The 72,089-nt window shown below is 40.9% G+C and overlaps 3 protein-coding genes across 13 annotated transcripts; 1 reads left to right on the top strand and 2 right to left on the bottom strand.

Annotated features, from left to right (window-relative positions):
- Positions 1–35,912: 35,912 nt before the first annotated feature.
- pfkfb3 (6-phosphofructo-2-kinase/fructose-2,6-biphosphatase 3) lies at positions 35,913–43,701 on the bottom strand. 4 transcript variants are annotated; one of them, XM_047575158.1, is made up of 16 exons: positions 43,456–43,701; positions 41,821–41,949; positions 41,509–41,605; positions 41,351–41,417; positions 41,184–41,258; positions 41,044–41,100; positions 40,798–40,922; positions 40,502–40,709; positions 40,225–40,371; positions 40,038–40,142; positions 39,820–39,949; positions 39,572–39,699; positions 39,195–39,383; positions 38,858–38,880; positions 38,389–38,436; positions 35,913–37,284 (listed from the first exon to the last, which is right to left on the bottom strand). In XM_047575158.1, the coding sequence occupies exons 1-16, from the start codon at positions 43,523–43,525 to the stop codon at positions 37,278–37,280; spliced, it is 1,605 nt and encodes a 534-aa protein (XP_047431114.1). In that variant the 5' UTR covers positions 43,526–43,701; the 3' UTR covers positions 35,913–37,277. The 4 variants fall into 4 exon arrangements, with proteins under 4 accessions (XP_047431114.1, XP_047431115.1, XP_047431117.1 ...); XM_047575159.1 differs by having other exon boundaries at positions 41,821–41,946; XM_047575161.1 differs by lacking the exon at positions 38,389–38,436.
- Positions 43,702–47,896: 4,195 nt separating this feature from the next.
- rbm17 (RNA binding motif protein 17) lies at positions 47,897–57,788 on the bottom strand. Its single transcript, XM_047575162.1, has 13 exons — positions 57,697–57,788; positions 57,146–57,286; positions 56,751–56,867; positions 56,388–56,554; positions 56,107–56,231; positions 55,708–55,758; positions 54,605–54,743; positions 54,242–54,393; positions 53,943–53,993; positions 52,143–52,219; positions 51,793–51,891; positions 51,469–51,541; positions 47,897–48,186 (listed from the first exon to the last, which is right to left on the bottom strand). The coding sequence occupies exons 2-13, from the start codon at positions 57,266–57,268 to the stop codon at positions 48,083–48,085; spliced, it is 1,278 nt and encodes a 425-aa protein (XP_047431118.1). The 5' UTR covers positions 57,269–57,286; positions 57,697–57,788; the 3' UTR covers positions 47,897–48,082.
- A 481-nt stretch (positions 57,789–58,269) lies between these two features.
- On the top strand, positions 58,270–70,869 carry il15ra (interleukin 15 receptor subunit alpha). 8 transcript variants are annotated; one of them, XM_047575427.1, is made up of 10 exons: positions 58,271–58,503; positions 59,118–59,318; positions 60,822–60,872; positions 61,591–61,791; positions 61,942–61,989; positions 62,391–62,438; positions 63,877–63,966; positions 68,978–69,058; positions 69,150–69,231; positions 69,312–70,869. In XM_047575427.1, exons 1-10 carry the CDS (start codon positions 58,422–58,424, stop codon positions 69,397–69,399), a joined length of 972 nt encoding a protein of 323 aa, XP_047431383.1. In that variant the 5' UTR covers positions 58,271–58,421; the 3' UTR covers positions 69,400–70,869. The 8 variants fall into 8 exon arrangements, with proteins under 8 accessions (XP_047431388.1, XP_047431383.1, XP_047431384.1 ...); XM_047575432.1 differs by lacking the exon at positions 61,591–61,791 and having other exon boundaries at positions 58,270–58,503; XM_047575428.1 differs by lacking the exon at positions 62,391–62,438.
- The last annotated feature ends 1,220 nt before the right edge of the window (positions 70,870–72,089 follow it).

Raw genomic sequence — 72,089 nt, 5'->3', positions numbered from 1 at the left:
AGACCAGTGGTCACTTTTCATTGTGGGCAAGCAAAGGAAGAAGTGAGCTGACTTACATAGAGGCAAAGTCTGTGTATGGAGGAGATCAGGGCAGATGGATGGGACAACACAACATTTAACTTTTCAACACAGGAGTCCACTCTTGAAAAGATACACTTTTAGCCTAAAGAGTCCAGCCTCTTGTCAACATTTTTTAGATATAGCTGCCAAAACCGATTAACTTGACACAAATCTGCCCGAAGTTGTTCCTGTCGTCATTTCTTTTGGCTATGAAAGTTGCATACTTTTAACCACATGTTTATTATTCTGACCATGGTCGCAAATCACAAGTTGTTTTTGTGCAAACGCTGAAATCAGTCCGACTGGACATTAAAAGGACTTTATCCTGCCAGCTCGCTCATTCAGTGTTTGTGTAAGATACAGCTGAGCCCATAAATGTCCTGAGAACTGGGCATCACGTCCTGCCTCCATCCTCTACCCAGGCTCCTCCACTCAACACTGACATAAAAAATGTTAAACTCACTGGTTTGGTTAAAGCAAAAACATGCACAGAGAATGAGCAATTAGGTGGAAGAGAAAGGACACGTCGGCGTGTGAGTGCAGAAGCAAGAGGAAGGAAGCAGGAGATAATGGAGAGGAAGCGCATGTCAGAATTCTATCTGATGGGGAAATGATGCATGGAAAAAGAAACATAAGGGGTGATTATGGCTTCCACTTAGGGGAATGGGAAGTTTGCATGAGGTTGCACTTCAGCTTTATTTTTGACTGCTCTTCTATTTTATCATCAGTTGTGTAAGACATTTAGATGCATTTGTCTGTTTTAAGTTCCCTGCGACTCCAGTACAGTTCATGCATGTGTTACAATGAAATAAATCTGTTTGTTTTCCTTCGTGAAGCTTAGTGCCTCTGTAAGCCGTGCGATGACAGGGAAAGCATCTAATTTCAGTTCAACACCAGGACAAAGATCAGAAATTTCAACCTCTAAATTTCCTTTATGGTGAGAGAACCACAGAAGAAAAAAACACATGGTGGGTAAATTCACACGAGTTTTGTTCTGATGTTTTAAGTCTTGGTTATGTCCAACTTCAACATTTAAAACTTATTGCTTCATTCAAATACCCAATCTGAAACATTTAAATTTCAAATTTTCACACTTTTGCAGCACTTCTGCAGTTAACCCTAACGTACCGCAGAGAGAATGATGAAATTAGATCTTGGAGGGTGCCATTTTAATATCTGGACAGTCATTATAGCAAGTAAAATATGGATACAGTATGGTTTCCGGTAACTTTAACCGGTAACTATGGTTACTGGTTAATCTAAATCTAAGATGAACATTCAAATATACAAATTGTTTCCTAACTACATGATCATCTACAACCAGCTGATCTTCCTGTTCTAGCCTCATATCTAATAGTAGGTCTTCTGGTTTCCTGGTAAATGTTCCTGTCCTGATTGGTTTGGAAATAGTAACACATTAGATTAAAGTGGTACAGACATAAAGTAGTCACATTAGAGTAGCATCACTGGTTGTCGATGTGTGTTTAGGTGCAACTTTTTGGCCCAGATGCAGGTAATGTTAGTTGTCTTAAAAGTTGGCCTAAATGCTATCCTCTGTAGATCTAGTAATGTGTAAATCAACAGGATGTTCACATTACCCAGCATGACACCCTGTTTACAGCCACATGCCTGGAACAACTATCAGGCTTGGCTGATCCAACAATAAGATCACTTTGTTTTAGTGCACAGCCACGATGGAGCTACTACTGTCAAGAATTGAAACCAGAGTCCTTGCAGTTATTAGTGGAAAAAAGTTTTGATTACAAAAAAAAAAAAAAAGTGACTTGAATCCGTTCTGCAGAACCTCAAAATCACAGCCCACACAGAGACTGCACATAACCACATGCTGCTGCTATAATGGAAGACAGTAGCCTGTTTTACAGCTGTTTTACGGGGGGGAAATGACAAACTCCTATTTCCCAGGAGAGAAATAATACATTTTAAGAATAAGTTATGGGATCAGGAGCTAAAATTAGTATTCCTGCTCGTCACAAAATCGTCAAGCATCCACAACAAAATAGGAATTTTATGTGAAAAAGCATGAAAACTTCTTTAGATTGACTCTATATGTTCAGTGCTTTTTTAGCCTGTAGCCTAATGATCACAACACATCTGATTTATTGAACTTAATCAGTTAAATCTGGACTCTATTTCCAGTTTTGTTTGGATACAGTCACCCTGGTTCACCCCTGCCAGTTGTGAGTGAATCAAAGATTTTGGCATATGGGAAAATGAATAATGTGGCTGGGAACAGCTCCTAAATTCTTTCCCATGTAGACAGATGACATGGAGTTGTTCTGTTTTTCCTTAGCATGCTATGCTAAAGCCTGTCCACTTCGCAAGTATGCAGCGTGTGAAGGGAGGAACGTAATTTCCAGCAGCTCTGACCATCAGTAGAATAAAATGTTTCTGCAGTCTGACTCTGCCCCGCTGGAGTCGGCTCTCCGAGGACAGCCAGGAGACGTTCTCAAGGAATCCAGATTAGAAACAGAGAGCCAAGAGAGGGATCAAAGAAAGGGTAGAGGGGTTTTTAGGCTTCAAGGTTTTCTTCAGCATGTTACAAACCAGCTGTTAGAGGTGGACATAAAGATTCAATCTTGACAGCCGGAAATACAAAAAGCAACCGATTAACATAGCACAGGACTATGTTTCACCAGAGAGGATAAATGCATAGAAAGAGAAGGATCAATAAATGGAAACTAAATCAAATATATATTTAAAAAATGGTGTTATGTTGTTGGACAGAACAAAGCTAGCTTAGCACCAGTATTTGTGCTAAGCTAACACATGGAGTCAGTTTTATTAGTGCAACACAATGTCACTTAGAAATACATTTGATTACTTACTGGGTGCTACCATTCATTGCAGTGATTTTTTAGCTAGGCTACCATCGTGGTGCATAAGGAATCCTCATCTCAAATCCAAATGTTCTTAATTTAGATGGTGGGAAAGTAGAAATCCAGACAAGCTAGCTAAGTCACGGCAGAGAAATCACAAGTGGGATTCAGTCCCAGGCCACTGGGAGAACATGTGCCTGTGCAGTATCTATGGAGACGAATGCACGGGAGAGGCAGGCGCAAGCCCACATGGTTCAGAGCAGAAAGAGGACTGGATTATTTCTGATCAAAGACGGCAACCGTCAACACCGACATCCAGATTCATGCTCCAGGTCTTTCAGCTCCGGTCCAGTGTTTTCTGCACTTCAGAAGCTGAAGAAGCTTAAATGTCAACACGGCGACAGAATCATTACACAAACAAACACTGCCTTGACACGCAACGCTGAGATTTTTATAGTACCGTACAGTTTTTAAGAAAGGCACAGTGTATCACGGTAGGAAATCAGGGGACATCAAAGACGTGCCCAAACCACTTCTGAGGAGTGCTTCAAGCTCCTGTGTTGTGTCAAAACTGGTTTAGTCTCAGGCTGCTGATGGCAAGTGTGCCATTGTTCTATGGCATCTTGGCAAGAAAAGGAGCCTAAGATGTTATTTCTCTGATCTCTAGCAAGCACAGTCCCTGTTGTGTAATCAAGATTTTCATAGTGAACCTCTTTCATGCACATTTATTGAAATGAAATGAAACTATCGTCTCTGCAGAGGTTTGATTCCAGATATTTCTGCTGTTATGTCATTAAGGAATTGTGAAACGTGGAAAGGTTTATACCCATCTGATCTAAATCTACTGGGCAAAGGCAGAAATTTGTCTTTAAATTTTGCAGTTTTGAAAAAACCTACAACCCAAAATAAAAAAGTTAGGTTTTATAAATATTCTAATTGCATTTTCTTGTAAATTCCTTGAAATGTCCTTTTTAAATCTATGCCTCAAACCACTTCTGACAGCAGCAGCACCACAAATGTAGTGGTGCGTTCACACTAACAGCAACAAAAGCGGCAATTCGGTTAGATGATCATCGATGATGAGGGGTTTGAACAGACATTGGCTTTAAAATTATTAATGGGTGGAGCATGGAACTGGTTGATGCGGCCCGCCGTCAGCGGAGCATCAAAGAGGCTGAAGCCAGCTCAATTTCCATGTCTGGCTTTAAATTTTTCCCTCACTGCTTGTGTGATTGCACCATTAGGACTCACACATTCAACAACATCGGTGTCATTGAGCCATTCTTATAAAGCTGATACAGTGGAAGTAAAAGTGCAGTACTTGAAGTACGAGAAGACTTCCATTCATTCTGTTTTAATTCGGTTTCAGCATTGCCCTGAATGTCTTTGAACCAAAAAGGACACAACTCTTTCTTACATATAAATTGGCCGTGAGAGAGTGACAAGCTAGAACATATCTTCACTGGAAGCCGGTTACCTGAAGTGGTAAGTCGATGTCTGACGCGGTTGTCAGATATGTTGTTGCTCCTCTGACGCAGTGATGGGTCAACCAATCACATGCGTGTGCCTCATCCATTGGCATGTTAAAGTCAACCCTCTACTGATGATGCCACCCAACGCTCCATTGGAGACTTGGGGTCAATGTCACTGTCAACAGCCATATTTTAGTAAAGAGATACAGGATAGCTTAATAATGAATGCAAAATGATGATAATAATAATAATAATAATAATAAAAATAATAATAATGTATATTTATAAATAGCACTAGGCCAAATTTAATATAGAACACATATAGTAGGTAGGGGGTTCCTACCTAATCTCTCCATCAGCTAGGGTTTGGCTTAGTCAGGGTCCTTGAAGACCCCTGCTCTATGGGATTTATACTTGTTTTTACATATTTATTTTTAACAAAGTTAAATTTTCCAACATAGTTGTGTTGAATTAATTCTCAGAGTAGTTGAAATAGATTTATAATGAAAACACAAAATCCATGACCCCTTTGCATATTCTGATTTATTGTCTTGTATTTATCCAAAAGCGGGTCTGTGTTCAAACTTCAGCCACTACAAAAGGACTCTGTTATTGATCATTAGTGAACCTCGTGAGGAGCATCCTGGCTTGACCTCAGGTGTCAAATCAGGCTCAGAATTTCATAACAGCCTAAGCAAAAGTAATGCTAAGAAGCAGCGTGTTTGTTGGATTACATTCGCATTAAAAAAATGACTGTACTGTACTGTTATGCAATCAAGTTCACCTCTTCAGACATTCAGGGCAAGCAGCTAAAAAAAAAAAAAACAAGACCTCCTCTGATCACTGACATAATAAGGAACAAAGTGACCTACATTCCTCTTTCTGTATCCATATATCTGCTCAGTGATATGGGTTCTCACACCCTGTCAACGCTCAAAGGCTGACCACGCGTTTTAAAGCATAAGCGCATACAAACACACACACAAATATTGTTTTCATGCCATCCTTTTACCACATGAACCTACTGAAATCCTTTTTGGAGCCCGTGGTGGTTTGGGATGACATTAACGGAGCAACAGTTACATAATCAGAATTTTAATAAGAAGCGTCTTTCATGAACTCATGCTGCCCATATCGGTGTCCTTAGGCTGTGATCAAACAAAAAGCCCATCTTCGGCAACAATGAAAACTCTCTTGAGACATCAGATTGCTTGCTGACTCCGCTTATCTCTACAAAATAAACTAGCGTGAACATGTTGCCCTTATAGACGTCGTGCGGTCGTTCATTCAAAGATAAAAAGATGTTTTGTGCTTTACTCATCAAGTCACTTTTATCTGGACTGAAATTTCAGAACATTGGTCTTCAACAGGTACTGCAGGGCGGTCGGTTCATTAGATATTTTTATATATATCTACATATATATATATATTTTTTTTTTTATTTACCCCCACAAATTTAATTTTCTTTAAATACACATTAACATGAATCCAACATATTTTAGTAAAGGGATAAATGGAGGCAAAAGGCAGTTTCACACAGAGCGCCACACTAGACCTGTACACAGAAGGACCCGCCCCTATCACTCCTGAGCCAATCACGAGGCTGCATATTACACACCGACTGTCAGGTTCCAGAGCCTATTCGTACCCGTAAACACATATTCCAGATAGAAGGTATTTTTAATTGGGTTTCTGTGTCAATGAAGCGTCTTTGCACAGTTTTCCGTTACGTTTGACCTCTCTGGTTTAACGCCATGGTCCTTGTCTGATTCTTTGGGTTAGGACCTTTTCTGGTTAACTCCTCTATTGGACGCAGAAAACACAGCATCTTCTCTAAATTTGTCCACTGTTGACCAGAGAGATTGTCGAAGGATCATATGTGAAGCCACATGTTCGTAATGAGAGACTGTGTAGCATCATGCTGTGCTACTTGCATTATACTTGAAAGTAAGCAGTAGTCAGCTAGGTCTGACTGTTCAAAATGTCAACGTGTCTACTAAATAGTTTTATATCCGACTGCCAGCTACATTTTTAACCTTTCCTTGTGATAACTGGCGGTTGGCAAGCTAGCTGTTGCTGCCTACCTTCACAGAGGAAAACGAGAGGAAAACTGTAAAGTAGCATGGGGTGAATCTGAGTTTATAATGGCCAACACACACGGAGACGTTTTTTAAGGTATCCGGCTATCTGACCTGCATTTCGGGCAGGTCATGAATCCATCATTAAGGCAAGTCCTGACCAGACGTGTTTCAGTGTCCATCTGACGAACACATGCTAGAACACACATGCTTCTCTTTTAATCAAGTCTTTTTTCTACACTGACAGTGTGTTGAACAGCAGTTCTCTGCATCCAGAGATCATTTAAATACCGATGGTTAAACAGCCAGGTGGTTGGACTTTTGTTGCACATCGCACACCCATTTCTCTAAGTATGCCCCCTCTTACCGGCATGTATGACGTAAATTTTGTGAAATATGTTGGTTTCCCGTGTTAGCCTGGACCAGGGGTCAGCAACCCTCTCTTTCGGTCCTCTGCTGCGGCTCTCCGTGGCGAGCGGCAACAACAATAAAATAAAACGTGTTTATTTTTTTATATTGTTGCCCAAAAAATACGTCACAACTGCCGATGTGTGACACCCGTCGTCAGGTCCAGCTCGTTATTTTTTTATTTTTTTATACATAGCATAGAGGTAAAAAACAATATATGCAGTGTTATCTTCATTTTAGATGTCAAAGGGGTTTTGTGGCTCCCAGTGTTTTCTTTTCTGTGGGAAACGGGTCCAAATGGCTCTTTGAGTGTTGAAGGTTGCCGACCCCTGGCCTAGACGACTTATATCAGTTTAACCTCTTACAGTAGATGCTATGTTGACCCTCTTGTGTGATTATGGGGTTGACGGCAAACAGGTTGCAGCAAACTTTTCTTTTTTTTTTCACCAAGGATAATAAATTTCGCATATTTCTCGGCTGACCACGGCGGAACCTCAAGGTTCATGGCTTCATTTATCTCGGCTGGGAGAAGAGGCAGTGTTGGGTGAAGGTCTGTCATGGCAGACAATAAACAGACCTCCAAGCCTGAGACCTTAAAGTACTTCAGAATTTTTTTCTACTGAGGCCATTTGCAAAAAGATGTGTTAGCCTTGGGGTGACCATGACATCAAACATCCAGTACGATGACCTAGGGTATAATATGTTTCTTCTAGGGCTGTCAACGAATTAAAAAATGTAAGGACTTTGCAAATAACCCCAAAACCCCGAAAAGTCCAGTTGTCTTTATTTCAGCTTGCTTTTTTGTTTTTTGTTTTAAAGACAAATGTTCATAAACTATAACTCCCCAATACGTGTGATAGGTCCTGTAGCCATTAGTAGTCTGCTTCACACAGCTCATGTACTCCAGTGATGTCCATTGCTCTGCGTTGAGCAACAATTTGAAGTGGAACTTCCCGTTTACGAGGCCTTTCCCCATGATTCACCGTGTCAAATGGGTTTAGAGTGAAACTAATACCATCTGATTCAGTGGAAGGCTAGAGTGGCGTGCCCTGATTTTGCAGGTGATTCATAGGGGTCCAGTTAAAACTATGATGCATTGCCACAGCCAACTGAACTGGAATGCGATGTGGATTCAGATCCGGTCAGTGAGTATGCACTCACCATTACTTGTAACAACACTCTTCCCCAAAAGGCGAAGAGTTTTACACATTTTATCTAACTGCCCCTGTCCCCAGAACACGCCGTGTCCTCCGGCTGTTGTCGTGACGATGCACACGACACAGACTAATCCATCAGGAAGTAGAGATGAGCGTTAATCACTGCCGGCACGCACAGATTACGCACACACACACTAACTCAAATGCAGCACTAGTAAAAGCAGAACATATGAATATGAAACAAACATATGCGTGTGTGTTTCATATTCATATGTTCTGCTTTTACTAGTGCTGCATACAAACTGTAGTGTCTTACTGTGGGTCGATATTTAAGACACGTCATTGCTTTTCATTATTTGTTTTTCTAAGGCCGCAAGTCAAGATAAGGTAACCACAACCACAATTTCAAGGGACCTTTGTGAAACATGAACGATTACTGATTGATTACTTCGGATTTTCTGCCAAATGAAACGCAATTTAGATGCTAACTAGGGAAGTCCTGAATGGCAGCCTTTCCCCATCCACGTCAAAGTTGTGAAAACCTCTCTTATGACTGATTTGCCTCACCAGCCACAGCTGTGGGGGTCAAAGTCAAGTCATTTTATTTTATTTATTTATTTATTTATTTTTCCATCCTCTGGGTGAACACAGGCATAATCCAAAGGTCATAATCTAGCAGAGAGGTGGCAGAGGTGGCCGTTAATCCCCCTCTACAACATCATCAGGGAAGCCCCCGCCATCAAAATCTCCCAACACACACAAACACACACACACACACATCCCTCTTATCCCCGCTGGAGTGAACACATCCGTTTGGGCTTTACGCCAGCTCTCACTACTCTGATGAAGTCGGATTGTGGAAAACTGGGCGGCGAAGGGGAAGGCAGTAGTGTACAGGAGTGTAAAGAGGAAGGACGCAACAGAGGAAATGGAGGGGATGTGGGCAGGTTTGATACCAGCTCTCTTTAATGTCAGGCATGCGGATTATGAGGCCTTTTCCTGTGCTGACACGTCACGTTGAACGTCACAGTACTTATCCTCTAGCATTTGTCTCAGTGGGAGACTCCATGGCATGACGTCAAAGTGTCTGGATTATATGGACAGACGCTGTGGTAAAGGCAAGGACACATGGTGAAATTGCTGTTTGTATCTTTTTGAATTCATTGAAAGGTATGAAATCTGTTGCAGAAGGCTTTTTCCTCTAAAATGTCCAAATCACTTCCAAAAATAGACAGTACAACAGGAACTTGGATGTGTTTCCGATTCGTTTTGTGAGCCTTTGATGTCAGCTACAAGTCTTTAGCATGACGTTACCTTTTAGAACACAGGACTGGCTGAAGCAAATGTGTATTAAGTGCATACTGCAGTACTACTGTGTGATTTCTGTGAACGTTGCCAGTGCTGTAAGGAATGGACTCGTTTGCTGCTCTTTAAAACAGTAATGGAATCCATGGCCCAGCCTGTTACGCGTTTCAAATCAGATTTGCAATAAATGCTGTGGAATTTTCCATTCAACTAAGACTCATTTTGGCATTTGTTTCTAGACGTGTTTCTAGGAACAAACCCAACTCCACAAAGAATATGTCAGATCCACCGCCCCCTTTTTTTCTGTAGATCACTGAAACGAACTAAGATCAGCTGACTGACCCAGGATCTGCTCATGCTGCTGACGCTAATCCAGTTCACTTCAGTTCGTCAAACCCACACAAGACTTTAATTAGAGTCGCTGGATTCTGCCATCCAAGATCACAACATATACCCAAAATCATTGGGTAGGCTATGGAGGGTGCGCACGTGACATCACAGCAAGCGAAGTCTCTCTGGCAATAGATGACGGATGAGCATGGAGATTAGCAGCATTAGTTTGAATCATAGGCTCTGATAGCACATAAATTGTAAAATTAATTTTAAAAAAAGTGAAGAGCTGTTGACTGTACCAACAGATTAGATATATAAGATATATTTTTATAGTTATGTGCCAAAGAAGAGAGAAGTAAATGTATTGCTACATTACTGGAACCCAGGCACTGAAACCTGGTGTTGTGGTTCACATTTAGTTTCAGGTAATATGAATTTATGCTGTATTTGTTTTGATGAAGTCATACCTAAAGCTACATTCTGGAGGGCTGTCAGATAAGTTTGTGGATGTTGTTGTTTTGGAGTAGTTATGGCCGACAGTAACTATTCCAGTTCCAACAATAAATAACAATAAAATAATAAGCGGAATATTAGTGATCACTCCTCGTCATTCTTTTAACGTCTGGTCAGATCGTACCATATTGTATGGCTAGCACTACTTTTCAGTAAAGCTTTTAGCGTTAGCATCTTACCAAAAACTAACATAAACTGACTGAAACTGAGACTAATTCACTTTTCCAAATCCATACTAGTTCATGTGGATCATTGTTGAGTCCAGTTGTCCTTAATTTGATCTGATAATCCATGTTTTTCCCGGTCTCACTGTATTTACTGCTACATTTCACCATGTTTTTGCCACTCAGGGGCCATGGCCTTGGGCAGCAGTGACATGCATACCCTCTATATGTTGCATATCAATGTTGATTCTGATTCTGAAACCATGATCAGCACCTCTACAGCTGCATAAATAATATAAAGAGACTTTTTGAATTTTCTATTCAGAATAGCCAGGGATTCTTCTAGAGTGAAGGGATGTTGTGATGAAGTGAACAAAAGGTAGTACTGTAAAAGCAGCTGGAACAAAGGGTCAGCAGAGAAGTCAGACAGAAAAATCAAAGTGAAGGACATTCTTACTGAATACTGTCTCTTTTAGTAAAATAGAGTCATTGTAGGAAAAATGTAGCTTGGTCGAGCTAGGCTCAATTTTCTTCAACCAATGTAGAGCAAAAATACTTTAAAACCCACTCAAACCAATCTTTGTCGGAGCATAATCATCTCCCAATGGTAAGACTCCAGATAAGCTTTCCACCACAAAAAAAAAAAAAAAAAAAGAAAATGTGGGCTAAGATGACACCAATGTCACCGCGACATAGCAGGAAATGCAAACATTCGCAGACAGCATGCATGTTTTAAAAGAGTTCAGAGGTTCTTTAAGCTTTTAAATGTTTTGTTAGCAGATCAACTGATCCACCACTCTCAAAGTTCAACTCAGTATTGAACAGTTCTGATTAAATAACAGCACTAATCTCTGCAACCTCATGGAAAAGTTTCTGTTGCATAACTTGTCTTTTGTTCAAGTTAGAGAGTCTTACGCTGCAGGACATTACACATGATGTAGTGGAATAATGATATACGAGATCAGATGCTGGCCTTCCACATTTGGCCCACTGTTGGGAGTGTCAATGGCCGTTGATATGCCGAGGATCGTAAATGACACAAAGTCAGTTACATAACAAAGGTTTCCCTTTTCTTCCACTTCCGACTGTTCCTAGGAATGCACATTGAGGCATTGTGGTTAGACTGGCTGATAAGGTCTTATTTATTTATGGTAGGGCCTTCCAAGCTGCTTTTAGGAATAGTAAATATTACAGAGCTACCCTTCAGGAGAAGAGGATGGAAAGGCTGCCTTTGTTCTGTGGGGATTTCCAAGTTTCTGTGCTGCATCTATTGATAAAACTAATGTAAGCCAAATATTAACTGGAGAACATTTTGCCATATCAGTGTTTCTGAGTCATCTCTAAAGTGAGCACAGTCACCAACACTGGGAATAGATAGAGCTGCAGCCAATTTTTGCATACTGGTGCAGCCCCACAATATCCCCCTGGTGCTGCTTACTACAGACAAAATTGTTAGCAATGCAAGGACGGATGCAAGTTCAAAGCCTCCACAACCAGCAAAGGAATTTCATTTGGATATGAAACTTAGTGAAGGCCCCTGTAGGACCTGATGTGTGTGCTGTCTTGTTATTCTGCAAGTTTTCTAAGGGACAATTGACATTTTTGTGCATCTGACTGTCTGGTTTTAACAACCAGTCCTATCATATGATACAAGAAGGTGGCTTTCAAATTCCACATGTTCATGCCCCGTTTATTTCTATATTTAGAGCAAATTCCAAATGCGAACGTTGAAGGCAATTAGACTTTTGGGTTTTCTTGATACGTTTCCCCACGTTCTAAATGACTGGTGGGGAGTTAGGTTTTATTAAATGTGGGTGGTGCCCACATGAAACTGAAATGACTTGGGTCAGTCATATACAACTATACAATAGTCAGCAGTCAGATATATCCCACCAAAACAAACAAACAAAACAAGCTGAAGCAAGCATGACTGGACTTGTAGAGTTTCTTGGTGCCACTCATCCGAGTAGCTTTTTCAGTTTCTTGAATGGTGAGTGGCAAAACGTCTTGAAGAAAGTCCAGTTGTTCTTGTTTTCTGCTTGTTTTTTGTTTGTTACATTAACCTGGACGACTGAAAACTTTCACAGGCACCTCCAATTAGAGGAAGTTGTTCAGATTAACAGACGAGTGGTATTCTGATGACTCATCAACAGTCACAAATTCCAGACAACTCTGGAGTAAATGGTGGTGAAACGTTTTGGGGCAACAGAAGTTAAGATTGTGTTGTAAGTGGTGTCTCAGTCCACCTTCAATGTTTGGAGGCCTGGTTTCCAGATTTACGTAGATGGCCTCTTTCAGACCATCTGCCTTATCTGGCTAAAATGTCCCTAGCCTTCCGGACTCTCCTCTGCTGATCCATACGTTTTTGAAGGGGTTTCTTTTGTTTCCATTAGGGTTAAGGTTAGAGTTGGGGGCTGTAGTTTGGGAATGAAGTACAATGGGATGACAAACCCCTTGAAAACTCAAGCAATTCTATACGGCTTTGTTTTTGGACACTGATGACTGAAAATCTTCACAGACGATGAGTGATTATGTTTATGATGCCCTCCGGTGCTAGCCCAGCAATGTGCCGATGTCATATTCCCATAACAATCACACAGTTGAGTTTCACAACAGCCTTTGACCTCTTTGATTAAACATCATAAACTTGCCAGAAAGGTGGTGAGCTTCTTCTGCACTTTTTCCAGTTATAGTGACTTGTATTATATTTCACCTCTGCCATGGCCACATTTCACATTGCTGCTATTTCAGATATATTTAATGTTCCATAATCCTAAAGGCCCTGTTATGGAAAATATCTTTATTTGGTCCTCTGTACACAGAGAAGACACATAATGAAAATAGCAGATACAGCTAAATTTTCCCAAATTTGCTTGTCTCCGTGTCCTTGGAACTGATGTGAAGAGAAGGGAGCGAGTGGGTCCTTCAGCTATTTCTCCTGGAAGTTGTTCAACTATGTCTGAGTGATTACTACCAAACTGGAACACAGTAGGAAGCTGTGGGCTCAGAGCCAAAGGCAATACATCTGTCAGCGACATAAGCTCATTCTGCCACTTGTTTCCTCATGTAGTGCAGTGCATGAGGAAACAAAATGCTCTCTGGGTCACGCTGTATTTCACTTGAAGAACACCTGCCAGGAGGTCTCATTCCTCTGTTTGGGAGATGGAGAGAAAAAAATCATTGGCAATGTAATGTTTGTGAATGCTTTTGGGCAAAACTATCAATCATGTGAAACCCATGTTAAATAATGAAAGGAATGAAACAGACAACACAGTGGCAAAACTAGTGAGGTCATTCATAACAAGTTGTTCCAATCCAGGCCCTACATTATTCATAGTAACTGCTAGCGCCCCATTTCGCAATCCCACACAAGGAGGCAGAGTTTTCATGCAGGCTGACAGGAATGTTTGCCTGGGAGGCAGAATGCTGGGCAAGAAATAACATCTATAAGTTAACTGAACAAAAAAGAAAGTGCCACCCACATAGACTGCGCAAAACTGTCTTGGTAAGAAAGGTAGATAATGCTCAAAAATACTGAATGGACAAATAATACAACAGAAATGTTTAGTCTTGGTTTGAAGGACTTCTGTCCAGATAGCTTAGCTTAGCATAAAGCAGCCTTCGCAAAAATCCACCACTCATACAGCACACATATCAGCATGTTGCATCTTAACTGTTTTAACAGCCAAAATATTTATCAGTAAATTATTACGAGCAGGAGTATTTCTAGTATCAAGCACGCAAGAGATCAGTCATAAGGCTGAGGTACAATCCTGGCTTCCTGCCACTAACCAGCTGATATATTGAATGTAGTAGCAGAATAACTGCTGTTTTATGCAATCAACACCAAAAGAGTCAGTGGTTAGAGTCATGCTTGGTGTAAATATTGGGATAAAGCCAGAAAGCACTTCTAAGTGAAGTGGTACGATTAATTCATTGGTTTATTTCATGTTGCTGGATGGAATACTTCTCGTGTGAGTTGTACAGAATAGTAATTTACTTTATATTTCTATGGCGCACTAGGAATGCCTACATTCATTTAGGAAATAAAATGAATAGACATATGGCATCGTCATTTGTACAGTGGGGGAAATAAGTATTTGATCCCCTGCTGAATTTGTAAGTTTGCCCACTTCCATAGAAATGATCAGACTCTGGTTTTTATGGTTGTTTACTGGTTATGGGTATAGACAGAATATCAGTCGAAAATGCATAAAAAACACACAATCTAAAAGTTATAAATTGTTATGTATTTTATTAAGGGAAATAAGTATTTGATCCCCAAGCACAACACAAGTCAGTACTTTGTAGAGAAACCTTTGTTGGCAAGCACAGCGATGAGACGTTTCTTGTAGTTGGTCACCAGGTTTGCACACAGCGCAGGAGGGATTTTGGCCCATTCATCTTTACAGACAGTCTCTAAATCCTTCAAGTTTCTTGGCTGCCTCTTGGAAACTCGGAGCTTCAGCTCCCTCCACAGGTTTTCGATCGGGTTAAGGTCTGGAGACTGACTAGGCCACTCCATGACCTTAATATGCTTCTTCTTGAGCCACTCCTTTGTTGTCCTGGCAGTATGTTTTGGGTCATTGTCATGTTGGAAAACCCACCCACGAGGCATCTTCAGTGTTCTTGCTGAGGAAAGAAGGTTTTTGTCCAAGATGTTACAGTACATGGCTGCATTCATTGGCCCCATAATGCGGTGAAGTTGCCCTGTACCCTTTGCTGAAAAACAGCCCCAAAACATGATGTTTCCACCTCCATGCTTAACCGTGGGTATGGTGTTCTTTGGGTCATACTCACGTTTTTTCATCCTCCAAACACGGCGGGTCGAGTTAATGCCAAATAGCTCAACTTTGGTTTTGTCAGACCACAGCACTTTCTCCCAAGCCTTCTCTGAGTCATTTAGATGTTCACTGGCAAACTTAAGGCGGGCCTGTACATGTGCCTTCTTGAGCAGGGGGACCTTGCGGGCACTGCAAGAGTTCAATCCATAACGGCGCAGTGTGTTGCCAACTGTTTTCTTGGTGACGGAGGTCCCAACTGCTTCCAGATCATTAACAAGCTCCTGCCGTGTTGTTTTAGGCTGCTCCCTCACCTTTCTCATCATCATCCTCACTCCATGAGGCGAGATTTTGCGGGGAGCTCCAGACCGAGGACATTTGATGGTCCTTTTATGGGTCTTCCACTTGCGAATAATGGCACCAATAGTTGTCACCTTCTCACCAAGCCTTTTGCTGATGGTTTTGTAACCTATACCAGCCTTGTGCAGGTCTACAATCTTGTCCCTGACATCTTTTGACAGCTCTTTGGTCTTGCCCATGGTGCTGTAGAAGTTGGAATGTAAGAAACTGATTCTTAGAGCAGGTGTGCCTTATATACATGACGAGTTAAGATCAGGAGTATTGGTAATTAGTTGACTGAGCACAGTTGTGTGCCACATGCGCACCAGCCAATCTGTAGGAGCCTGAATTCTAAGTGAATTGTTGGGGATCAAATACTTATTTCCCTTAATAAAATACATAACAATTTATAACTTTTAGATTGTGTGTTTTTTATGCATTTTCGATTGATATTCTGTCTATATCCATAACCAGTAAACAACCATAAAAACCAGAGTCTGATCATTTCTATGGAAGTGGGCAAACTTACAAATTCAGCAGGGGATCAAATACTTATTTCCCCCACTGTATAGTGTCAATCAGTACAGTCGTTCTTATTTTTAATCTCAGTAGCCTCATCTGCATCACGAAGCAGAAATACATGAAGAAATAAAATTATTTGGCAAAAGGATGAAAATGCAAAATATTAAAGAAATAAATACATAAACATGTAATTTGTACATGAATCAAACAATGCTCAGTTAAATGGGGAATTAAATAAAATTTTTTTTTTTTTTTACATTTTATGATCTTTAAATAAAATGCATGCCTATTTGTAATTTATTTTTAATGTTATTTTCACACGTATATTGCGTGTTAGTTTATTCGTTGAATTATTTATGCATTTATGATCAATAATCAAGAATGAAGAGTCTTTATTTTCATTATGAGAACATAGCAAAATTTTGCATAGACTCCCGACTTAAAAGACGCGCATGTAAATAACACAATAAATGAAACACTTGTGAAATATACAGAAGACATGATTTCAGCAGTTCTGGTTCCATATGACACGAATGCAAAACGGGACAATAACATCAAACTAAGCACATGAATACTGTTTTTTTTTTAAACTAATCCATTAACCAAACGGTTCATTATAAAATATAATCTAATATATATCTTTATTGCATGAATTGCATCTTAGCTTATTTGATGAGTTTATTCATTTCAGATTTTGGCAGTTCTTCTCCTCCGTACGACATCACTTTGCAATGTAAAATATTGTGTTTTTATTGTCACTTTCCCATCTGTCTCATTCCGGACTGATTATAAAATTGTGCTGCTCACCCACAAACACCTCAATGGGAACACATCCCCTCCCACCCAACCTACAAGAACTCATCATTCCACAATCCTCCACCCGTACCCTCTGATCTGCAGGAACCCTCCTCCTCCTCCGAGTGCCCAGCACCAAGCTCTCCACCATGGGAGACCGAGCCTTCTGCTCGGCTGCACCTCGATTATGGAACAGTCTCCTTATCCACCTGAGGGCTGCACAGAGCCTGGATACTTTTAAAGCTGACCTAAAAACCTTTTTATTCAAAAGGGCCTTTGGCTGCTGGGATGTCAGTGATCTATATATATTTCTTATACTATGTTTTACCTTGTTGCTTTACTTATCTGACAAACATTCTATGACATTCTCTGCAGATTTAGTCATATGCATCTGTATAGATGCACATACATTACTGCATCGCTCATGATCAAAGTACTTAGGATACTGCACCTATAAGTGACAATAAATGCGACTTCAATCTTGATTCACTTAATTCAATCTGAGCAGATAAAAATTATTTACTTAAAAAAAAGTGGGCAAAGAAGAAAAAGCAAACTAGGAACAGACTAGAACATTTATGAGATGAAGTACAAAGACAAACTGGTGAAGTGGGAAGGAAACACAGAGACTAAATACAAGTGCCAACAACGAGGCACAGGTGGGACACGTCAGGGCAGCGCTAACAATCAGGGGCAGCAACCACAAGAGGGAAGTGAAGATATGAAATGACACAGAGTTCCTAACTTACGAAATAAAACAGAAGATGTCCAAAATACAGAGAAACAGTCATCATCATGATGACACATGTGACACAGACCAGCCTCCAACAAACACAACATCGGCTACACAGTTACTCCACAGACAGAAACAGAGGATATGACTTAGAACATAACATGTATCGCTAAATGTCTCTCTGCATGAGACGTTCATCATTGTTCACACAGTCTGGAATCCACGCACACAGCGAAAATAGCAAGCACATAAATTATCCTGAAAGACGGAACAGTGTGTTTGACCCTCTCACTTACAGCTTTATAATAGCCCCTTTAGTTGTTCTCGTGGAAATGAACATCTTGATTGTGCCAAAGTTTGCAAGTGGGAAACAAGAGGTCCTGGAATGAATCCATCTTTTTAAATAGTTTTCTGACAGCTCCATGAAGCGTGAAATTCGTTGCACCGTGGCAGAGCACCGGCATTGCTGTATTATTTTTGACAAAACAACAAATGCTTACATGGATATCGCAGTTTACTTATATCACAGCATTGCACTAGCTTTGCATTGCATTAGTTAAAATTATACTGACAAAATTACCAGCCTTATTCACTTCCTTGTTGACATTTTATGTAACTTTGATGATTAATAAGCAAACTGGTTGATTTCTCTTAAAATACAGCAGGTTTCATTGACCTGGTGTATATCTGGCCTGTGTTACATGCACTATACTAAAAAGCACATCTCAAATTTGCAAACCTTTAGCACCACCTAGTGTCCACTAATTGACTTATGCAGTCAACGCTGGCTAAATTCCATTTTCATTTTCCACCACCATGCACTCTTCTGGCGCCCGTGTTAAGTCTAAAACCCACTAACAATCTATAATAAACCTTACAATTATATTGTTAAATAAATTACACTTCAGTCAACCTTCAGTGTTTGGAGGACGGGTTTCCAGATTTACATAGATGGCCTCTTTCAGACCATCAATTATCAAATAAACGCATAATTCTAAAAGATAAAAATATGCATCCCATCATTATGAACAAGTTTGGTTTTCCTGCCCCTCTCCTTATTGTTCTGCTGGAATTTCAATTTTCAATTTAATTTTCTTGACGTCTTTTTTGAGGCATACACAACAGATCACATTAAATGCCATGCACAGCTTTAATATGGATGCGATTTATTATTTTGCGCTTATCAGTCAGTAAGAATGACAGACTAAAACACATTGCACTTTGTTTCGAACGTGCATACAAATTTGAGAAGAAGTTGTATTTACGTGAGTCGTCCAGCAGGTGCCACTATTGCTCTAAAGTTCTTTCCAGCAGAGAGAGTTCACTGAGTTCACATTACGCTCTCTCTCCATTAATCATGCTCAGCGGTGGAATGTGGAGGAAAATGCAGCTGTAGTAGAACAATATTAAGCTTTATTTAGTTTCTTTTCACATATGTATTTATTTGTATTGAATTTTATTGCAGAGAATTGCGGTTCTTGCTATAAATACAAAATAAAAGTGTGGTTTTATTTCAGGTGAGAGTCCACAAACCCCCCCACTGTAATGAGGAAAAGGTCATGTCTTCTTCTTGTCTTATGACATATGTCAAACATGTCTTTACATGCAGTAAAGATTAACCTTCCGCTTTGTAATAAATTAGCAAGAACACTGACACTTGACAATTGCTTGATGCACTCTTCCGCGCAGCTCACCCATAATCTCATTACTCAGCACATTTCCTGTCTGCATTTTCATTTTCTTTATTTATTTTTCCTGTCTGTAGCCAAGGTACAAACACACAAGTCACTTTGTAGCTGGGTTTCTGTGCAAGCACAGCGCAGGATTAGCAGGATGTTGCCTCATTTCCAGACGAGGCTTGCAGTCATGAGACTCATCTCCTCACACTGAAAGTCACATCAAGCCACTTTCATTTTGGTTAGAAATACAGTTTTCAACTCAATTTATATCAATTTTGAATACATATCATGTTCACTCTCTAATTGTGACATTAATTCTTTTAATACCAGATTTTGAAAGGATTTCAGCAGTCGCTTCAATGTGAGGCATTGAATTTTTATTATTATTATTTATTTATAACTGTGGGGGTGGGGCGCCATGTACCAGTTTATTTAACTGACTGAAACAACACTTCAATACTCAAACCATGTGTTTGTGGTTTTTATGATAAGTTGTTGACATCAATTTGCGTCAGCTTCTGGTTTACTTTTTGGTTTTACCTCTAGAGGGCGCGCAACCCTTTAACGTTAAGCACAATTGAGTCAAACACACTGGAGAGGGGTACCACTTGGTTTTCCTTCCTGTCACATGAGCGCCTGACTCACTCGCTTGTGCGGTCAGTTCAAGTGAGTCATGCTGGGAATCTTTCCAAAATAGTTTATCACCCCCCCCCCCCCCACACTCTTTCTGTCTTTGATAATAATTACAAGACACAAAGAGCCAACAGTGCTGCGTTGAACTCACAGCACAGCGCATGTCAGGGAAGGCTTCCACTTCAGATTAGATGGCATTATGAATTTATGAGGACGACAGACAGACCATGAGACGGTCAAGCAAACAGATTAACCATGACCTGCTGCTTTACATGCACACACATAAGCCTGTCATCTAAATGTTACTAATGGATCTTATAAAGACCTGCTGGATTTATTCAAATAGGAGCCCCATTTATCAATTTTACCCTTTGAGCTAATATGCATTTAGTATTTATATGTTTTGAAGCGGTGCGTTGGACTGGGGTGTGTTAAATATCGCTTCTTTGTTACAAGGAGGAAAAAATAACCAGTGATTAAAGCATCCAGCAAGTAGATGCTAATGTTGGCATACTTTTACTTTTAAAAGGAAATGTAATCAGACATAGTGTCATGAAAGAAACTTGATTGAATGAATCCTTGATTTTGGGTAACTGCTGATCAGTTGTCAACAGTAGCATAGCTAGATAGATAGATAGATAGATAGATAGATAGATAGATAGATAGATAGATAGATAGATAGATAGATAGATAGATAGATAGATAGATAGATAGATAGATAGATAGATAGATATTTTTTATCTAAGATATTGCACTGAACAGAATTTCATTACTTTGACTAGAACCACTTAAGAAAAATCTATTCTAATTTGGCCTTGGAATCAACTTGTAATCCTAGAAGTGCACAGACTTTTTCACCTCGCAGATAAGTAATATTTACATTTTTTCCTGACTAAACAAATACACAGGTAAAATATTTCTGGTTCATTTGTTTGATTGGGTTCTCTCTGTCTACTTTCAACAAAATCACATGATATTTCGGGTCATTTTTTAATGCGGATATGTAGCATCCGGCTAGCTAAAACGTGTCAGTTTCATGCTGCCTTCAAATGGAACCCGTGAGCTTGAAGTTACGACAAAGGAAGTCATGTACACAGAATGTTTGGAATTCAAGTGGCGAGTGAGTCATGAGAACAGGTAGGCGACATAGCTAAGGAGCTGATAGAGAGATTAAGTCGGGCCCCCTACCTATTATATGTGTGCTATATTAAACTCATACATTATGATTATCAGTTTTCATCCAATATTAAGCTATCCCTTATCCCTTTACTAAAATATGTTAATGTTTATTTAAAGAAATTTAAATATGTGGGGAAATGTTTAAAAATATATAAAAATCTCTAATCAAGTAAAGATTTTGTGACTCCCCCTCACCCCCTACAGTGCCTCCGCGGACCCATTGTTGAAGGACCTATGATCTAAAGGCTTAAAAGATGAGGCATTTGGGAATATCAGTATTTAACTCATACATATTATAAAACTGCAATATATTCATACTGATCCTTTCACTTCCATCATTTCATGAAATCTGACCCAACAAAAATTTCCATGATTTCATATGATTGTGAACACCACACAAGACCATATGAACAACGCCTTCTTTGTGAGCTCATGAGTTTGAACGTGTTTGGTAAGGTTTTCAGAGAGCATGGAAGTAAATGGTAAATTAATATATTGTAATTTATTCATATATCAGGAAAATGTTGGTATTCCACACTGCCTCATCCTCGCCTTTCCCACATTAAGATACCCTGTCGCGAGTCTGACAGTTGCCTAGCAGCAGTAATATCATGACTCACGTCTAGGGTGGCCATATTTGAGTCTGGGAAAAAGAGGACCCTTCCTTGAGGAGGGGGACAGGGACACACGCACACACACAGAAACACAATGCAAAATCAATGTAAACATGTTTAAGGCTCTAGTAGTACAAAGTCCCGGACAATTTTGTAATTGTTGAAGTTTTGGTTTGACACATGTTTAGGTCTCAAAAAGAGAACACGTCTGCGGAAAAAGAGGACGTCTGGTCACTCTGCTCATGCCTGATGTTACCACTTGACCAGCAGGCATCTTGTGCACCTGACTTTCCATTCTGCAAACTTCTGGTTTCGCATGAGGGAAGCAGAAAACCACAAGGGAGGAATGTTCATATGGTGTCATCTCGTGAGTACACGTGACGCAAGGAAGTAATGCAGTAGCACACAGTAGCACACAATCACAGGAATATTTCTGATCCAACCTAAACAGTAGCTACATATATATATATAATGTGTCAATACAAGAGTCTCACATCAGAAGTTACAGAAACTTAATTAGGGAGATATACAGTAGTGCCGGTGAACATACTCAACACAGGTCAGCAAACATACAGATGAATGATGAATGATCCCACTCAGCACACTAACATGCACCACTTAACAAAGAAGAATATCACACTATTAAAGAAAACGACAGCCTTGAAGGTTTAGTTTGTCTTCATCACTTCCACCCACAGGCAGACACTCATGTAACACTCAGACACTCAGAAGTATGTCAATTATTATTTACTGTATAATTAATGTATACTTTAATTAAAATAGGTTTATTGATAAGCACATCTGTTTGTGCTCACAGTAGTAGGAGGAGAGGGCAGCTGGGCATGTGCCACCCAGGGATTTGCACTGTTGACCTTCTAACCACTACTCCATAGCTCCCCCTGGTTCAACCTGCTGTTGCTACTATGCGCAGAAGGACTCAGCCTCTTATTTATTCTGTGAGGTAAAGTACATGAATACTTTCCCACTCTGGTATATGTTGAATACAACATATCTTTCTCTACATATGCTTCCCAAGAGCTCCATCCTCACTGATAGGTTTGAATGCGGTTTGTGCACAGGGAGGAGTTTTGATGTTTTGCAACTGAATGCAAATTGTTCGGGAGCACTCTGGTTTCACTCTGCTTTCTGCTTTTGCTGATGGGTGACTTTTATCAGCTCCCGGTGAGCTACAGCAAGAGTCCGTCTCCTGTTTTGACTTTTGAAGGCCAAAACACATAGCGGTTCTCATAACCATCGGCTTTACATTCTTCTGCCGTCACCTTTTCTGCCTCTCCAACTGCCTGAAATGGCAGTTAACCACATAGGACTTAACTATGTCTTTATGACTAAAATGTAAAGAACGTGCGGTTGACCACATCATCTGAAATGAGTGACCTGATGGTGGAGCAGTGTGTGTCATGTCTTCCCACGGTGTGCGGCTGCAGAGGAAATGCCTAATATCATGACGCAGCATTTACATGCTACAAGGAAATGGAAGAAATCTGGTCATTAATGCAGCATGTGAACTTTACACTATATTTTATACAGTTTCAATTAAATGTAATTTGAACACTTGACAGTCTGAGTTTGTGAGTGAGTTTCTATGTCAAGTCAGACTGCAGTGTATTTGAAGCATTAAAGCCAAATATTTGACGCATATTACGTGCATGATCTGTTTTTGATGTAGTCAATGCCCCGTATAGAGATTTAGGTTACGTTAGTGGGCCGCGTATCCTGAGCTTAAGAGGATATACACCCACTAAGAGCAGGTACTGTCATGATATGCGCTGTATTAGGGCTGCACACACACAGTGCATCAGTGGATTAAGAAGCAGTTAACTGCAAAGTCTGAGAAAGTCGAGCAAAACAACATACACATGACAAGTCCTGTAGAGTGAGTCTGGTGGAAGTTTCTGTTTATATTTTTGTGTGTGTGAAATAGTGCTGGTTTGACAGTCTGCTCAAATAGTTCAAAATGCTGATGGTAGAGACAAATCAACTGAACTGAACACAGTCTAAATTGTCAACATTAAGTGCAAAAAAAGAGATAAAATGTTAAAGTCAGTAACAGGAAGGACCGCGTGGTTCATTTGTTGATGCGGAGAGGATCAAAGAGGTTAGAAGTTTCCTGGAACTGATATCTGCTGTGATGCTTGAGACTCTCTCCAACCAGCAGCTTAACTCTGCAGCTACAGTTAGCGCCTTTTGCCCTGGCCAATTTGCATTTATATGAATGAGGCTCTGTGGCACAGCTGAAAACTGAGCCGTCACTGTTGCTTACTCTGACTTTCATCCCATGCACTTCATAGGCTGAATAAATTGAAAAAACGTATTCCTCACAGAACACATGACAGCAAAATAAATATGAACCCATGCGTATCTGACTCCTGGTGGTTTTCACCGATAAACGTGCGATAGCTAAGCGTAAAAACCTGAATAGGTCACGATGAGTTGAGATTTCTAAAGAAGTTGCAGAAGTTGTCGTAACGCTGGGATACTTCTGGCTCTTTCAGCCTGTTGTGAAAGATGCAGATGTACAATCATTTATTTCAGCATCATCAAAAGGAATCTGACGTTTCTGTTGTGAGAATTTGAATTTTCCTGTTGGGTTCTTCCTCAAAGTTAATGATGCATTGTAGTTGAGAACAATGAAACTCTTGGAATGAATCAGGCTGATTTGGGGGATTTAAGCTTGTGACGCAGGCAGCTTGAACAAAAAGGGGTCAGGTTGGGTGTCAGGCATTGTTCGCGTCAGACATGAGGAACTGAAACACAAATCAGTGCGCGAAAAACAGTTTTGACATCAACATACTGCTGACCTTGATCCACTGACTTACCTCTCGTTTTGTGTACATCAACTGACTCTTTGACAGTGCTTGATGGTTAATTTGAAATTCCCTTTTTGGAGCTATTGTAACAAAAGCAGATTAACCTCAGTTAATCTATTAATCAATAGCTTTCTTGTTTTCCCTCTGATAGAGTTAGATTTCATAAATAATAGCCTTAACTTGAAACCTTGAAGGGGGGCCCTGCCCCGCCCCCCATCAAAATCACTACAACCGCGGGTGCCACAGTGTTCGAGGAAAGATTGTGCAGTAGGTCACTGAAGTTGGCAATTTACAGTGTGTAGAAGTTAAGTAAATAAGCTAAGCAGAAAAAAAGAGTGAAATTAACAAATGGTTTAAATAAATAATAAAGAGATGAAATAGCTTGATAAAGATAATAATAAATAGTTACGTGTAAATGGTCCAAATTGTTACCTAAAAGTACTAGATAAGTTAGCGGAAGTAGTAAGTAAATAGTCTGCCTAGCTAAAAATAATTTTGACAGTGTCATAATACTTTAACTGCAAAAACAATTAGGCTAGCTTTTTTTGTTGTTGTTGTTGTTGCAACCATCGTAGTATAGGAACTGAAACTAACTGCAGAAATAATTAGCCTAGTTAATAAATAGTTAAAAATAGTTCTTGTATATTTTGCTACATGTAATCTGTAACCTAATGATATAATTATTCATTCATTCATTTTCTGTAACAAGACGTGGGGTACATCCTGGACAGTTTGTTGATATAATTAGCCTAGCTAAGATAGTTTGGGAAACGATTCACTAGCTAAAAGAGTCGTATGTAAACACAAATAATAAACTGCTTAAGTAACTGGCATAGTTAAAAATAACATTTTTTTGAAAAAGTTATCATTTTCTTTAACATATGAATAACTTGTTGATATAATTAGGCTAGCTAATATAATTAGCTTAAAAAAAGAACCTAATAAACGGTTAGAATATTTAGCCTAACTAAAAAAAAAAAACAAGTTGGAATAGTTGGTTTAAAAAAATGGATAAATGTTTTAAATTGCTAGCCAAATGTAATGTCATTAAAAATATTTAAAATGAATAGTTAAATATGTCGCTAAAACTAATGTAAAAACTAAAATAAGTAAATGGTTAAATGGTTAAGTAGTGGATACATATTTAATAGTAATCTGAAACAATTAGCTCACATTAAAAGATATTTATTAATGGAAACATCAACATTCACATCAATTCATTGGTCTTGACCCGGGGAACATAGGGATGATCCCGCTTGCATTACCTACATCAACACCACATATCGAAGAGGCAGGAAGAGATGGAAATTCAGATGACTTCTGAACTACCATTGAACTACAATAAGGCAAGTGGCATTTCCAAAGTTGTGTTTAGGAAGTGTTGTTTTAAGACACCAATGTGTGTCAAGTTTTCTTCTCCTAAACTTGGCTGTAGTACAATTATGTCAGAATGGAGTGAGATACTTACAGCACGAACCTCCTGCTGCTCTGCAGTTGCATAAGGTCATTACCTATAAGCCTGCAGTGCAAGTGAGTTGTTGTTGGTACACCGAACTGTTGGCACGACTGGCTCCATGCTTTGCCAGTACTTCTTAAATGGGTCTATGTCTGTTCGGTGTGCCTGAGTCTTAATACCATTATGCACCTTTGATGCCGAAACCCATATCTAAATTAACATTTACAATGAAGTTTGTAGCCGTGTATTGTTGCTGCATGCATTGTGTGTTCAGAATATGACCTAAACTATTTTCTTCTTGCTTTAATCCTTGATTCTTAGTATGATCCATGGACTTGGCCTCCTGCTGCACTCTGTTATAACACACACACACACACACACACACACACAAAGCTGCATACGAATACACACACAAAACAATGGGTGGAGGCCACTCTCAATCAATGAGGTCTTGGTGTACCCGAGGATATGTCTCCTCGTCCGTCTGGGTCACCGACTGAGGCAAATTCAATTCATTCCGGTGTTTTTCCTTTCGCTGAACACACAGTCAGCCCTGTCTAAACACAAGCTGCTGCTCGCGATTTAGTCTACGTACACTTTGACTCACTCAGGCTAGACAATCTGGTGGTCTTTCTTTGGGGAGGTGGTGCTCATCCAGTGTCTCTCTTTGTGTAATTTAATATAGAGTATTAGTCACAAATTCAGACTTTGTTTTGGCCGAGGTCATAAGTGTGGACTGCAATGAGGTAAAACGTAAAGATTGTGAGATGGCAATGGTCAAAGCTAGGCTGTAAATCAAAGGTCAGCAATATGGCAAACAGAAGAATCGTCATTGGAATTGTAGCTATGTAAACATTTCCAGAAAGGTGAAATTTCTCATACCTCACTGTGTGTTATGACCAAAATATTCCTCAGTTGTTGCCCAGTCTGAGCCCATGTAGTTGTTTCTGTTCTATATTCAACCATAAAGATGCTAGTGCAGGTTTCAGTTACTGAGCCAGTTGTGCATTTTCACATATGGCAAGCATACACAAATATAGTACACTATAATATGGAAATGCATGTAGTTCACATTATTAAAGCTTTTTCTATAACACCGGGAGGCACAAGATGGAGCCTATCCCAGATGTAATTGGCCGAGGGACGGGTAACGTCACTGATTGTTTACCGGTCCATCACAGGGCTAACACACACAAGCAGCCATTCATATCTACACCTACAGCCAATTCAGAGTCACCAATTATAAAAGCAAACTAAAGAGCATGTGTTTCGACGGTGGGAGGAAGCCGCAGCACACACAGAAAACCCACAGGGTCAACAGGTTCAAAGTCAGAGATGTCACTGCGGCGCACACAAAGAGGAAGTGTTGCTCACTTATGAGATAGTAACTGGAATTCACATGAACGGAATTATTTCTCGAGAATGTGCTGAGCTATCTAGTTCTTCAAAAATGACACTAAAAAAAATCTTACTGACAGTAAGAACCAACCTAAAATACCTATTATACATGTATGAATGCTCACGGATTTAAAAGCTGGAGATCTTGCTGGTTCTTAAAGTGGAACAAATCAGTCTTATACACCATAGGTCATATATTTAATACCCGTAGTTCCACCCTGGGAAAAAAATCATCTTTGAGGTCATTGTTTTGATTTCACAGCCCGCATCTTTGCTGTTTTGCCTCAGCCATGACGCTCTGATTAAGTCATCTTCAGGCCAATGCGGGCAGCTGCATTTGTTAGCAATGCTTCTGACACCTGCAGGGCATCTAAGGACAGGAAGCTGCCTGAACCTGGAAGAAAAAAAAGGAACATTTATAAGTCACACAGAGCTTCTATGAATTGCTTTCAGCCACAAATAGTGGGATGAGATTGGATGCTGGACTGTTTAAGTATGTTAGGGCTTTATGTGTACAGCAAATAGATGGGACATGCTGAGAGAGAGAAAGCAGGTGATGGCTAAATGAACTAGACCCGCTCTGTAACAACACCACCCAAACACTAAGTGGTGCTGTGTTTATTTTTGCAGGTTGGGTTCATTTTTGTTGCTACTTCCTGCTTCACTGTCAACAATGGCGACTGAAACCTTCGCCGTAAACTTCGAGTCATAAAAATCTTTGCATCTCCTCCGGACCTCCCCGGTTAACCTCTCCTGGATGTGTTCCGTCTGTGTTGAGCCTAAACGATCAATTCAAAAATTGCGGAGAAAACTGGAAAAGCAGCCGGAAATTCTTAACCGGAAACGCGCTACTACTGAACGCACAAAGTGGAAACAGCAGTATGTAGAATGCAACTTTGTAAGAGGGAGACAAAACTTACAAAGCCACTATACTGAGGCTTTAATTGTGGTGTTGCGTTGTCCATGCAAAGCAAAAAGGTCCGTCATAAAAAAAAAAAACTACTACTACCACTACTACTACTGTGGTGGCTCTTAACTATTGTCAACTTTCACCCATTTCATTTCAAGTCAAAAAGTCTCTGATTGCCCACAATGTTTCATTGCATGGCTGTAAGAAGTGGGGTGACAGCTGGGATATGCTGAAGCACCTTTGCGACCCTCTAAAGGACAAGTGGTTGCAGAAAATGAATACTATTACTTCCTCAGCCTACATTAAACAAATGACCAATCCGGGTGGTGATATAGGACACAAATGCTGGACACAGAGGGAGGTAGAAGCAGGAAATAAAATGACTTCAAGAAAAACTGTGGAACAAAATGCGCTGCAGGGTAGGCAGGGAAATTCCCAAAACAACAGCAAGACCAAAACTCCCTGTGAATTCACAGGGGCCAACGGCAGGACTATACAGTATATACACATGGGCAGGGGGATTGAAACTGATGAGGGGGAACACACCAATCACAATCAGAGAGGGGGAAATAAAGAAACACCAAGGAAGAAGATTACAAAATAAAAGCAGGAAAAACACACCCACATAAAAAAAACGCACACACACAAAAAAAGCACAATGTGTCAGTGTAGGAATTGTGAAAGCAAATACTGCAATCGGTTTGTCCATAACACTTCTTGCAATATCCAGTGGCTACAGCTGTCTCTAATGGAAACAAGCTATTGAAAGCCTCCGCCCGTAGAGGGTCAGATTGGACCAATTAGATTACTTCTGCTGCTGAGAAACTCATGTGAACATTATTTCCATGCGTGCTGAAATCCTGCCTGATGTGCCCATCTCTTCTCAGCCTAGATGTAGGTGCGTAACTATTTCACCCCCCATGACTCCGCCTTGCTTTTCTCTCTCTCTCTCCTTCTCCCCTTCTCTCTGTCTTGCTGAGACTACGTGAGCCTCAGCACATCACTCTCTCTCTTGGTTGAAATATTCATGCAGAGAGAAAAAGGGGGGTGGAAGATGGAGAGAGAAGCTAGAGGAGGAGGGATGAGACTGGGGCGCGGTCAGGTGGACGTGACTTCCCTCACAGCGAGTGTGTTTTTTTTTCTTCTTTTCTGCTCTTCATCCTCTTAACTTTTTCGTCCGATCTCATCCTCTCTTCACTCATCACTTCTTCCCCCCCTCTGTCCTGTCCTGTCCTGTCCTCCTCACTCGCGGCAGCCCTAATGTTGTTGTCTGGATCCTATTAGTCAGCTATCTCTAACCCATTAACTTGGTGGGGATTTAGAAAGAGTCAGGACATGTATATAACAGGAGGTAAGCTGCTGGTGTCTAACAGCGTCAGTGCTCTGACTTGGCGTCTTCCTCTGCTTTTGAGCTTTACCTCTTTTCCAGTCCAGTGACTAATCCAGTGGCTGTTTGAGCCTGAAGGGAATGATGGCAACGTGTCAGCTGCCAAGCTATTTGCCACCTAAATCTGTTCTTGCTGTACTTGGATGAGAACATCTGTAGCAGCGCGCGGTACAGCTGTTACAGTATGCATTCAGTGTTTCATGAAAAGATTATCAGGCTTATAAACCACTTCCCACATTGACCAGTCATCAGTTAAATCAGCTATTATTAGTTTCCTATTCTTTCTAGTTTGGTTGTTTCCGGCTCCCGGGACAGTGTTTCACATTCCATGTAACCACAGCATCCTGGTTTTAAATCCACTCGGGGACTGTTGTCACCACTCCCTCTCTCCCACTGTACTTCTTGTCCCGTACACTTTCTAATAACGGGCCATAATTCCAGTAACAAACATTCTCCAGCATAGGTGCTACTTCCACATAGTACGCATCACATATTCTCACATATCCTTCTGCACATCTCTCATGATGACCCTAATGACATCCAGCTGCTCAGTGAAATCCCTTTTTCTGCAATTCTTTCAACAATCTTGGTCAACTGGAAACTGAAACCTTTGAACGAGTTGCTTTCATGCACAGTCCACATGTGTTTTGTGGGTTTTTTTTTTAACTGTTTGACTTCCACACCAAGAAATATGATTAATCACAATTAAATATCAACTATGTCAATAGTGTGCACTACAAACTGAGCATTTTGGCTTATCATTAATAAAATGTTCAGACTCATACAGATTCATACAATATAAATACTGACGCTGTATGATGTATATTGTCGAGCTATGAAAAGCACTATATCTCAAAAAGTATAAAAGCCATAAAATCTATTAGATGTTTGTATACATAATGTGTTCACATGTGGGTAAATTTGTGTATCTTACAAATTGAATGACTGGTTAGAAAACGGGTACAAAATAAGAAATTAAGCATTGTATTGTCAACTCCTACTACTGCTATAAAAAAGATCAATTGTGCGGTTACAATGCCAGTTAAAGGGTTAAGCAGAAGTGCTGAAACCCTGAGCGGTGAGTTTCTGGATATCTACATCCTGGAACTTTCCTGAACTTTCCAAAAGCTCTATTTTCATTTATGGTAAAAGGAAAGTAAACTTGATAATAAACTTTCACATCAGTATAGACCACTTAAATAATCAGCATACTGGCTTTATGAATTGCATCTTAAGTCAACATTTACCCCACAGCAGTCTTCAGCCTTCTGTGAGATAAACAACAATTTTAAAATAACCTTTTTTTTTTTTTTTTTGTTACAAAACAACATTTCTACATTGTGGTTTTGTTTTTTCTGCAGCGTGCCTAGCAACACACTGTGGAATAAAGCTTATGAGAAAAAAAGCTACAGATGTTCAAAGGCAGAAGTTATTTGAATTATTACAAAAGGTCTATTGTATTGTAAATGATATTTTCCTACATTACCTCTAAGCTTTATTTCTTGTTTTACGTCCAGATTTGTAACAGTCAGGCTTTGCATAGGACAATGGAATTTAATGCAATGAAAAACAAAATTTTGAAGTCAACATCCATCAGAAGTTGATTAACTGCAACATAGAGGGGGTGTCATCTGCGTAGAAGTAGAGATTTATGCTGAGACTTGCACATTACTTTACAAAATACTTTACAGGAGAAAGCATAGGAATATAAACTAATGATGCCATACACTGCCCAGATAAAGTGTTAAATAGCTCCTAGCTATTGAAATGTAAACTTGCTAATTCTGCTAAAGTCTCTCCAGTGTCTTCAGAACACAATGTTTTATAAGCATCTAAATGAACATATTTATACACTACAAAAATATCTATGACGACCGATGAGATTACAAATCTAGATCATTTCCTTTCCACTCCTAACTGAAATATCTGCTTTTTGATGTCCTGGCTGCTGGACCGGAGCAACAGAAGTTACAGTTGCCCAAAAGAAGGTACCTCTAAGTGGCTTCATGCATGCTTCATGCAAGCTATTTTAGTCTCAGCATAAATCTCCACTTCTAGTTTTCCTTCTGCAACAATTGCATTAAATTCCATTGTCCTAACCAGAGCCTTGCTATTACAAATCTGGACATAAACAAGAATTAAAGCTTAGTGGTCAAGGATGAACAGCTGTCTATCGGACCAAGTCAACCCATCAAAGTATTTTGCTGTTAGTCTACTTTTAGGTGTTGCAAATGTACATGCTGTACTACTTTCTTTCAACTATCGAGGTTCAGTAAACCCTTTTGTTATTCCAACAACATTTAAAAAAATGAGAGCTGAAAACTGTTTCCTACTCAAAGCAGTAAAGGATGTACATTGTTAAAGAGGATGTGAGTGATCAGAGGTGTTGGGGCGAACGTTCCGCTTATGTCACACTAAAGTGCTAAGTTACAGACACGCTTCACTCAAAACAAAACCATTCACTTTCACTGTACTTTTCAGTGTACTTTCGATTTAAAAAGACTGGAAGACATGTATATGCATCATTCCTTGTTAGTAGTAGTAGCAGCCATAATAATTGTAGACTCAAACAAGCTTTTGTCTTTGAAGTCACAACTGACAATGCAAAAAAGAGGTGACTCACTGTTCAAAGTAAGACAGTCTTTTTTGGGGGTTGGGAAACGATGCAGCGGATCACGTAGAAGGGCTTTTATTTCACCGTCAGTGTAATCAGGGATAACTTGTGGTCTGTTTAATGTGCTCTGCTCCATTCAAGGCCCAGCTGAAAGACTTATCCTCTCCATTCAGCTCCATTCAGCGCAAAATCTCCCCGTCAATGGCCTCAGCACAAAGAGGGAGGGATAAGCTTTCACTGTGGCGCACGGATAATGACACAAAAATGGAGTAAAAAAAACAAAACAAAAAAGGTCAAGTTTAGCATGTATGCTCTCTTGATGTCAGCTACTGAGCATAAATTTCTTGAAGTCAAGAAATGGAAGCAGCCATGACCGAATCCTGGCTTTATCTTTACAGGCCTAAGTGCAGAAATGTGTACTGAAAAAAACACCCACACACACATTGGTGTCTTTTAACCAAAGCTGAAAAGACAGATTAAATTTCAGGCTGATAGGGACTGCAGTGTTCCAAAGCGGTTTGGCTCAAAAGGTCGGCCGGGTCTCTGGAGTGTGTCTAGCTCCCAGGTCTTGATGTAAGGTAAGGGTGCATTCAGTGAACTGGTAAACTTCCACTCATGACACAAAACATGTGACGTCGCCGGACTGATTAGCGTTGACCAGCAGTCATAAACACATAAACGCGTATTTACCGACAGTGTTGCAAGAGGCCAGAAGCAGAGGGGCATTGTCAGATCATCAAGAGTTCATGTTTGGGTGCGTATGCATGAGCTCAAGCGGGACAGGGACACATGACCAACTAACTGGTGGGATCTGAGGAGGCAGAGGATGAGCTGAGTCATGGTTGCCTGGATCCTAGGTCAGTTGTTAACCACCAACCAAGTCCTCGTAAAAGAGCGACTAACGTGTTAGCAAAACCATACCTCTTGTCACCATGTTTGAGTTTAACTGCTGTTATGCATTGTCCCGTTTGGCCCATCTGCATTGCTCTCTCTTTGGCTGATTGGGATCGCACACAAGCCTTCGTCAGTGCAGTATTAGACGACTATTTGTGGTGCACGCTGGCTTAGCGCAGCCTGGTAACACCGTTCAGACGTCTGACACAGCAACTCTTCTCTCCCACAGAGATTAGCCACGCACAAGCACACGCCGCCAGCGACGATGAGCCACATTGCGTGTCTTCCTTAGGCCGTAGCTGCCAGCTCAACATGAGCGTGGAGCCTTCCCATTAAGATAGGCACGAACCAGGAAAAATAAATAAATGATAAAAAAGGAGCAGGAAATGATATGCAGAATGCCCCATATTCATAATAAGACACTTGCATAGGTAAAGTGGCCTAATGCAATCGACAACAACAACATGCAAAGTTCGAATGCAAAGCAGAGTTTCAATGGCACTGGGATCTGTGTGTGTGTGTGTGTGTGTGGCATCAGGGAGGAGGAGCAGAAAGTGGCGAACCTGAAAGCAGTCACATACTCCACTCCGACCACAGGATGAGCAAACTGAGCCAAGAACCCAAGGCTGCCCATGATTCAGACCACAGACTGGAGGAAATACCGCATTGCACTGGGAAATGTAGAGCAGCATGAGTGTGTGCGCGCGGGAGATAAACAGAAGAAGAGGTGTCAACATGCACCTAGAAATTAATTTTAGGGAGTATATATGCCGGTTCGTTATTAATCATGCTGGGAAGGACGGGAAATATAAGACGGCTGTAGAATACAAATGGTGGCGTAGCATGTAAACCGATGTTTGCAGCAAACTCAGCGGGCTTTGAGGGACAACAATTCACCCCTTTGGAAAGCAATTTCAAAAACAGGAAGCAATAAAACTGTCAGGCATTTTATTAGGGGAAGGGGTGGAAATGTCATGCAGACAGACTTAAAAACCTTAAAAACATTTTTTTTTTCAGAACTCACAATGGATTATGTAAAACTTTTCTGATCTTGTCAGTAGATGCCCTGATAAACTTCTAGCCACAAACTACTGACATTACTTCATCCAGTTATCAACATTCCAACGGGGAGAGGAGCCCACAGACATCTGGTGTGAATTAACCAGCGGTTGAGTACGAGCCGCATCAGCAATGCTCTGATGGTTAGAAAGTTGCGACTTTCTTGATTTCAAAGTTGTCTTTTAAAATGACACATAACCACACGTCCAATTTAAAACGGGTTCAAAATATTATTTTGAATGTTGCTTAAAGTGGGATCAGGTCATTTCAACCGGATTATCAAAACAAACGTGACTACTAATTAAATGTAGATGACAGATCCGTCCTACTGACAGATCTGTGCACTTGCTCTAACAACGCTAGCATGCTATCGTTGAGCAGTGTGCACCATCACAGCTTCCCATGAGCATGCTAAAATTTGCTAGTTAGCAGTAAACGTAAAAAAGCTACAGCTAAGGCTGAGGGTACCGGAGGAATAAGATCTTTGGGAAGGAGTGACTGAAGCTGTCGCAATTCCTTCTAGAGAGTCCGTTAATGTATTAAATTTAACCCCCTGAGACCCTGTGTCCTCTTATGGGGACATTAAGTTTCAGGTTTGTGACAGATTATTCTGCTTCATTTAGACCTATTGTCCTCATAAGTGGACACTTTTGTCTGAAATCTAGCAGATGCGAAGGGTTAATACATTAATTCTACAGCCAATGACGGGACAAAAGTGGAGAAGGTACAAAACGTCATTAGGTTTTATGGTTGAAACTTGTTTGTTTATGCTCTTTTAACAAATTCTATCAATAATAACAAGCTTCAATGTCACTAATTAGCAAGTACTTGTTTGAGGACGTTGGCACTTCATTGTTTGCAGTCCTGTTTTTGCACAGCCATGTTCAGGTATTGAGATAGATTTATACATTTGTTGTACATTGTATTACACTATGAAATAAACCCTGTGTCCACATATGAGGACCCTTCTTAGATTCTACTAATCCCAAATATCTTATTAAAAATGTGTTGCAAAAAAAAACAACTTTGGATCTCAGGAGTTTAATGCAAAACATTAGCACTGCTAATGTTATCTTCATGGTGGTGGAAAGGTTCAAGGTCGAAAGCGGCTATAAATGAATAACGAGCCATGTCCTGCTTCTTTGATATCTGACATAGATATAACGGTTAAATAGCACCTTTGTAGAGAGTATTATTTCAGAAATTCAGCCCACATACATGAGTCAGTTCTTAACAACTGTCAAAATGAAGCTTAGGATAAAGCTGACTGGAGAAGATCTGTCTACTCATGTCCTCATCTCCTCTGCTTGTCCAGTGATCTATCAGCTTCCGCTCCTCCTGCTTTAAATTCACTGCAGATGAATGTAAATCTAAACACTCTCTAAACACTTTGCTCTCACGTTTCCACATGAAGTGTTCAATCATCTCCTCCACTTGAGAGCTCTAAAGTAATTACTCATGAGTCAGTTATTATTTTCTTTTCCTACCACGGACCTTTATCATCACCATACTTCCAAGAAGGATGAACGTTTTATTATACGCTTTCATGGGAGCTTCCTGTTTGCGCTGTCACAATTAGACTGGCAGCAGCACGTGACTCCCACCGTGTGACTCATATGAATGGATGAGATAGGGCAGACAGGAGTGCCAGAACAGGCTGAGCACAGTACACAGCAGATTAGATCCATATATGGAAACACAAAAGCTGGCTGGAATATCGACGTCGGATTCGGACAGACGAAAATGAGCAAACAGCAAACACTGTATTTTCCCATTGTGAAATTTTATTGGTCCAGCAGATGCAAAAATCAACTGCACAACATCTTCATTCATTACAACAAAGGTGCCTCTCGCTCCAAGCGTCATTCAGAACTACATAAAAATAAATAAAGAATATAATAAAACAGTTTACAAAAAAAAATTTGATTTCAAGTATCTCAAGCAAACATGTTAAAAGTTTTTTTCTTTTAAATTGAGAGAGCTTCCTTCTCAACAGACATGGTGCTTTCCATTCAGACTCGACACATAAGTACAAAAAGAGTTACATACATCTTCATTAAAAGACTCCCATGAGTCATCCATCCATCCATTTCCAGTTATACCATATGTACACTAAGATTTACAAAGGTATTATTAAAAGCACGCATCGTTATAACAAAAATATAGGTGCTCACATTTGTGCGTAGCAGACAACGACAGCAGAAGGTCAACAAAAAGTTTCCCGTCAATGGAGAAAACTCTCTGAAATGATCATAATACTAAAACTAAATACAATTAAAAATAAATATTTAAAGTGTGAAACCATAAATATTAAAATGATAATTTTTTTAATTTATACATGTAGGTGAAATGTGGTGCCTCTCTTCAAAAGATTAAGTAGAAAATAGCGAGAGAAGCAGCGTTGGGCTTGCAAAACAAGCACTACAGGCACTCTATGGCGAAACGTCGCCTCCATTACCGTGAAGTAACGTGACATGAAAACACACTGTGACAAATCAACCAAACAAAAGACAAAACCTATCACCACTGTGCAAAATATCGCTTATTTTGTAGCGTGTCAGCATATAATGGAGTCAAATGAACTGCGGAGCATTTTTGAAAAACACATGAAACGCCAGTCCTTCCAAAGAAGTGCAAGAAAGTTTACGACGTAAACTAACACTTGATCCTCTTCTTATTTATCAAAGGTTGAGTTTAATCTGGGCTGAGCTAGTCTTTGGTCTTCCTAAAATTATAAACCACCGTGAATTGGTTTCACAAAGAGCCATCTGAACTGTAACAGGATGACATTTAAACGTGTGAATGTTTCCCAAAAATAGATGAATCAGTGTCAGGGAGAAAAAAAATCTGTCTAACTAGAGCAAGTGACAATTAAGAGCCTTGCTCTGATAAAACAAATACATGATCCTGTAGAGTAACTTGAGTTCTTAGATGACAAAATGATGACCCTCGACATGTTTCCGTCAGATAAACGTTGCCATTAGGAAAGTAATGCTCCAATTTCACTTTCCCTTGTGGTCTCATGTTGTTTTCAGTGATCCGGTTCCTGCACTCTTGATCCACAGGACTCATTGGTGCAGTTTCACTGGCAGGGCTGCAGGACTTCCCGGCGACCAGATGAGCTTCTCCTCAGGTTCTGCAAAAACACACACAAAAAAAAGAAGACTTTAGACACCTCCTGTATCACAGCACACCAGCTAGGCACCCATTAGTCACCAGAAGGTTGCCAACGACTCAGAGCAGCACCACTGTACAAATATCCTCTGGCTAAATGATAGCCACAAGCGGTGTGTAATCCCTAAACAAGAAGTTACATCACCTGTGTTTCCTCAGGGCCCAATTTCCTCCATGATATTTTTAGAGAATGCGAAAACTAGCGCCGAGTTCATGAGTGTGCGAACGGGCTGATGTGGCTGCACCGCGCTAATCCTCAGGTGATAATGAATGAAGCCGACAGGAACACACACGCAGCAGAGTTATTCACACTTTCCACTGCACCAGCACAACTAGCGCAGGAATGCCGTCTCCACCCACATAATGAAGGTTATTTAAACTGCAGGTTAATTTAAAATACGTGTTGTGGCCGTCTGTAGTCAAGGGTGTTTTCAAGAGACGCAGCCCGGTGAATGTAATGGGTAACAACTATTCTGTAATCAAGTGACCCGTCTGTCAATAATGTATATGTGTGTGTTACCATGCCACTTAGGCAAACATTACTTTGTTGTTGCTAAATGGGCCTGCAGGGCAGCTATTTACCAGTTTGCTTTGTAAAAAAATAACTTGTTTTTCTCTGCATCTGAATAACAGCTGAACTAAAAATATCTAGACTAAGCCAGTGGTAGCATGTTATGTTAACACATTGCTGAATTAGCTCATAAGCTACTTACGTAGTCGATAGTTTGGCTCTTGATAATATGCTAATAATTTATAAAGAATATCCAGTAGAAGCTAGCATTAGCATGTTACAATAACGCATAGCTAAATGAGCAAGTATTTTTTTTTTTTTTTTTTTAAGTTTGGCAGGGTGGATGCTAGCTTAGCATCTTAACATTACTTCTGTGATTCATACTTGATAACACTGAGTACGGTGCTAAGACTATCTATCTAGAGGAAGCTAGCTTTAGCATGTTAGGTTAGTGCCTTGTGTAGAGTTAATAGAGCCACGGCAACTTAAACGTCTACGTATGTGTAGTGGGGCTGCAGGGAGGACTAAAAAGCAAAGCTTCTACATCGTGATTACCTTTGTAACACAAGCGCAACCACCTTTAGATAGTTCAGGATGGTGCATCTTTAAGCAGCACAAGATGGACCAAAAATAAAGCAGACGCAGATAAGATCAGGACAGTCAGAATGAGTCAGAGGAGCACAGAGACGAGCAGATTGTGGAGATGACATCACACAGGAATCACTGGAATGGTAAACTGGGAAGTGGGAGTTCCCTCTGAACAAACAGGATACAGATTTTTTTCCCCCCCTTTTTCATCACTTCCGGGGACAGTCCGAAGTACCATTACCCGTGAATGAATCAGTAGAGGCCTTACTGTAATAGATGTCTCAAACATAACATGGAATTATGTGTTCATTTATAGTTATGCGGATAAAAGATGTTACTATTTTAGGTACAATATGTGCGCAAAGAGGGGAAAAAAAAAAAGATGGATGGACAAGACTGACACAGCGAGGCAGACAAACACTGAGAAAATACTTACAGGCAAACTTTGCCCAGCCAGTGCTGTAAGGTGCGGAGGTGTAGAAGGAGGTAGAGGAAAAAGGGGACGAAAAACAAGTGAGTAAACAAACATGCAGAGGCTGCCCGAAAGGAAACAGATGCAGGAAGTGCTGCTGTGTCATAACGCCCTAAATGGTGTACACAGATTTCCGTGGTGATTAAATAAATAATGGTCTGCAGTTTTCTCGGCAAACACACCGTGAATGTCTCTGATTTGACAATTTACATATGCAGAGTGTAAATACTTCCAATAAAGCTTCAAAATACATGCTGGTGGAATCCTAGGATGTACAGCTTGAGAGTTTTTGATAACCCACCTGTCCAGCCAGAGCCAGAGGGAGGTGTGAGGGGCTGCAGAGGGCCAGAGAGGCAACAGAAGGGGGCAGCTCCTGGATGGGAGCCTCGTCCAGGTCATCGATGCGTGGTTTCTTGATGTTAGACTCTGGGCTGGTCAGAGGAGTCACGCTGTTCCTCCTGATCAAAGTGCCAGGACCCCTCTTAACCTCCTGGAGGGATAACAGAGGATACAAAACTTAGTCAAGCAAACACAGCTCGGAGCTACGTGCGTAAAGATGAATAACACAGCTTAAGAAACAGTGGTGGTTAAGGCTTTTTTCAGCCTTTCCTCTGCAGTTCTATCAGCGCTGACCAATAGAGGAAGTGACAATATCTTGAGCAATCAGACAAACTTTACCTCTGGTCGGTCTCTGTGGGTGTTGACTGCCTCCACATTCAGAGAAATGGACTCCACTTTGCACCCGTAAGCCACCGGGGTGAGCTTCAGCACCGTGTGGAGGGGGCACTTCAAGTAGGTCATCTCATCTGGAGTAATAAACGGCACGAAAACAGAAATGTGAATAAACCTGCGGTCGATTTTAATACCCTAGATTATATTTAGACGTGAGCCCAAAATGTGAGGCTGGTGGGAGTTGCAGAACCCACCTGCGCTCTTATCCAGGAAGTAGGCGAGTAGGCAGCGCATGACGGCCTGGTGGCAGATAACCAAAACATTCTCCTGCCTCTCCAGCGCCATAATGACCGGTTCCACCCGCTGAACCAGATCCTGGTAGGACTGTAATTAAGAGAGCAGGGTTATAGGTTTTGAAAAGTATTTTAGCGCGGAGCGGAGGATTAAATACAGCTGTAGCATACTCATGTACCTCTCCGGCAGGGTAGCGGTAGTAGTATTTGTCTTCATCTCTCAGACAAAACTCTTCCGGGAATTTCTCCTTCACTTCGTCGTATGTCATCTCCTCGCACATGCCCTAAAAAGAGGACACAGAGTATTTAGTTTGGCAACAGCGAAGATTGTAGTGGACTAAAGGTGGGTCTCGGCGTGACACTCACAGCATCGATCTCATTGAGAGCCTTCCACTGCTCGTATGGGACCCCCAGGTGCTCGGCGGTCTGGATGCTGCGGCACAGCTGACTGGTCCAGACCTTCAGGTCCTTCAGCTTCTGCTCCTCGACAAATCGAGCCAGGGCAGCTGAAAACTACAGCAGGGAGGGAGCGGTATTCAGCACTGGACATGCATCATCATAATTCGAGATATATTGAAAATGCAAAGAGTCAACCAGCAGCTGTCGGTGTCTATTCTGTGGTCTGGTCAACAACTGTTTATACCTGTTTGCCACGTGGCGAGAGGCCAGAGTCCCCACCCAGCCGCCCCTCCAGGTTGTCCGTGCTCTCTCCGTGTCGACACAGGTAGATGGTTCGTGGCTGGACGTGGATGTTCATCAAGTAGTAGACGATCTTGCTCTGAATGTGATCCTGGATCTGGTTGACGAGAAAGCGGCGACCAACATCTATTACCTTGATGAAGGAGTGATCCCTAAAGGAAGACAAAGGCATGATGATGAGTGAACGGTCTGTGGGTTTGTTCCGGACAAGTACTGGCCAAATCTTTGCTGCTGGTTTACCTGTCGTACTGGTCGGGATCCAGAGGTTGGTAGCTGGTTTTGTAACATTCAATTCTCCTCTGGAAATCCAGCATGGCGTCCGTCTTGTTGCAGTCCCGGTAGTCCGGACAGGACACCTTCACTTCCTGCAGAGGGAACAAAACTGTCAGACGGCAAATAACACGCCTGATGCCGGAGAGTTAACGACACTTTTAGGTTGTTCGACACGGCACAAAGACGTAACATGAAGTCGTGTTTGTGACTCACCATGATGTTCGAGGCGATGACGCTGGGATCGTCACACACAGACTCGATGAAAAAGACCTGGGCAGAAAACAGGAGAATTAATGCGCTGCACCGACAATGACGTCCTTGCTTGGCTCGTCTGGTTGCGTGGCGACACGTACCTTGAAGCCATTCTCATCGCCAAACTGGAGGATCATGTCTCGTCTCTCCCTTGTCGTGTTAGTGGCGTCAAACACCTGAAATGAATATCAGACAGCTTTGTAAGACGACGTCGACCGTGAAGACAACGCTTCAGAAAAGGACGAGAGGCTTAATTGGGAAAACTCACCGCCACTTGGCCTCCCTCGTCCTTCAGGTAGGACTTGACATCCCTCAAGGCTGCTAAGGCACACTGCCTAAAGTTCAGAGAATGATGCAAATGTCATTTTTGTCACTGTTAAAAACCGTGACAATACCGCACGTACGATGTGTATGACTGGGACGTACTGTCTGATTTTCACAGCACACTCGTTGTCGGGCTTGAAGAAGTCGTAGGAGCTGTAGTTCTTGACAGCCTCCCTGCGATACTCTCCAACGTTGAAGACTGTGCACACACACAAGAGAAGGGAGAGACTAGAATGAACACGGTGTTCTTGAGTTAGAAACAAGAGCTGATGCCACCGCTTCTAAGAAAGACACTTCTAAGACACTTCCAAGACACTTCTAAGAAGAGAGAGTTCCTGATAAGTTACTGCACAAACTGTGCAAGCATTTAAATGCCTGTAGGGCCTGCGTTGGCCGCGTATGAGTGTTGTGTACCTTTGGTGGGCATGCCGATCCAGTTGAGGTAGCGGGTGAGTTTTTTGGACATGTACGTCTTGCCTCGAGCGGGCAGACCCACCATCACGATGACGGTGGGTGGGTTGACGAAGTGGGGGGCGCCAGCTGCTGCAGAGAAGGAAGGCAGAGGTGAGGGGACGGGTCACAACGGGATGAGAATTGCACTTAGTGAGGCGTTTAATTGTGGACGCGGAGCGGCCCTCCAGAAAAGAGGGACGGGAAAGAATTTCTAATATTTATATCACTGAATGATCTGAAAGATGAATACACGTGAAAAAAACTGCCACCAACCACTCCATGCAAAAACACGCTCGCAGCCAGCGTGTGGCTGCCTGCCACTTACGCCTCACTGCACATCTGACCCACTTCATGGGCCTTGAACTGCCCTGCATGTGCCGAGATGTGTTGTGTTCACTTTCCCAGAAATACGGTAACCCCACCCCTCAAGCACATGGAGACTTAATGCCACGCAGGGTTTCTCTGCAGGCTGTTTCATGTTACCCTGGCCGCGCAGCGTAGGAGTGAAGAGGAATGCAGGGCACCGATCCTACACGCAACAGGTCTTCTGTAGATGGAAATTATTTGCTGCATATCGTTGTACAGAAGCCAAATTCCCACAGCTCTTTTTTTTTTTTTTTTTTAAACTACATTCACTTCTAACATCTCCATCACTGCAGTGCATGGAGATGTTACCTATCATTCTTTGCCTCATATCTCCACGAGGACTTTCATATACACTCCCTTAAAGCGTTGATAATTTTTTTTCCCCACAACACAAGAGTCATGTTGCAGAAAAAAAAAACAACAGATCAAACTCTGTGACGATGTTGGGATGTGGTTGAACCTCACTGATCCTATCAGACCTCTTCTCCTCCACTTCACTGCTGTCATAGAAAACCGTAAAAAAGGAATTGATACAGTGATAAAGGTGTCGGTTTCCATCAGACATTGATCAATAAACATTGAGCTGCATTATAAAACGAGCAAATGCAGACGTGGCTGGTTAGTTCATTTGTGTTACTACTCATAACGCTCCTTAAATATTTATCGACCAAATCTTTTATATTTCTGTTTAGATTCTAAATGCCTGAGTTCCGTGTTTTTCTAAACACCAATGCGTCACTAGTTATCTGTTTGGTGTAGTCTGTTTGAAGCTCACAACTCAGGCGGAACAGAAACGCACCACGAACGAGCTTTACGCACATGGGGAAATACGGTAACCCTGGCAACAGGAGCCTCGTGCTGCGGTTGTCAATTTGGACCACCAATCAAGGAGTCGTTCGTTTTAAGATCGGTGTAGTGGAGCAGGTGCATTTACACTCTAATAGGCTCCATCACCACAACCACTGTAATATTATAACTATTCGATACCACGGAGGGAACACGGTACCACGCTACTGATACTGCAGTTAATGGCAGTGACCTGCTGATACCATGGTACCAAAGACACGCATGTCGTCAGCAATTAAAGATAAAACGAGCTGTTTAATAAGTAGCACTCTCAATAATGGTGTAGAAATAATACTTAAAATTACAAATGGCTGGGTCGTTTCTGTAGCGAGACGCACACAATAAAGCTAGAAGAACATAATTACAAGCATTTTAAGGTCTTACCTCGTCGCTTGTCATCCTTGGTGGGAACCCAGATCTTTTGGATCCTGTTCTGGGTGAGCTCTCTGGGCATTCCTTAAGGACCGTGGAACCGCACAGTACACGGGAACCGAGGGTCTTAGATCCCGAAAAGGCTTGAACACAAACAGAGCCGATGGCTAGCTGAGCCGGAGTTTCGCTTGCTCGGATGCTGCTCGGTGTATCAGCAGAGCCCGTTGAGCCGGTCTAATCTGCCGGTCTGCGGCGCACATCCGCTATTTAACCCCGCCCGCCCGGCCGGGAAGCAACGTGACAGCGGTGACGAAAGGCGCGCTCACGCGCAAACACGTACACACGCGCGGACATTTTATATACATATACACATACACACACAGAGGCACGCAGGCTGCCACGGCGCCACCCCGTGGTCCGTATTGTTCACAAGGTTATCTTTTTTATCATTGTACAGTTGATTTTTCCCCCCGAATAATTGTTCTTAAACATGAGTTTTTATTAACATTTAAATCCGTCACTTTATATCAGCAGCTCCATATTTTTTTTGTTTGTTTTTTTTTGGTCATAAAACATTTTAGGCTATATGAAGCGGTTCTTTGTCTTTTTCTAGTAGAGTTAATAGATGTACTACTATTTTTTATTCAGGATAATTATAGTATACGTATATATTTTTATTTTTTGTTTATTTTATTTGTTCTTAATGCTATATCGTGACTTGTTGCGATAGTCGAATTCAGTGTATGAAAACAATATGGACGAATTCCCTTAAGTCTGACATATAATTCCGCTTTAAACGGTTTTAAAACGCCGCCCGCTGCCAACGCAGTCTCATATTCAAACCTGGAGTAAACGTGCAGAGCCTCACATCAGCTCGCTCAGCTTCCTCATTATGGGCAGTACCTTTGAGTCATAAATGGATGATACCATGTGTGTAACCTCTGATTGGCATAAACCTTTAAAAAAAAAAAAAAAAAAACACTGTTTCATCTCTCCTCTGAAGACATTTGAAGGGGAATGCAAATACACTCCTTTTTAAAAGAAAGTTCTGAGATCCTGAGAAACTTAGCGTGCAGGGTTTTTTTGATTCACAGCCAAGGGGGCTGGAAGAAGTTTTATAATCTCCTGTATAATGAAAAAAAGAAAGAAAGAAAAAAAGGACCCAAAGGTGTTATAACATCATTTTCTTGAACGCACCTTCCCTCAGCATCCAGGATACCTAATACTGACTAAATATAACAGCTGGCGTCCCGTTTGGTTTGCAGTTACAGCCTGAACCGTATAACACCAGGCTGAGAGATGAAGACACAAACATGCAAACACACACACACACACACACCATCCGACCCATTACACTGCAATGTGTGTCAGTCTTTAAAAGCTTTCTGACAGTCTGTGACGCTCATACCGAGTTTAGCACGGCAATTTATTTTTGTTTTAGGCGACCTGTGACATCTTTCCCAAAAGTGTCTGCATTTTATTGCATAAAAAAAAAATTTATTCTTCAAATGACTTGCTTCAGACATGCAAACTGAGCCTTAATGTCCAATGAAAAGACTTTCTTATTCACACTGACAGGCACATTTTTGTAGACAACCTGAACAAAGCTGGCAGACAAAATCTGTAAAGTTCTAGTATTTGCACCGAATAACCTCTTAAATATTAAAACATAACCACTTTTTTTTTTTGTGCAATTAAGGTAAAGGGGCTCTGAGTAAGGTCTGATTGTGAACTTTGTCACAGTGTGTGTTCAGGTGGAGAAACTGCAGTTGTGAAACCCAGCCAACACTTCGGTTTCGAAAAGAGACCAAGAAAGATAAAGTTTATTTCTACACAGAAAAAAACTGTTTCTGGATTTTTATAGGATAAGATTACGTCCTTCCCTGAATTTACTCAATACACTGAAAGACGGAATAAAGAACAAAAAAGGGTGGTGATTCAATAAAACTGAAGTGTCCCGGCTTCATTCTCTCACGTACTCCATAAAGTTGGGAGAGTGACAGCATTGTGGAACAAATTTCCATGAAAAACAAATTAATAAAAAATAGACATTAAACCACAACCAAGTTTTTTGATTGTAATGAAATTCACCTCGAGTGACGTCTTCTTTCCAAAAACAAAAGGCTCATTGGTTTTTAATTGAAATTTCAATTGAAACACAAGGAGATTAGGGGAAAAATGTCATAAGGCATAACATACTCCTCTGTGCACTGCCACATAAAAAAATAATAATAAATCTTTTTCCATGGAATTGGAAAGGGAACTAGTTTTTGAGATTACTAAGAATTTTGCAAGAAGAAGGGAGGAACTGATTTATTTCTTAGAAGCTGGTGTGGAGCAGACTTACAACGAGACACATTTTAGCTGTGTTTCTCTGGTGGAAAATTATGATTTTTCATTTGTTACTTTGTCGATGTGGGACTAGAAGCTCAGGTAAGGAGCTGTGGTAGCACCAAGCTTTGATTTATTGGCAATTGGCAGTTCGACTTTATAGCTGTTGCATCATTTGGTTTGGCAGATGCACACAGCTGTGGATCATGAGGCATCCAACACCATATTTGGTGCATACACCCATCAGCCACAAGCCCAAGTCTTTTAAAACCGAAGACTTGGACGACATCTTCACGAAACCCAACAAGCCCACATGCCCTTATTCCTCACTATAAGTTGTCCATGAGAGAGTTTGGTCCATACTGACATGAGAGCATCCGGGTGAAAGTATTTATTAAAAGAATCCTATGCGTACTGCGTGGGTACAAAGCCGGTGTCATACTACTTAGAAAAATGATTATGATAAAAACGATTATGACAAAAGGCGATTTAAGCAAGAACTTTTTCCATGCTTTTTTCACCCTTTTTCGTCAAGCCAAGTCATCATCATTATCTTGACAAATTCATTTGAAAGGGAGTAAAATTTTCATCACTGGATGCTGGCCTATAGTAGGTCAGAGCCTTACTTGGAAGGTTGGCATTTCTTCTAAAAGGTTTTTTTTTTACGAGACCTGTTACGAAGATATCTGGGCCAATGCCAGTTTTGGTCATAAAGGACATGATCATAAAAAAAAAATGTTGAAGACGTGAGTGGAAAATGTTCTACTGGCTCAATACGTTAAAGAGAGACAATTGTAGTCCAGTTTTTGTAGTGCGGGTGATTTATTCCTTTTGGTAGGGACTGCTGTGTTTACCCGGGTAGCCCCTCAGCAATATTACTACAGCTAACGGTAGTTTTGTTATTGAAGAACAAGCCAATTACTTCTTTACATTTGATGCAGCCGATCAGCTGATCAGGATCCTGGACTTTGTCCTCCAGAACAATTAGAAGCACCGAGCGACCGGCGAGTATTTTCATTTTCTATTCTAGTTCCTTCCAGGGATTAAAAGTAGTTCACTCTATCGATAAAATAAATAAAGAAGCTTATTCAACACCATAAATAGGCAGCACATCCTCCTGGTTGAGGGTCACTTACGGTACTGGCTGACACATTATTCACACAATGATTAAATTAACCAGTGACCACAGTCCAGACCCAACAGTCAAACTAGTTTAAATTTCACTTAGTGGGTTAAAAAACAGTGCGAACCCAGTTACGCATCACAGGAAAAAAGGTGTAATGTTGTCCTCTCTGTGATGTGTTTTGCCCCCCCTCGAGGTCAAACTGCTGTCCCATGCAAACAGAAACTGTGACCCTCGTCCACTTTAAGCTCCCCGCACCGTGACCCCACCCCCGACCTTGTCTCAAGTCGCACTCGCTGGTATTTAGGTCAAGGCTTAATGGGCTGCCTGATAGCCAGTCACTCCTCCGTGCACGTCCGGGACACGGCCTCACCACCGGCCTTACGCCTGGGTCATAAACAAACACGGACCACACACACACACACACACACACACACACACACACACACCTACCAATCCTGCATGTACACCTGACTGCATGCAGCTTGTGTAAAATATTCATTTCCGAGAAACTCAAAATCTGCTCGTACCCCCTCAGCCTCTGCCCTTTCGCCCCTGGAACTCTGCAGCAGATGAAAGAACTATGTCTTGGAAATGGGTCTCTCTTCTCTTCTCTGTTTCTCTATCCAACCTGTTTTCTCGATCTGAATTAAACCTGCTCCGGTGGGACCCCTCCTGACGTATTTCGCCGGAACCTCCAGGGCCCTTCAGGCGCACTTACGTAAGGTTTGAATGAGGCTGGGGCTGCGATCAGCGTCCCAGTCCCCTTCCCATAATCCAGCCTGGCTAAGTTAAGAGTATCACACCTTGGGGATGTGTTAACATTACAGAGGAAACGGCATTATAGAATTCAGGCTTCTTGGATATTAGGAGCTGTTCCACCACATGATTATTTCTGGAGAAAGACGATTCCGAAAACAGTAGCGTGACCGAGTAGCATGACAAATACTGACTTGTGTTGACTCCATATACGGCTAAGAAAGAAAAGAGTAAACCAGATATGTTTTATACCCTTTATTTTGTCTAGACAAAAAGGTATTTTATCACAGGAAAAAAATTGACAATCTACAAGATGGACTTGTCATCAATAAACACAGACATTGCTCTTCAGGAAACGTAAAAAAAAAAAGGTTTATGTACAACTGGGGAGTTGATGTGCGCGTTCCTTCAGCTTCCCTGGAGACGTCAAACCTGCTCGCCGAGGTTCAACACCCGAAACTTGTCTAGGTTGTAGAAGCAGGCTTTGACGACTCGTCCGCCGAAATAGCGTCCGTTCAGATCCACCACAGCTGTAGAGGAGCGAGACGGTTAAGGTCAGACTTTACCCGAGAGCACAGAAAAAAATCTATACTAGACTAGACTGGTAGTGTCGTGTAAAGACACAATGTCTGCTTTCAGATACTCGGACAGTCTGGTTTTAAAATGTTGTATTTCTTATACTGGGGCTTTCCTACATATCCCAGAATATCTTACTACATTGAAGTGACGTCACTACATCCTGTATGTCTCTACACCGTATGCTGTTACACAATGTTGGACCATATCAAAGCCGGAGAGGCTACCAACATCTGAAAGTAATGTCCCATCATTTATCCAAAGGAAGTACATGCAGTAAATACACCAAACAGTTAGGATTGTTTTAACATGTTTTATGGTTGATCCAGTCCCTGTGACCTCCAAAGACAATTTTCTTTCTCTTTCTTCAAACGATTTAATTGTGTAGAACTAGCCGTCGGGAAAAACAGCTGAATCACGGTGACGGCGTGCTGGCGGCTAAAAAGAAAAACAGGTCTGCTCCGGCTCTAACGCTCGACCCATTCTGGGAGGAATATGACATGAGAGTCTGACGCCTGTTTATGTCTGAACTTAAATGATGTTCTGTAGCTGGACCACCAAGGATCGTTGGTGCAAAAAGCACAACTCAGATATTCATTCTGTCCTCTTCAGAAGTATTAACCTCCAGTGATGGACCTTGTGTTGTCCCTGTATCCCAATCCACTAAAAAGGTCCAATCCATTTTGCTTGGAAGACGTTCAAGATCACCTCAGTCATCACGCTGTTATTCAGTACACAATACAGTATCCTACCTCTGGGTGTACAAAACAGTGTTGTGCTGACTAGATTGTGTATGACCAAAACTAAAAGGTTATTTATACAATCTAATCTTTTTAAATAATAGCTACGGTTATTTTTGGATTTCACAACCATGGTAGCAACTATTAAATGTATAAAGCCACGATGTCCAGTGGTGGTTCTAGGCTCGGTGGGCCCAGCCAAAGAGGTAGGTACCACCCCCCTAGTTCAAACTAGGGAAACCTACCATAGGGTTGAGAAAACAGTCAGGCATAACATTATGACCACCTTCCTAACATGGTGCTGGTTTCCCTTGTGCCTCCAAACTGACTCATCAGAGAATGGACATGGGTCTTCTGAGGGTGTCCTGTCGTGTCTGGTAACAGAATGTTGTTAGCTGGGGTCTTTGGGTTCTATGGGTTGAGGGGAGTGGCCTCGGGGGAGCAGACTTGCTTCAGTGCTTCCCACAGATACTTGATCAGTTTGGTATTTACTGAATTTGGAAGCCAGGTCAACACCTTGTGCTGTTTTTTGTGCTCGAGGTGGGTGGTACGTGTCATGAATGCCAGGTCCAAAAGTTTCTCAGCAGAACATTGGATCCTTGTGATAATGTCAATGTTATTTACTTCTCCTGTCAGTGGTCATAATGTTATGCAAGCGCAAATGAAGGACTGCGGTGTGTCATGAATGTACTGTAGGGCTTTCATGGATTTAAGGGGTTTATCATTGTCAATGCAAAATGTGCCTAAAACTTTTAGTAAGCTGTCTTTTCTTACGGGGCCCCAAACCATTGCATGGTTTTGTCCTGATGCTGTGTTCCTGACAATGTCGCTTAAAAAAAAGTTATGAAGGTCAGTTTGTGTCTGACTCCAAACAATTTGAGAGGTCACCCACATGGACCTGAAAGTCATGAATGTGGAAATTTATTTTTTCAGCACTAGAGGTTCCTCTTGGTGGAAACATAGACTGTATACAAACACAGACAGCGTATCTCCACTTCCTTGCATTGGCTAAACTGTTGCCATTCCTGCGGGTACAGGCAGCGCCATCTTGCGACTTCGGATTATGCAATGTGTTTTTTACTTACTTTTTTTCATTTGATGTCTATTTTAGTGTTTCAGCCCAAGTCCCATCCACTAACATGGAAGATGCGGCGATTATGACCTATACTACAGCCAGACACTAGAGGGCGCTCTACTTTCTTTGGCTTTACTTTTGAGGAGCTGATCCGCCATCCATCTTACTGTCTCACATCTATACTGTCTATGGGTGGCAACATCACCTGTTGCACTGCATTGCGGAATACTTATACCAGTGTAGTACCCACTGCTTTCTTGCATGCCGTAATATTTTCCTAATAATAAAATCACTATCTAGTGTGTTTTCCATACTAAGGTTTCGGACATATTAAAATGTTTGAAGAAGCTACTTGTGGCGAAACATCCTCAAGAAGTTCAGTGGTCTTATTTAAACGCCTTTTGGACTACCTGCATGACTGAAATCTTCACAGAGACGCATTAAAATCTTCAGTAGAACAGCAAAAGGCATGCTGAGCTAGTATTTTAAAAAAAATGAAGTTTAATGGTAACTCAACCCGTTTTTACTGACATTAGAACAAGCTTATATGAAGCAAAAACACCAATGCTACATGAATAACCTGGCAGCGTTAGCTAAATGACAGCTGACTTGGTAAATGGCATTTAAAGACATTTCATCATGAGACTTGATGACGCACATGAATCAAAATTTCATGCTGCTCTACCCGGTTTAAGCGAGTCTCGTGTTTATAGCTGCCCCGTTGGACACGAGATAAAATGATCGTCTTGGACCCGTTAGTAGGTGAAGAGGCATTCTGATCTCTTAATAAAACGAGCAATCAAATGTTTCATCACCATCCACAGACACTATAAAACAACGTCTTATAACAGAGCACTGTTCTTTGAACGTCTGTCCTGCTTTCTGGGAGCTGTGATATAAGCGCGGTTCCGCCGGTGCCGCAGAGACGCGGCTGGGTTGCTGGGCCGCACATGATGTAACACCGCTGGGAGCGGAGTCTCACCTGGTTTCTGATCTGGGCCAACCCATTAAGAATGGGACACGCTCTCACCCACACTTTCACCCACACTATTAGAGCAGTTATACAACTACAGAGAGAGAAGTACGCAATTACATAAGTAATAGCAAATTGATGTCGCCTCATTAAAAGGCTGCAGGTACAGTAACGCAGCTAAAATGGGCGGGTAAATGTTCAAACACGCTGTATATGAGCTGAATGACGCTTATCAAGGTCAGTTAATGAAGGTACAAGATGAGCTTCGTGGAGATCCTGTGATATCTGACCCAATTTCAGGCAGCATGACAGGGTGCAGGTGTAAAGTGCAAAGTTCAAACGACTTGCGATCCTTATCTCTTCGGTTGGATTCAGGCTTATGAGAATAAAACGAAAGTATAAGTAGCGATCTGGAGACGTGCCCGTAAGACAACACGTGAATACTGACCTTTGATGGCTGACTCCACTCTTTCAAACTCCAGAAATATCCTGACAGCTTCATCATCTGGCACATCTGCAATCTGAGAGAGGAACATGTCTTTGAGAGGCAGACACAGCACAATGGCATTAAAGAACTACCAGCAAAGATGCACGACCAGGTCGACACGATGAACTGGCTGCAGCAAGTGCCAACAGTGAAGGAATGACTACAACTAAGCGACCGCCTGGCACCGATACCGGCTGATCGACGGCTTGGTGCATCATGGACATTTGCCTTAGTAAAGTGAAGATCGATAAAGACAAACAAAGTAACTCCATTCACTCCTCTCACCTCAAAAATGACACATTTCACCACTTTGCCGTATTTCTCGCACTCTTCTTTCGTCTCTCCCTCCAAGTCTTCGTCCACCTCTCCTCTGCCAACCATGTTCTACAAAACAGACAGGGACATTAGACTTACCACTGTATCGGACAATAATGACACTCAATAATCATTTTGTAATATCACTATACTGCGACATCTTCCTTTGCCTCCACATTCTCACTACTGACTGATTTCTGTCTTGTACCATTAAACATGTCACTTATGCTCTATTTTTGTGTGTAATATTTTGGGGGTGAAAGGTCAAGGACTCGCTCGGCGTTATTCTGCAATGCACACACAAGGACACACACACATACCCTGAGGAGAACCACTTTGGTCGGGTTTTTGAGGATCTCCGTGAGCGGGTTCGCCTCAGACTTCTTGGAGGGGTCCACTGATTGGATGGGAACAGATGCAAAAGTCACGTGAGCGTTCTCAAGCTGCAGGTGCGTTGGGTGAAGCAACGGAGGCAGCGCAACAATGAGCTGAATGGTATATTGTTCAAGACAAGGAGCTTGGTTCAACACAGGTGATAAAAGGAACAATTCAGCCGTTGTTTTTGTGCTGAGCTTACGTGATGTCTGCTCTTTCTGTCACCAACTGGGCCGTTTTTGTCATATCTGAAAGAAGTGCTTTTGTTGTGTTGTACAAGCTGAGAAATCTGACTCCACGTAGGTCACTCAAGTGCAATGATACGGTTAGTTCGCCTGGTAAACGACCAAGCAGCAGAGGCGTTGCTCACTCGAATACACATTACTTATCACATGTCAAGCAAACGGGCCCCGCTTAAATATATCTGCTAATTCTTTTAGTTTTACCTCAGGGTGCCTGGTCTGGACTAGGTGGGTGCTACATGTCTAAGTAACATATACGTGAACGAATGCCAGGTCCAAAAGTTTCTCAGCAGAACACTGAATTGTGACAACATGGTCAATGTTATGCATTTCTCCTGTCAACGGTTTTAATGTTGTGGCTGATTGGTGTATACCATTAGCCTTATACCATAATTCCTTAAGTAATCTTTTGACTTACTGTTCCATTATCAATAAAATAACCAATGTGCTTGCTAAAAAGTTTTGGCTGTTTGTTGTTTGTCTTTTCTCATTTTCCAAAAAACATTCAAATATGACTTAGGCACTCGGTTAACAATGTATAAGTTGTATATGGCGTTTGAAGAGTGATATATGTTCATTCTTACATTACATTCTTCATTCTGTATAGCATGCCGTACTTACAGTTATCAACTAAAACATGTTCCTCTGTAAGAAGTAGTGCTAGTCTAACTCTGACATCTAGTGGTCAAAAGTAAACACTACATCCAGTAAACTGAGGAAAACAATAATAAGAATGTTTACACAGAAATGATTTTGCTAATAATCAGCTTATTAGTTCAGTCAGAAGAGAAATGTAACCACTTTGAACTGACTGCCTTGTCTAACCTGACTGGGTGAAATTTCAAGATTCAAGATGGCGGTGCATAGCTTTGGTAACTTGTTGAACGGCAACAAACATCGCGGCTAATACGGAAGTCAACACTTGATCGGAAACAATAGATTATTGTTTCACATGTTGGCTTCATGTGAGACAAACAAAACATAAGAAGTTAAGCTCAAATAGTTTCATTTTCTGGCATGTTCTGCAATTGATATTTTTATTTTTGATCTCATTTTAGTCTTATCTTCTTATTGTTTTTATCGCTTTTATTGTACTTTTACTCATTTACGTTTTTTAATTGCTGTATGACCCCTTGTAAAGCACTTCGGTTCACCTGTGGGTTGTTGTAAAGTGTTATATAGATAAAGTACGTTTAAAGTACATGTAAAGTCTTAGCATCGGTGGAAACTATCACGTTGAAATGACAACGTGACCGACGATATTTAGCATTGTTAGAGGGAAATACGCATCATTTCATCTGTAGCATATGCGAGCATACAAATGTGAACATTACATTAACAGTCAGGGCCACTTGTAGACAGCCTGGTCATATTTTATATGGCCAACAGAAACGTCCTCGGAGTGTGAACTCTAATCTTTATGCCATGGAGATATGCGTGTTGTGGATTTCCCTTGACTTCATTAAAAGTGAGAAATGAGAGAATATGTGAGTGGGGGCCAACCTGCTGAGCTTCCACCTGGAGTCTCGCCAACAGCTGACTGGCTGGACCCTGCTGCTCAGACACATAGAGAAACACAAACCCAAACACACATAATTAAACACTTTCCCACAGTCGGTGTAAAAACAAGAAACCGGTGATAACTGAGAGCATAGAGCAAAAATACAAAGGATACAACAATGACAACTGACAGATAAATGATCTAAAAGGCACACTATGTGAATGGAAAAACATGAAAGTAGAGACGGTGTCAAAGAGCAGAACACTGGCTGAAAAAACAAAACACAACAAAAACCATTTACGTTTTTCTGCTGCGTCGCCAATAATAATCTTTCCGCCTCTCTTGCTGGTCTTCTCCACTGACAGGGCCGTGCTCAGGCCTTGCTCGTGCTTCCCCAGGCCCTGGCCTTCTTTGAAGCCATACTTCTGCATAATCTTATGGGCCACCGTACCTCTGTGGAAAAACACAAAAAAAAGCTCTGGGTTTAGACCACTTATGTGTGTTGAATTCAAACATCCTTTGAATTAGAGAAATGAATTATCAATATTCATTTAGATAAGGCTTTTAGTCTTATCCTAACTAACACTAATGCAGAATGTTATGTAAATTGACTGTGCATTATGTATGTTTGCTCACTGAGTCCGTATATGCGAGTACCACTCACCCCATGTTGGCCAGGAAGGAGCTGGTCGGTCCGGGAGGAGAACGTGGCCTGTCTGAGTCCTCATACATGGGTGGAGGGATGGCAGCCTTGGAGCCTCTGGCAGGACGGCCTTCATCCTCATAGGAATATGGAACGGAGCCTAAACACACACACAAAACATGACCGCTGCAGTGCTGACATGTTCCACTGAACTTAAGACCATGAAAACCTATTCCAGGTGAATTTTCCTGAAGTTTAACTTCAGTCGCTCATTGCTTCATACATTCTGTTGTTTAAAGGTTTACTAATGCTGAGTCAGAGGCTCTGCTTGGACACTTCTTGGATGCTTCATAGGTTGTATTTTATTCTTCTGATTTCGTAGAACCAAGGTTACATCCATAACTCCTGTTTTTTCCACCATAGACTGAGCCATACTGATCCTAGTAGCTTTGAACTGCTTTGCCTTTGTTGTTATGGTTGCTCCACTCATTACCTCATTACTCATTAACAGTGGCTGCTACAATGTTTCACCACTATTAGTGCACCGGCTAGACATAGGAATGACACAACATACTAGTTTAACAGACTTACCTGATCAGTTTAATCAGGTATCATTTTTTTCTTTTCTTTTTTTTTTTTTGAAAAATGTGTCTGAAAGACTGGCAGCATGATGCCAGTAGCTCTGTGATTTTCACCTTTTTGGATTATTCTTAGGTCTGAGTGAGGTCTTTGCCACTAAAATGGATGGACTGTATGCGCTTGATGGAACCCAGAACAGAAGTGCTTTGGAGACCTGGTTCATACGGACCGCAGTGCGTCTGTGCTACAGGCTTCGGGACTGTAAGGACGGATGGAGACACGTCCTGGATGTTGGAGGTTACATCCGTCCCTCAGCGGACAGGGAGACACCATGCAACACTATCCACGCCAAGCAACCGACCAAAGAACTGGATCATCTTGGAGACTGTTTTGCCAACTACTCTACATTTGTTCATAATGCTAATTCTGTTTCTTTTATGTGCAACTAAGCTACTGTGACCGAGTAATCTCCCTCTTGGATCATTAAAGTTTATATATATACACAGTATATAGCTTAAAGGTGAGCCCTGCTGGATAGGACTTACCATCTCTGTCAACAAGCGATGAAGGAGGGGCGATGGCGGCTCCACCCATACCTGGGACAGAAAGAGAATATTAGATGGGGAATTACAGACTTGTGTTACTAGTTCAATGCTTTTCAAACATTTTTGGTTGCGCCCCACGCCAGTAACCCCGGATCTCCACGGGATGCATCCTGCAGCGCAGTCATGGCTCCACAGCAGATCGTGGCAATTCAAGTCAATGTGTTTCCTACTGCGTGTTTCAGAAACCGCCAAATATAGTTGGCTGTTCTATTTTTCCAGCTTGATGCTTGGAAACCGCGTCAATACGAGCAGATCAAACCTTTTTTGACCGTGTACTAGTTAGTCAGGGCAAAAATGTCCCAGTTACATTCTCTCTCATTTATTATTCTAAGTACTCACTCCGTTTCCTCCTTTCTTTCTCATAATCCTCCTCCTCATCCGAGTCTTCCTCCGCTGCCGGAAAACGAGAGAAACCACTCGGAGCTCCGCTCGGCGCTCCGCTGTCATGCCGGTCTTTCCTTTTTCTGCAACATGACAAGGATTTAGTCCAGGGTTTATTTACTTTCTTACAAATTACTGTTACATCAAACATAAAAAATCTGTTTCATAAATATACAATGTCCTTGTATGCTAGTCATTATCCTCTAGCTACTAGAGCATAGTAACAAGCACAACAATACTTTTCTCTCTCTTCAATCTCCTTCTGCCGCTCCTGCTCCCTCTGTCGCTGCCGTTCCTCCCTGTGACGCTTCACCACCTTCTCGTAGTCGTTGGGGAACATGGGGTCATATTCATCTGCCAATGGGATCAACACGTCACCGGAGGAGAAACCACTGGGAACTGCATCCTGTAGCAAAAAAAAAATAACAAGGGAGGCAAGAGATGTTAGTTTTTAAGCTGCTCCATCACAACCCCACAAACTGCGCTCTGTGATGTTACATACATTATGTGCCAACATACTGCATGTGAAAATCAAACCCAAAAACACAATCACATGATGAACATGTAAAACGTGGACTGCATTAAACCTGAGTGAGACAGACCTTGAGTCCAATGGCGGAATGTGGAGTGGTGTCTATGATCTGCCGGTCGTCACTGGAACTCCCTCTCTTTAGATCAATGACAGGAGCCAAGACGGTGGTTTGCTTCATCCGCTGGGTCTACATAAACACAAACAAAATCACTGGTTTAGAGTCTTCCCTTGGTGTGTTAGTACTCAAGCAGCACCCATGCATAATGTGACCATCAAAGATCATCATCATCATCATCATCATCATCATCACACATCTTTGCTATGAACCCATCAGCATGGAACAGTATTTGTATATCTTTAAACACAATGAGTGACAATGATGAGTATTTTGTCCTCCGCACTTTTCTACACATTCACACGCGTACTCTTTTAAATCTATACGTTGTAATACTTTCATCTGCCTACCTTGGCCTGAGTCAGAGCCGCCTTCTTCACCTTCAGCTGGGACTGCAGCAGCTTGAAGTTCTTGGACCAGCCCTCGGTCTTCGTGTCGCTGGCACCCACACCGAGGTCATCGTACAGCGACATTGCCGCCGGTCAGCACTTCTGTCCGGTTCAGACACGACATGAGACATGTTTACTTTTTAATTCACCTAAACCGGCTTCTTAGAGCATCAGTAGCACCATATCGTTTTACAGCACTTGTACAAATGTCTGAAAACAAAAAGACTGAAACCACTAATTACAAAGGTGCTTCACGCTTTGCAAATCAATCGTTTGTCGGCGATATTCAAGTCAACGGTGGAAAGCTGTCCAACTATTAACGTTAGCTAACTAGCTAAAGCTAATGTTGCCACTGAACTGTGAATCTCAGAAACACATGGTGCTACAACACCCATTTAATTTATTCATGCAGAGGCTCGGCCCATCTGTGTAACAAATCACTGGAAGTTAACTGAACGTAAATAGGGTATAAAATGAGATAAAATGAACAGATTAACAGCATATTCGTGTACCTCCTGAAAGCAGTGGCACGGCAACAGAAATCCAAGCGCGACACTCCACATCGCTTGACGACACTTTACGCCCCATGCTCGCGGGTTGCGACACCTAGCGCTCGGAAGACTTAAAACTTAAGACTTTTTTAAGTTTTAAAATAAACTATATATAAATTAACTAATAATATGAATAAATAACGGGTTCGTGTATTTCATACATGTAGTGTCAAAGAAAATAAATAAATGACGGTAAACATATAAATAAATATATATATAAATGATAAAGTAACAACAACAAAATTAAACGGGAGGCGCTCTATCCCATACAAGAAAGTCAAGAAGAATGGCATTCTTGGATACAATTAACTTTAAGACTCTACAAAAAGAGAGAAAAAAATAAATAAAAGGAAAAATGTTTTTACGATTTTCATTTGCGTAAAAGGCTTTCGACAAGTATTACTAAGTTGTGGAGAAACATAATCCAAGCAAAAAAGGATAAATGTCACATATCATATTTAGTACGTGACTGATTTATTACCTGGTTTAATTTACAGAACTACAAATATGGTAGGAGAGAGAGGGCGGGTCGCACCTTCTGAGCGTAGAGAGGGTGCGAGAGAAAGTGAAAGTGAGTGTGTGACAGTAGAGCGAGGAACGGCAGCTAGACGTCTCGCAGTGAGGATGGTCTTTACCAGTCGTGGTTGGCTTGGCGAACATGTTGTAGGTCACCGCAGAGCTGTCAGATGGATCCGGGATCGCTCTCTCTGCCTGCCGCCATGGTCCTGATGGTCGTACTGCTCGGAGCCGCGCCACTCTCCAGCGCAGGTATGTGCTAAACCCCATAAACGTTACTTTCATTTGAGTGGATTTGAACGTAGTAGCTAAATAAGCAGAATTTTATTGTTATTATTATTATTTTTATTGTCCATTATATTATGTAATTATTTATTTAAACGGACTTCGCTTCTCTCTGAAATTGTGGCCTAACAAACAGCCCTAATTCTATGTGATTCTTTGCTTTACTCAAAAAACAATTACACAGACTCTAACAGTAACACTGTAATGACTATAAATATATATGGAATCACATGCTTGGGGGAGAAGATGTGTGAGAAGATCGGGGACTTTACATTGAGTCATGTCTCATTATGACTTTCATTTTGACATAGTACTACTCTCAGAGTATGAGGAAAGACAGTTTACGTCTGGAATGTTTAAAGAATGCTCAGTATGATACATAGATACTACTTTAACTTCAGTGGCTCATTATCTGTCTTTCACCGCTTTATGTCTGAAATTGGTAACTTATTTATCCGGTTAGGCACCATAAAATGAAGCCAAGGGTGAAATAATATTTTTTATATTATACATAAAAATTATAATAATATTTCCTCTTTCAGTTAAAAAGAATATTATTAATGTTTCGGTGCCACCCCCAGACCAACAAAGCTGTACGTGCCCAGAGATTGTTCAACTGCCCTATACGCAACCTCCAGAACAGAAGTGCTACAGAGTTGGGAACACTTATCGGTACAAATGTGTGGAGGGTCGCGTGAGGACAGCAGGGACCTCGGATTTTATCAGATGCGAGCAAAAGGACAATGGTGTACAGTGGACCACACCATCCCTCGTCTGTAAACGTAAGATTTGCTGTTAGTTTTTTTTCTCCATATGTTTGACTGTAACCCTCACTTATGTACAACATGGAATCCATCTGATTAATGGGAAAGTTTGTTGATGAGCCCAACAGTTTCAGAGACAGCAGAGTAAATAAACACTCTACATATGGATATATAATACTAGAAGTACTAAGGATATACATGGATTTCTGAGCTGCTAAAAAGTTGACCTCTTGAACAAAGGCCTCATAAAAAAATAAAAACATTGTCTGTAATGCCAGTCCTGACAGCTGTGGTGAAACTCTGGACAAGTCCCAGGGTCTCAGATCACAAGTAACCAGCTTAAAGTACAGATGTGAACACAGCCAGGATGCACTGCAGTCACATTTGCATCTTTCAGTCTTTGACCACATTTTCAGGTGGCGTGAGATATATTTAACTATATTAGTGTGAAAACAAAATGAGTCACATTACCGCCAGACAAGGTTGATCTGTAGAAGAGATCATTCATTCATATCTCATTCACATCTTGGCCTCATGTCATGATGCACACGCACATCAAACAGCTGTTTGCATTTCTAACAGAGATCCGTTAGTGATAATAGCTGTTATAAAATTCCACTGCAAACGGTGAATACCATAAAATGAGTCTTGAGATCAGTTCTAAAGTGCTGGCTAGGTAAACAAGTACCTTATGGTGGCTGTGTTTAGATTGCCCAGGTCTGATGTCAATGCAAGGTCTCAACAGGGCCAGAGAAGCTTTATTACAAACAGTTACAATGTATAAATCATGACTGTCTCTAACAGCTGTCAGATGTTTAGAGGAATATTATTTATGGTTACATCACCACATAGGGTAAAATCTATATTAATACTAACCCAGTGATCTAGATCCTGGGTTAGTATTTATATAGAGATGGTGTAATTTAAGGTGAGAAGACAGATTTCAGATCGCTTCAAACTAGTGTAACCGGTGTTTAATCCAAACAAAACATACAATGGAGACAAGTGGATGCCGGCAGCTGCAGATAATACTCTCAGATCAAGGTCCCATATGTTGCTGGGAAACAATATCTACATAGTACTGTACGAATTAAACTAAAGAATTTTTAGAAAACCTGCAAAAGTAGGTTCTGTACAGTGCCATACTTGACACATAATAATACACTGTTGTCTTAATGCTGTGCACATTAATCGCATGTACCCACTTACACCAACACACACGCAAAAAAATGGAACAACTCAAAAACATGAAGAACAGCACAAGGTGTTGACCTGACCCCAGCAGCAGACAACCCAGAAGCACAGAAACATTTGATGTTCCTGTATCAATCCCGAGTATAGAGTAGTATATCATCAGCATAAAGTGAAATATTCTGGTGTTATTTGTGTTATGGTTAGTAAAATAGTTGTTAAGTAGCCATTTATTGAACTTCATGTGCAGCACGTTCCCTAGTTGTCTTTGTACTCTTAGAATAAATTTATGTCCACTGTAAAGTCTTTGTGTCATTTGTTTTCTTTCAGCTGACCCAAAACTACAGACAACTACGACACCACCCACCAGGACTGTAGAAAGTAAGTGCTTCGTTGGAAGCAACAAGACTGTATTTTTTTTAAGCTATAACAGTGACACAACATTACATTTAAATTATGCTATTTATTGTAAATGAGTAGGAAAAAAAGTGGCAAAAACACAGTGAAATGTATTAGTAAATACTGCGAGACAAGAATAAATGTGGATTATCAGTCAAATTAAGGACAAGTGGACTAGTATGATTCTGGGAAAGTGGATCAGTCTCAGTTTCAGTTAGCTTCAGTTAGTTTTAGGTAATTTCAGTTATGATAAAGGTAACACTAAGAACTTTACAGAGAATGTTAGCCATATAATACTGTATAATACTGTACCAGATGATGAGGAGTGATTGCAAATATTCTGTTTATTGTTTTATTGTTATTTATTGTTGAAACTGAAATTGAAGACTTCCCCTTGCTGTGACATCACGTAAACACAAGACTACAATGATCAGCCAGCTTGCAGTTGTAGGCAGGTGTAGAATGTGTATTTGTCTGTTTACTGGAATCCTAAGATAAGAAGAGGATGAAACCCCAGAATAGCCTTGTAAGTTATTCTTATCATGTACTGGTCCACTAAAATGAACAGCCCTATTCTCTATTCTCTCAACTATTATTAATTGTGAATTTAGGAATGCACTCTAAAACAGAGGTTAAGTCGTTTTTTTGTGTGTGGATCTGCACTCATTGCTTTAGTTTGACTTGATGATATTTCTTCCAGACAAAAACAATTGCGCATGCCCCAAAATACCTGAAAGGCCTCTAACGCAGCCTCCAGGGGAAACTTGCATCCAAATCAATGGCACATATCGGTACACATGTTTGGAAAATTACGTGAGGAAAGCAGGGACCTCAAATCTCACTAGATGCAAGCTAAGTGGAGGTGCCCTGATTTGGACTGACACCAACCTCGAGTGTATACGTAAGATTTTTTTTTTAGTCCATACAAAGTGTATCATCATTTTGGACAGCTCATAATTTTATTGGTATTTTATTAGTTTGTCCGTGCTGTTGCTTTGTACTCTGGAAAGTTGTTAAAAAATAGTAAATAGTCTCATTTATTCTCTTGCAGCTAGCCCAAAGAGAAATGCAACACAATCGCCAGAGAACACCATATCAAGTAAGTGTCTGTTCGTGATAATTAACTGCAATATTTAATCCTGTGTGTGGGGCATGTTTGAGCCGAGAGCCGGCACTTTTGAAGGTGAAGGAGATATGCAGGGGCAGGGACATTAAAATACAAGACAGTGTTCATTGGATACATTGTATTGGATGTTGGCATATGCCCCCAAGTACAGGATGAGTCATCAGTGCTATTTTTTGATTTGTGCTGTTCTCATTATGATGTTCAGTTCTATGTGCAAAAAAACAATGTAGTCAAAAAAAAAAAAAAAAAAGATTTCCAACAAAACAGCAACTTTATCAATATTGAGCCTGATTATAGATTATAGCTCAGTTTGGATTTAATTTGAATATATGATAATGTATATAGTATGTAATAATGATGGTCTAATCTTTCAGACAGTCTCGGCAATATCACTCATCCTTCCACCATTACCGTCCCAGTCAGTGAGTTCTGATTTACTTGTATTTTGGAGATAAAAGCTTACTTAAAGAATAACCATACTAACAACCCAACACGTGATAATGATTAAACAGTAAGAATTCCATCTGTCTGTCCAGATCATTCTTACTAACAGTGGTAGAAGCATGTACGTTTGTCGTTGTGATCACAATCACTCCTTCCAGTGGCCATATTAATATTGGTATAGTTGTAAAAATTGCACATAGACTGCTAGTTGTAGGATATAGTTTTAATAAATATGTAGCAGCAGCGATAGTGGTTGAATTTTTACACGTCAGTGATGAATGGAAGGTTCAAACCTCACTTTTTAGATTTTTGTTCATATTTTTTTTTTTTTTTACTGAACAGTGAGTAAAAGTTAAGATGTTATCAACATTGATTGGACCATTACTCAGGGCAATTCAAAAGTAGTGTTGGATGGCAATCCTATTGCTTCTTTATCTAAGTTTTTATTGACACAATCATGCACCTTGACCCGAAAGTCACATTTGATCATCAATTCAATAGCAAGAGGCTAATAATTTTTTGATGCTGTTTGCGTTTTGCCATGGGCATGGTTGATTGTGCATCTCTACTTGGCCACTCTAAAAATTGCCCATGCAAGGAAAAAAATAAATAAATAAATAAGTTAAATGAGCTATTATCATTGGAATCAGATTCGGTAAAGGCATACACTACCAGTCAATACCGTGGAAACATCTTATCATTGAATTCAATGAGTTGGTGTGTCCAAACGTTCGATTGGTAGTGTGTGCACTGGAGTAAGAGTTGAACAGTGAGACAGATATTGATTATCCCCATCCTACATTTGTCAAGAGGACAGGAAACAAATCTTCCGATGGGTGCCAGTGTCGAGCTGTGTCTGACGGATAAATCAATAATCCTGAGATCTGTTAAGGTTTCTAGTTTCAATAGTAGTTTGTTGTTGTAGTTGTTGTAATGGTTCGTAGTTTTGTTGTGTTGTTGCAGGAACTGGTTGATTAATAATCTTTGAAAAACATTACAGTTACTTCTATGAGTGGCAGTATAACAGTTGTCATAAAGGAATTATACCTTTAGCTGTAAAAGTTGTAGCTAATTTGTGTAGTAGTGGCAGTGGCAATGTTCTTATTAAAAGAAGTAGGATTCGGCGGTTTAAACGTTAACAGCGTAAGAAAAACTAATCTTGCATGTGCTTCCTAATTTTATGCTTCCTAATTTTGTTCTTCCTAATTTTATAATTCACGTACAAATCTAAATATGTAATCAAAGTGCATGGGGTAAAGCATCCATACCCATATCACAATATGTTTGTTTTCTTCAAACATTCCCTCTGGTGACGAAACAAGGTGTGGTAGCAGCAGCAGTTGGACTTTGTGATCCAGAGATGCAGTCATGCTTTTGGCATTGAAAACGGAAGTAAATTTCTTTTCTTATTGGCAGCGACTTCCTCCAGTCCGCAGACTACCTGCAGCACAAGCAGCTTAGCTACAGGGACTGGAGAAACAGAAAGAGTGGCGACAACCACACATGGTAAAGACTTTGCATATTATGCTCTCTGCAGTAATACTGTAGTTTCCCTAAAAAACACCGTGTGTACCAGGAGAGAGGATTTTATAGAGGCAAGGATTTTCTAACCACAACCCACTGTCTTGCTTAGGGGCTCGCCCTTTTCCTTCACACTGTGATGATACTGTGATTTCCACATGACCCATAAGTGTTGTTAAAGAAATAGAAAGCAGTAATGAAAAAAAAGTCAAAATAGGAAGCAAGTGGACTACACAAGATCACTTTAAAAAAGTTATTTTCCAGTGATGTATTTGTAATGACTAGTGAAGCTATAAACGTCAGCCTTTTTTCTACTGTAACAGGAACAGGAAATTTTGAGTTCACTTCTTCAAAATCGACACATGTACAACATAATGCTTTTTTCCCCATTTTTATTTAGTCAGGCAGTGTTTAAGTTTCAAACTTTAATCATCAGTCAAGTATGGAATTAGCCAATAACAAAGTCTGATATAAATGGGAAGGAAGTTGCAAAAAAACATAAAAAACAAAATCATCAAAAACATCAGTTAATGTGTTAAAGTGTGCAAAGGGAATATGATATATGCAGCTGCAGTTTGAAAATGGTTCATATTACCTGTACTCAGTGTTGGGCAAGCTACTTAGAAAATGTCATTGCTATCTAGTGATCAATCAGACAAACAGGTCAGGTCAGTTCAATTGTTTATTAAACTCTTTAAAAGAAAAACATAATTTTCAAATTTTGTAACTTTACTATTGAGGTATAAATGAACAGTTAATTCTAAAATCTTTGGATAATCATGCGTTTTACAGCCACTGCAATATCAATATGTCTCGGACTAATACAGCAACTGTCAGTGAGTCAGTCTAATTAGTCATTGTAAATCAGTCGTTAGTTTTAATTAAATCTTTTATGTACCTCATTGTTTTGATTAATTTAAAGTGGCTAAAGTAACTTGTTTATTTCGTTTAATAAAGTAGTCTTGCTATGGATCTGTCTGTGTTTAGTAGTATATTAGCCCCATTCTGTACTACTAACATCTACACAAATATTAATTATCCACTTAAACTGACCACAACAATTTAGTTTTGTAGAGAAAAAACCCTGCACAAACTATTCCTTTCTCTCTCACACACACACACACACACGCACACGTCCACAGAACGTATGTTGGACGTTGACAGGAGCTTCCTCTTGGGGTTGCACGAAAAACAATGGAATGTGAAACTGCTCTGCGAGGTATCGACAAGTGACATAAACTTGTTGAGGTATGGCCATGGTGTGTCACAGGGTGGAGACGTATGGCAAGCCATTTTAACATTTAAAGGCCAGACGAGATATGTATTGCAGACATCGGTAATTCAGTTTTGCCTAGTCAAAAAGAGCATTTCAGATACCCGCAACTCCATTCCTCCTATCCACAATTGTCAATTCAGATATCCACAACTACATTCCTCCTAGGACAAATGACGTCACTTTTGCCATTCATGTGTACGGGGTTCATCATTACAGATACTTATAATTGAGTTGCAGATATCCGCTATGTGAATTGCGGATATCTGCAACTGAATTACGACTAGTAGTAATTGTAGTTTAAATCTACAATTGATTCTGACTAGTCATAATTCCAGTTAGATAGATATCTTTAATTCACCTCAGCTAAAGATATCTACATGTTCCTTTTCAGATATCTTAAATTACGTTTTGACTAGGCGAAATGACGCTGTAGATATCTGTAACTGGAATTATGATTAGTCAAAATGACGTTGTAGATACTGGAATTAGGAATAGTTGCAATTTAATTGTAGATATCCATTATCAAGTTTTAGATATCTTGAATTGAAGTTTAATTAGAGATATCTGAAATTGGAGATATCTGTAAATTTCATACAGCCTAGTCAGAATGTAATTACTGATATCTTGAATTAGAGTTTCGACTAGGCGAAATGACGTTGCAGAAGGCCCCGCCTACCACTTCAAGCGGGAGCGGGTTGTTGATAAACATTGCACTTGTGGTGAGCAAGATGGCGGAGCAGCCAGAGCTACTCGAATATTCAACGCCACAGCCCGTACAAGGCAGGAGCTGGCGGGGAGGAATGCGGAGAATGCATTACTGGCCTCCTCATTTTCTCATTTCGTTTTGTCAATTACAGCCAATGCCATCCTACTTCTTTCTGAGAAATGTCATGCATGACGTTTGAGATAACTGATAACTAACTCTTTAACTGCCTAGTCAAAACTGAAATTACAGATATCTGCAATTGGCATTTAAGATGTGTGACGAGTTGAGTGACGTTTTCAGTGACGTCACTGCAGATATCCGTAATTCAGTTGTGCCTAGTCAAAACTGAATTAGACAGTGTGTTTACATGCAGAGCTTAATTGAGCTATAGTCAAAATTCGACTTTCTGTCTACAGTCCTTGTCCCAGTTTGTTCTCCGCTTCCACACTAGGTGGCGATGCGTGTCTTCGGCGGAATAATACCACGTTAATACGGCCCGATTTCCGGTCGACCTATCACGTGATACAATAAACAAGAGTCGTTCATGCGGCGAACCGGCATTTTAAACAACTACAAGACGGATAATAGTACGTTTTTAATCTCGTACGTAAAATTGCGCTACTTCTGGTGCAGGCAGTTAGTTAGCGTGGAAAAGTGAACGGCTTTGATCAGTGTCCTTGCTCCGCACCACTCGCCGCAGAGAGTCGCAACAGAGGAACGAAAGAGCCGCATGCGGCTCCGGAGTCGCGGGTTGCCGACCCCTGTACTAGCGACTCCGTTTCTCTTCTTCTTCTTCTTCTTCTTCTTCTTCTACGACTTTCTTTCTTGGACGTTTTTGTTCCGGGGTCACATGCCAACGCAGTGGCTGCGGAACATGCGCACACGCATTATCCGATTGAAAACTCCGATTCCAGTCGCATTATCTGGGTGTCTCCATTGGATAATGAGAACTCCGATTTTAATCGGAGTAACGTGTTTACATGCACTTAAGTGCTCCTGTTATAGTCCGGCAATAATTCGTTTTTTTTCACGAGCATGTAAACGCATCGTTTCGACTAGTCACAATTACGTTACAAATATCTAGAATGAAAAATCCAACTATTCAAAATGTAATTGCGACTAGTCAGAAAGACGTTGTTGATATCTACAATGTTAACTCCGGATAGTCAAACGTTGCTTTTTAAATATTAAATCGGCTCGCCATAGAAGACGACTCTGCCTCTGCCTCCTCCCCCTTCATCGTCTCCGGCTGCCGCGCGCTTTCCCTCTCGGCAGCCCGCATCACACAACTCTCGCGGGCATCTTTTTATACGAGTCTAGGGCGGTCATCAGCAGGTGATAGGTGTGCTACGTGACGTTACACGGGAGAGATGCGTTTAAGGCCTAGAAATTCCTGGGAAAATGTAGCTTCTGTGGACGCTAACCCGGTACTTGGCCACGAAAGTAGCTTCACTACTGGAAAGCTATTTGATGTAGAAAAGAGCGACGCTACTGAGAAATGTAATTAAACTAGTAACGCCGCTACTTGTAACAGCACTACTCCCCAACACTGCCTGTACTGTAGTTACTAGATTTACATGTGAGCAGAATGTACTGGCAAAACTCATTGACTAACTGACGTATAGACGTTAAAGTTGACTGCAAAGTACTGCTACACCTTATAAAGGTTGAATTTTTAATATTTTCATAATGATAGCGGACATGTTTCCAGTGGACCTCAAATAGTGACACGCCTGCTTATTATTCAAAGCTTTATTTTTGACATTTGCCAGTGGTCACTGGTGTTGGAAATATTTTTTTTGTTTTTTATTTTAACATCCGGATTGAATGATTCCTCATAAGCGTTTTTCTTTCTATGATCTTGTCAATTCAAAGAAACCTGAGATACTGCTATCGCCATTTGTGCTGCTGCATTTGCAACGCACGTGTTGTCAGAATGATGGGGACATTTTCTACATTTGCTTGTCTATTTTCATTTGTTTTCTTAGGACGCAGTGCATTTAGATTTATTGGCCACTGTACATTTATTGTTAAAAACTAGTCTTTGATAATAAAAAAGAGAAAGTGATGAATGTAAAATCACTGTAAGAATCAGAGACGAATCAGAGCCTGGGCTCAGATAGAAAGAAATGGACATTGAAGTAATGAGCAAGAAGGTGATTGTATGTATATAAAGTGGGTGGACCAAGAGTGGAGCCCTGTGGCACTCCATTACTATTGATAAAATTACTTCTATCTGCAAATGAGGGATGAACCAAGTGAGTGAAACACAGAGGTTATGTCAAATATGTTTGAAAGGTTAATGCATAAAAGTTTTTCAGGCCAGAGACAACGTTGACACCGCTACTGTTACTGTGGTGAAACCTGTAAAAATCTGGGCCGAGCATTATGAACATTTTCACTGGTTAAAAAAAAAAAAAGAAAAAAAAAGATATCCTTTTCTGATCTGCGGTAAGTAAAAAGATAAAACATAAAAGGTACGGCAGTGGGAACATATTCCAATTCCAGATTGCAGTTTACTTTGTCGTTGTTTTCTTAAAATGATGTTGATGGTGGCTCATCTTGAACTGGTGGACACACACATAAAGTAATCCAATCAAAAAAATTATATATTTTTGGTTACTAGGTAGCGCTTGGCCATTTACCCATGGTAGCAAGCTTAGTAGTCTCATAGTAACAGCTTTTTGAGTAATCCAGTCACATTTTGATTTACCTTCTTTTAAAGGAGTCTAAAGATTCTCAGTCATCCAAGTCATGGTATAGTCAAAAAGCAAAGCTGAAACAAAGGCAACTGGACTTTCATTCCTCGTCCAAGCAGCTATTCTAGACTCTCATAACTTCTCTTCAGTTTGACAAGTCCGTAAAATGTGTGCTGAAATTGTCATCAGATGTGGGTGCTTTAGGAATACCCAGAACACCACAAAGCCCCCATGCTTTTATTTGCAAGTGATCTTAACTGATTTTCATGTAGGAAAACCTTGTTTAAACATTTCACTTTTGCACTCTAAAATCAGATCCTATGACTACGGTGAGCAACCAGACAAATCAGAACTCCACGCACTCAATGGAAACCTCAACTCATGAGGCCCAGAAAGGCAAGCTGTAGTACAGTACATAGTATAGTATATATTTATATTAAGAATACTGGGGGAAATTCCTGTTTAATTTCTTTGGTCTTCTTGACAGCTATTGCTCAAGCAGCAGGCATCAGTGGCTTCATTCTGATCATCTGTGTTGTGATCCTGATTCTGTTCGTACTCTATCGAAGGTAAGCTAGAGCAAAGCATCATAAAACCCAGGTGAACCTCTTAAGATCACTTCGTTTCTGACTGTCCCTTTAAATTTCAGGAGGTCGCAAAACAACACCCCACAGGCAACAGCAGAGGAGCAGGTACCCATGAATAGTCAAGGAGGAGGACGAGGACCAGGAGCATAGTTGCTCCGCTGTCGCAGTGCTCCTAGAAGGACTGTCCGTCCGCATGCAGTGAAGAAAAGGTCTTGGCCTCCACATAGGACTGGAGACTGTGTGCATGATTGCATTGCACAGATACCCCCCAAAGAAAACGACGACTGGCTTGATGTGACATTTGTTGTTTTGCACTTTCCACCACCTTTCTCTCTCGCAGACCTGAAGACAAATCTTGGAAATGGGGCGATCCGCTCGCCTGGTGCTACAATAGGAGTTTGTCTTTCCTAGTCACAGAGGACAAACCTGGGGATTATCCAATCATCACATCCAGTGAAAAAACACCAAAGACAACATTTATTCAAGAAACGGGGAGCGGTGGTCTGTTAAGTGCAAGAGTTAACCTTAACCTTGTCAACGCTAATGGAAATACTCCCACACAGACAATAGGAAAATATGTCACAGAAGCCAAACTTCCCCGTTGCCGTTTTGGTTACTGATGTAGTTTTTTTTCCGTCCTTAGTATGAACTAATTAACAGTACCACTGGCTTCCTTCCAATTTGATATACAGTGAAAGACAGGCAGCTCCCCTATACCGGTACTGAAGAACTGATCTGCGACCAATACACATGGGCAGATTGACTGATCAAGCCACATGGCACAGTATGCTAATCACACTTAGCTTTAGCTATGAATACAGCAATTGTAGGAGAGGAGAGGGATAGAGATGTTACATAGGCTTGCTGTTTTACTGTATATAGAATGCTTTTTTGTTCATATATATATATAAGTAAAGAACGCCAGTGGAATACGTAACAAACTAATATATCATAATATATCAATTTTAAAAAATCAATCGTCTTTCAGTCGCAACATAAAATGACGGCCAAGATTTAGCAAGATAAGGTTTGTTTCTTCTCTGTTTCAATGGATAATTGTCAATAGAATGTACAGAGTACTCGATCCGAAACATCACAGGCTTTAACAATGATATAGCTGAGAAATATTTTACTGAACCGATGTGATCTCAGGGATAGAAATCTCACTGCAAGCTGAACTCAGAAGTCGCAGCCGCAATCCTTTAAAGTTACTCAACTGTGGCACCATTACAAATTGGAATGAAACAGCCTTTCGTGGTCCACGGATCACATTCCTCCCACTACCAAATGGACCTAACGCCAGAGGTCTGTTGTTAAAACGTCCAGGACTACTATGGGTCGATGAACTGAGGAGCACAGATGCAGGGAGGGGATGTTGGAAAGACTAATTGTTTATTTTGGACCTCTCATGGCAGTGGTAATAAAAATGAAAAGGAAATAATGTATCATTACGGGAATTAGAAGGGTCTGGTTGTAATTACAACAATTTGAGGATGTATGGTCAGTGAATACTTTGAATGGCTGACATTGTGTGTGAGAATGCCACAGATCTAAAGGTAAATGTTGCAAATCAATTTGTCGAATTGTAAAAAGAAAATAAATAAAATGTGTGTGCAGCAACTTCTTAGAGTCATTTGTGATTTTATAAGGTTGGCAGACTACCAAAAGAGCAATGGAAGCAAAATTAACCTGACTGGCAAAAAAACAAAAAAACAAAAAACAAAAAAAAAACACAGCGCCCACTAGTGTTTGGGTGGCGTTGCTACAGAGTGAACCAGACTGACGAGCGCGTAACCATAAATGGTTACCATAAACTGGCAACTTTGTTTAACTGAGTTTGAGTTTCATCGCAGCCAGTGTCACCGTTTCTTAACCCAGAGCCGCTGCACCACAGGGAAATGCTCAAACACTCAACCTTTTTCTCACACAGTTCCACCACATCTGTTGCCATATGACCCAGTTAATGTGCTCCATTCATTCAGATGGTTTATTCTACTTCATTTACATCTCTGGCCCTGAAACTAGTCAATGATGCCAATTGCAAGTTTATGCAACTTGCAAAACCACACCTTGCACACATTCCAGTCTGTGTAAAAAGAACAAAAGGACGCTCCAGTCAGATGTTTACCCCTTTTAAGAATGGAATCTTAACACGTATCTATTGGACCGGTGCCTCAAATCTAGACGCACCTCTTCAGAGCAGTCACTTTTAAACCACAACTCTGTAGCTTTATCTGTACGCTCTGGTCTCTCATTGTCTTGAGTTAGACCATCCCTTGGGATTTCCCATTCATTTTACCTTTACAACGCATGATGTTGCCACCGCCGTGCTTTACAGAGGGGATAGTGTTGCATTTGTAATACACCCCTAACTTTTCAACAACCTTTGCTCTGAGTCGTGAGGGATGTTTTTTTTTTTGTCTTCAGGGTGAAACTGTAGCCACGCGCCAGTGACGCTCTGCACACAGGTGTTTTACACTACACCCACAGTTGCAGTTGCATTCACTGCGTGCACTCCATTTGAGACTATCTACGCCAATTGTCTGAACGTTTGTTGCATTTGGAGGAGGAGAATACTTGAGCCGTCAGTTGTTTTTACATTATATACTTTGAATTAATTGACACTGTAGAAACGTATTTCCACCCTGATATTCATAGTTTTTTTTGGTTTGTAAAACAAATAGCCAAATGATACTGACCATGATTGCCTTTGCAAAAGCAATCATACGGAACACTTCCACTGGGTGGATACTTTAATAGGCACTGTAAACAGTCTACAGATGGACCCAATTCCAGCGGCATCTCCCATTTTGCCTCACGCACAGAAACAGTTGCGTCGC

The sequence above is a fragment of the Mugil cephalus genome, chromosome 22, assembly GCF_022458985.1.
Source record: "Mugil cephalus isolate CIBA_MC_2020 chromosome 22, CIBA_Mcephalus_1.1, whole genome shotgun sequence".
In the NCBI taxonomy this organism is placed as follows: domain Eukaryota; kingdom Metazoa; phylum Chordata; class Actinopteri; order Mugiliformes; family Mugilidae; genus Mugil; species Mugil cephalus.
The sequence above is the reverse complement of the archived record's forward strand: the minus strand, read 5'-3'. Positions and strand labels throughout refer to the sequence as shown.

Excerpts from the sequence above, each read along its gene's own strand:
- rbm17 (XM_047575162.1), bottom strand. The coding sequence starts at position 57,268 with ATGTCGCTGTACGATGACCTCGGTGTGGGTGCCAGCGACACGAAGACC. Across the intron at positions 56,232-56,387 it reads GAGATTGAAGAGAGAGAAAA|AAAAAGGAAAGACCGGCATG; the intron begins GTATTGTTGTGC and ends GTCATGTTGCAG. Across the intron at positions 51,892-52,142 it reads CCAAAGTGGTTCTCCTCAGG|AACATGGTTGGCAGAGGAGA; the intron begins GTATGTGTGTGT and ends TCTGTTTTGTAG.
- pfkfb3 (XM_047575158.1), bottom strand. The coding sequence starts at position 43,525 with ATGCCCAGAGAGCTCACCCAGAACAGGATCCAAAAGATCTGGGTTCCC. Across the intron at positions 41,418-41,508 it reads TGTGCTGTGAAAATCAGACA|GCAGTGTGCCTTAGCAGCCT; the intron begins GTACGTCCCAGT and ends TCTGAACTTTAG. Across the intron at positions 40,372-40,501 it reads TCTCGCCACGTGGCAAACAG|TTTTCAGCTGCCCTGGCTCG; the intron begins GTATAAACAGTT and ends TCCCTGCTGTAG.
- il15ra (XM_047575427.1), top strand. The coding sequence starts at position 58,422 with ATGGATCCGGGATCGCTCTCTCTGCCTGCCGCCATGGTCCTGATGGTC. Across the intron at positions 60,873-61,590 it reads ACCCACCAGGACTGTAGAAA|ACAAAAACAATTGCGCATGC; the intron begins GTAAGTGCTTCG and ends TATTTCTTCCAG. Across the intron at positions 61,792-61,941 it reads CACCAACCTCGAGTGTATAC|CTAGCCCAAAGAGAAATGCA; the intron begins GTAAGATTTTTT and ends ATTCTCTTGCAG.